The sequence below is a fragment of the Camarhynchus parvulus genome, chromosome Z (genome assembly GCF_901933205.1).
Source record: "Camarhynchus parvulus chromosome Z, STF_HiC, whole genome shotgun sequence".
In the NCBI taxonomy this organism is placed as follows: domain Eukaryota; kingdom Metazoa; phylum Chordata; class Aves; order Passeriformes; family Thraupidae; genus Camarhynchus; species Camarhynchus parvulus.
The window spans coordinates 19,566,393-19,638,481 of NC_044601.1; the positions used below are offsets into that span (position 1 = coordinate 19,566,393).

General features: G+C 37.6%; 1 protein-coding gene across 2 annotated transcripts; it reads right to left on the minus strand.

Annotated features, from left to right (window-relative positions):
• Positions 1-1,483: 1,483 nt before the first annotated feature.
• On the minus strand, positions 1,484-31,408 carry SNX2 (sorting nexin 2). 2 transcript variants are annotated; one of them, XM_030968364.1, is made up of 16 exons: positions 31,275-31,408; positions 24,280-24,397; positions 16,850-17,013; positions 15,564-15,630; positions 15,311-15,354; positions 15,084-15,225; positions 11,771-11,849; positions 10,497-10,572; positions 9,160-9,273; positions 8,839-8,932; positions 6,889-7,094; positions 5,730-5,873; positions 5,223-5,234; positions 3,101-3,181; positions 2,922-2,993; positions 1,484-2,107 (listed from the first exon to the last, which is right to left on the minus strand). In XM_030968364.1, the coding sequence occupies exons 1-16, from the start codon at positions 31,380-31,382 to the stop codon at positions 2,057-2,059; spliced, it is 1,572 nt and encodes a 523-aa protein (XP_030824224.1). In that variant the 5' UTR covers positions 31,383-31,408; the 3' UTR covers positions 1,484-2,056. The 2 variants fall into 2 exon arrangements, with proteins under 2 accessions (XP_030824224.1, XP_030824225.1); XM_030968365.1 differs by lacking the exon at positions 5,223-5,234 and having other exon boundaries at positions 1,628-2,107.
• Positions 31,409-72,089: the final 40,681 nt, after the last annotated feature.

Sequence of the window (72,089 nt, forward strand, 5' to 3'; positions counted from 1 at the left end):
AACCAACCCTGTGTGACAGTGAACTCCAGATATGCCATTATCCTTTTGTTCCCCAAAAGGCTTCTGGTTTTGAGAAAAAACTTGCACAGCTCATTCTTGTTTTCAGTTGACTGGTATGGATGGCCACACTAATCCTTGCTAGCAGACTTTCTTATTCTCTTGTCACAAGAGAAGAAAAGTGATCCATCATTCAAATGAATTCTAACCCTGATGAAACAGAAAGAGATCAAGAGCTAAGAAAGCTCGGCACTTAAAGAAAAAAAGAAAAAAATGAAGAAAAAAGGAAAAAAAATCATGAAAGGATATGTTCACCTATTTTGACCTTGCCATGTCCAAACTGAGCCTTTTGGTTCTGGAAATATCAATTTCAGTGTGAGCAGTATATATTGTGAGCAGTAAGTTTAATACTGAGCTATTGGTCAATTTTAATGAGCAGCTAGTAAGCCAGCATTAAGTGTTACATTGTAACACTTTACAGAGTCTTATGCCTAGATCAGTTTCATCATAAATCTCCTGCATACTTGGGCTCTTCAAAAGGCAGTTTTAAGATCAATGACAGAACAACCACTGATGCATAAGGTATTATTCCCTTAAGGTTTTGGCATTTAACCATTTAAAAAGAAGCTTAATTTAGGCTTGATAAATTTTGGTGAGGGTTTTTCTGTTCTAGTTCCCTTGAAAACTCCTTGAAACACTGAGTTAAGAGAGGTATGTAGAGAAACAATCGCAAATACTAATCAAGTTTACACTACCTTTATTGTAAAAATAGAGTATGACCTTCCAGTTGAATTGAGGTTTCCATTATGTTCAGAAATGGTATTATGTGCTCTTTTATATTTGACCCCAAACAGTACAAATTCATGTGTTTATCCTGTAGTCTTATGATTAGCTGAAAGGAACAGCTTCTCTTGCTTTTTTATGAGGGTATATTTGCCTAAAATTTGTTAACATTAATACTAATATATCAACAAGTTCAGTATGTCATTAAAACAACAGGACATCACATCTTACATTAATATTGTGTATTTCAGAAAAATGTTTACATGCTCTGATTTCTTGCAAAAGGTATAACCAGTCCCTTCAAATATATTTTCTACTGAAGAAAATCCAAACAGAATACTAGCTCTTACAACTATCAAACACTCAGCTGAATTACCCACTTTTCTTCCTCAACTATTACCAGAATTACTGCACGATGGTTTTTTTTATTTTTGTATCCTGAGATTACAACTGAATACAACTGATGCAGTGTGTCAGTCCAGTAAGACATCAGTATTTGACCATGCAGGTGATTTTAATTCTGCAGAAGCTTTGTAAAAACTTGAAGAAGATTTCAGTTTACATCTGTCTGTTGCCCAAGCATGTCTTTTGACCCTATGAGTACTAACACAGGAGAATTTGCCAAGGCAGTGATAACTTCAAGTGAAAAGAACACCTATAATGAAGAGATTCAGAATTAAAAACCAGAACAGTTTACCATGGGTAATTGTTTGTGCATCTTTAATACCTTCTCCATCACTCTTTGCAAAATGTTGGGTTTGCCCTGGATACATCTTAATTTGTTCTAGACAGTACTCCTAAGAACACCAGCAAGTATCAACAGACATAAGCACAGAGTGTTTAACATTTCACAAGGTACATCCCTTTATTATTGTAATCACAAAAACATGATTTTGTACAGGAATGTTTAAATGAACATTAATCAATGCAATTAAATTTGTTTCATAAAGATCAGGTAAACATACTACAGAACATTGTGTTGTAGAGAACAAAAATATCAGCTTTCTGGCCTTGCAGTGCACGTTTTAGTGCAAGGATTAAGACACAGTCGTGTTCAATTCAGCAATGTATTGCAGAACATCATGCCACAGTCCACTTCAAAGAGGGTCAGGACATGCAGCTTGTTAATAAAATGCTGTGGTATATAAAAAAGCCACATGTTAATTCTTAAAATATATAGTGGTTTATTTGGATGATTTAAAGTGATTTCACTGTGGAATTTAGTTTTATCCAGGACAAACATCCAGAGTGTCTTGTCATTTGGAATATTCTTCTTTTAGGCAATGGCTTTGGCTTCAGGTAGGAATGCCTCCCAGTATTTTATTAGCTTGAAGAGAAGGGAAAATCATAAATTAGGTACTAAATGTTGAAAACCACGATGCATACGTACCTCCTCTTGCAGTAAACTTGCCTCCACGAGACAAAGTAAGAATGTAGGTACTTATTCATTAATATTTTTACATAGTGCAAGAAAAAACACAAGTAATGAATACATAAATCTGCTCATAACTATAGATATGTTGCCACATGTTGAACACAATGGTATAGAATAAAATGATACAGATTTTTTCAAAAGATCAGTCACTTCTTCTTACCACTTAAGACACTGTTTTTCAGGTGTTTTTAAATTAAACAAAGCTGAAGGGTTCTATTCCTGCCATGAGCAGAAAAAAGAGCCTGGACTTTTTCTAGTAACGAGACCCACTTCTCAGACACTGAAAACTGTTTTAATACTTTCCAATATTCAATATTTAATACTTTTCAATATTCAGTATCCAATAATATTCTACATTTTAAAAAAAGAGCAATAAACATTTAAAAATCCAAGTCTCTTCAGTAAGTGTAAGTACATATTGATTACAATTTACTCCAATCTCTAAGTAAAAGTACTAATTCAGTTTGAGAAGATAACAAGACCCTCTGCTTGCCCATATCCCTAAGGGAACTTCTCCGTTGCTTCATTGAATTACAGTTATGCATGGGCTGGGAAACTGCAGTCATCATGTCATTCACCAATACAGCACAGACTAGTAGCTCTTAATGTTTTAGAAACAGCTGTGCTTAAAGCCCATATTTTTCTAACTAACCTAACACAGCATGTATTATTTATTAACTTGTACAAAGCTTAAAATTTATCTTACCTGCTGTTGTGTTTGCACTAACGACTCTAAGTACTCGATAATAACAGTTTTAAAGTCTTTCACTCGTTCCTTCTGTTAATAAATAAATTATGGCGTATTAACTTCTTAACAAATGTTACTTATAATGTTAATATTATGTACAGTAGCACTGTCATTTACTTGCAAAAAATTATACATGCCTCAAATCTTCCCACTTCCTTGCGAATGGTTTTGGAGATCTGTTCAAAATCTTTTTCCCCTTGCTGAACTTTTGTCTCCCACTGGCAAAGGAAAGACATACAGAGGTAAGATTTTGTGTTGTCTATTCAGTCTATCTATAATTTTTTTAGCACACTGATAGTCACTTAAGAGCTAAGAGGACCTATTTGATTGTTTTGGCCTATTTAAAAGAAAATCTTACAATAACAATTTCAACTTTGTGTTATAGGATGTCATCAGATCAGTTACAACAAAGGTATCTTTAAGCCAATGCTATCGGTAGATAAAATGTAAAAATATCTTAGTACAGCTATTAAGAACATTCAACAACATTTAAAAAATATTCTTTAGAAAACAAAATGGATATCTCAAAGGTTTTACTTACTATTCCCTTTACAAACTACATACAAAGGAACCTAAACCTGTCCAATCAAGCTTGGAAGAGTCTCAAGTTAGTTCCCCATACTTTCCTAATTCCAGAAGAGATGAGTAAACCTTCATCTCTGCCTCTGATCAAGTATTTGATTATTGCTATCATATTTCTGTTGCAAATGACAAGCCTCTGAGGATGTGCTTATCTGCTTTCCAAAGCACAAGCCTTTTTTTTCAGTGGCAACTGTTTTCACAGAAAGCTGGACTAGAAACATTACTGCAGGTAAGAAGATCACTAGAGGAAAATTCAGAAGAGATGTTTCTTATGGGTTTATGCCATATTGAGAACATTGCATTCCTGTAACAATATATGACACCAGATTGTTTCTCCTGGTTTCTGTGAAAAGAATCCAGCTAGACAAGAAGGATCATCAGCATCTACGTGGCCCCGTAACTGCTTTTACACACCTATTACATTAAGTTGGTTGCGTAGATAAACAGAGAGCCCCCCAGCAGGCGAACAGTTCTTTGAAATGCAACCGTATCTGTTCTTCTCAACATATTAACTGAGAACGAATACATTCAGTAACATTTATCTTCATCAGAAAAAGCAGCAGGGAAGCAACATGCTTCAATGTAGCATCTGGCTGCTAGCAATCCAGTGGTGCTACTTATTTCACAAAAGCATTTTGTGATGCAGCGTCAAGTTTCTACTGTGGTATGAGATAAACATCATCTATGTTCCAAAAAACATCTCCATATTTGTATTTTTAGTATATATTTATTCACAGTTCCCTGACTGCCCTTTTAGATATACATTATGAATCTTTTTAGTAAGTCATAATAGTATCTTCTTCTTGGAAGATCAGCCTGAACAGTTAGCTAGTAACTAAATAGCATAAAACACAGTTAAGGAAAAATAGATTAGGATTGCCCATACCTTCCTTCCACGTCAAACAGAGGCGCCTGAGATTTCTGTGAAAGCTTCTATAGGCCTAATGAATTCTATATTTCAGTTTCATCATGCCCAGGTCCTATGTGAATTATTACTGGGTAACAGTTTGCCATTTTATAGTATCTGACAATGAGAAATTTCTCATTCAACAAGGTATCTCTAGGACCATCCATTGTCCTTTTACCCACAAAAAACAACTGAGTCATGGATGATGCTCAAGTTGCTTAGGCTTCCACTTTGCAATTCCTCTGCCAGAGGGTCCACTATTACAGAATTCAGCAATTCTGAACACATTTCAGTTCCAGTGAGATTTTCAACTGGCACACTCAAACTGTGGGTTTACTAAAAATGTTCTCTAGTTATCCAATAATGCAGGAAAAAGAATTCCTTGAGAAGAAAGCAATTGCTTTAATATTGGGACTGGGAAACAACCACTATTTCCCACTACTACCAATAATCAGGAAATTTACTGTGCATCAGTAGAGGCAATCAACAAGAATGTGGTCACACAAGAGTAACTGTAGTTTTTCTCAGTAAACAAAGAACTTCTTTAAGGAAAAGAAAATCAAGTTAATGAGTAATTATAATACTGTATGTGAAATATATCAAAGGGCAAAAAGAACAAAAGAGCATGTGGTTAGTGACCAATGACGAAGCCAAACAAAGCAACTGTGTTAAAGAGCTTGAAATCTGCAATAACATTCTTCCATTATTTAATGGGAGAGCACTAGAGCATACTCAGAATGCATTAGTGTTAAATAATTAAGTTGTCCTACCTCTTCAATTTCCTTAGTGAAGCATGATAGAAAAAGTGTATAAATTATGACACTTCAACATGTTAGATTTATTTTTACTGAAATTACACCATATATACATGCACATATATATGGGTAGAAAAGCTGCATATTTAAGCAAAACATAGGAATAGCTCTCTATTAGCTGTCTTTGCTGGATTTACCCAGTCATCTTAGCTTTAGAAACCAAGAAATGCTCCTCTGCCTATCCAAGTGAGCCGTTAGCAGTTAAAAGCATCAACTTGTCCATGTTCCCTCCCTCCCATCTCCCAGACTGTAGAGACAGTATTAACTGTCTTACAGATCTTATAATGAGTAAAAATTGCACACATTTAGTGTTTTAAGTAAATTCTATTTAAAAAATTCAGTAAATATGGGAAACAGCAAGTAAGTGATTTGTAAACAAAAATGGTATAAAGCAGCATTAATGCAGAATGAATGAGCTGATGCAGAAAGTCTGACCTCCAAAATAATGTTTGATAACATTACCTCTTTTATCTCATCTTTAGCTTGCTGTAATTTATCAGGTTTGTTGGCTAGTTGGAGCTTTGCTTCAGCTTCACGTTTTTTTTGTAAAGTGACCTGAGCATCTTGCCACTTCTGCCAGCATTTCATTCGATGGTCAAACACACCCTGTGAGAATAGACAAACTTACTGAACAACTGGAATTGTTTGGTCTATCTAAATTCTCAGTAGGAAAAGAATAATTCTAGCATAAAGCTGAAACAAGTAGTATACTCAAAGAAACCTTAGTGTATCTACCATGTATTGCATTTCACTTAACATCATGCTTGCACAGTTCAATACCTTCCACAAATGACAGGCTGTTCAAGAGCCCTTTTCAGAGCAGACACTTCAGTGCTCCAAATCATTTTATGTCCCTCATTTTATCAAAGCACTACCAAAACAACCACTATGAAGTGCCCTATCATGCAAACAATTCTCTAACTGCAGATATTAGGAAACTGTTCATGCATATGTATTACAAGCATTTTCAGCCGCACGTTTATGTTAGCAACAGACTAAGGCAGCAGAAGTGAAGTACGCATATTAAAGAAAAAAAAAAGAAACAAAATCAAAAGAAAAATATGGACTTCCAACAACCTGGTAAGTTCAAAGGTATTTCTGGAAGGAATTCACAGACACCTGTTCTCATGTCTAAACATAATCATGCTGTGCAACATAGCTTAAACTTAAAATGAATATTTTTTTAAATGGGATGTAGATCCACAAATGGAGGTTTTTTTCTTATTTAAAGACATTACTGGCTATCTGCTAAATATAGAATACCAAATTATGTTCTTCCATATTTATGTGTGCTTACTGTAACAGTAAGTAATCTGAAATAAACAGGTGCTGTATGCTTAGACACAGTGCAGTACAGTATCCCCAAATACTATACAAAATCAGTATTGCTCAAAGTAGATTTCCATTTTTTCTGGATCTAACCACTCCATTCACATCTTTGATCACAGCCATTTTTATCACAGGAGTAACTCATGAATGCTTTCACTTTACCCCGCTAGAACATCAGGCAAAAACTTAATTGTGTTACATGAGCAAATGCACACATTCATTTACCCTAAACCTATATGCTGAGGAATATGACTTTAAATGCTAAATCAGTATTTTTCCTAGTAGTACTCACTTTTACTGCAGCAATCAGACGAATGTAATCACCAAGCAGTTCTGAGAACACATAGAAATCAGCAAAAGCTTGTTCTTGATGCAACTGATCTATCTTCTCCTCAACCTCTGCAAGCTGAGACAAAGCTCTAGACAGAGCAGTGTGGTCCTCCGAGTTACCTAACATGGCAGCACTTTTAGCAAAGGCAGCGGTGTTGGCTGAAAGCTCTGAAACACAGGAGTAATGTTCAGCATGATTTAGTTAATTTATTATATTACTCTGCAGCATAAATCACCAGAGCAGAGGTTTAACTTCACCAACTGAAATTAAGGTAAAGATCACAGTAAGATACACAAGGACATCACAATGAAACCACATTTAGGAGAAAGACTCCTGTGCAAAAAAACTATCAATCAGTAAATGCTTTGCCAAGTCTGTTAATGCCATGCTTACTCTGTTCAGCAAAAGATATGAAAAAAAAGTCACTCCAGTATTATCCAATTGCCTACTTCAGAGAAAATGCAAACCGACAAAACAAAAGCAAAGTCACCCACAGAACAAATTTTCAGAAAAGTTTTAACAGGTTTACAGCACATATTTTCCATTTAGTTCAGCATAGAAACAAAATCAACCCTTTCACAAAATCACCACTCCCATGAGTGGAATTTATTTCTGTTGGGCTGTTTATTGACTTTAAGTAACTATTACATGTGCATACTGTAATGTATTGTCACATTCTGATATGCCTTAAAATTAAAAACAACCAAAGCTCACATACTATCAGCATCCGTGGAAGTGAAGTTTTGAGCTTATTTATTAACAAATACTGGTGCAGTTGTCTCAAATCCCATGTAAGTAATCCTGTACAAAGATTAGTTCCATGAAGGACCTTTGAACAAATGTTTGGACCAAATTACTTCAGGTTAGTTTGCAATTTTGCTGCTCCTGTAGAACCATCAGAACACCAGAAGTGATTGCAGAAGGAAGCTGTCTTCAGATATTTAAAACCTTTACAATTTGAACACAACTCTTAGAAAAACCCAATGATCCAACACTTCTTCAAATCTATAAGGTGTCAAATCAACCGCAAATAAAGATTTCCATTTTCCATTACTTCTTAAATACTCCTTAGCCTTGAGGATAGGTGGCTAAAGATATTCTTACTGCAGAGAGCAATTCTTGATTAGAATTATGAGAAAGCAACTTATGACATTTTCACGTATTTTGGAAGCACTCAAAGGTAACACCGTATTTTAACATACTAAAATATTATCAGAAAGCACACTTAGCATCTTCTTGAGCTACAAATTCATAATTGTGGTTTGTTTAGGGTTTTGTCTCGTTTGTTTTGGTTTTTACTATGTTTGGGTTTTTTTAATAATCTGATAGAAATCCATCTCTGTCAAAGAGCAGCACAGGTTATTGCAACATAAGCTTACAGGTTTTGCTTTTATCTAAAATAAGCAAACAAAAAGCTGATATTCTGTGACTACTTATCTTCCCAGAAAAGTTTACCTTAACAGTAGCTTGAGGCTATATCATTATGCAGACTAAATTAAGAATAAGATATTCCTGCGTAAGCACTTAAACTCAGTTAACAGAGCAATACTGAACCAAAAGATGTTTAAATGGATTTATGCAGCCACTTTTTGTTCAGAAAGAAATTACTCTTGCCATGAGACCTAAAGATAAATTTATGGATGCCTACAGTAGTAGAATCACTTGCTAGGTCTGATAATGACACTGTGCAAGGGAAAAAAATAAGCTAGATCATTACAGTGACTCTAGGAATGACAGATACCCTGGTTAAATTTAAAATTAAAAAAAATACTAGAGCAGTTTAAAATAGAAGATACAAGTAGAAAATGTTTGTACTAAAATATGTTGTGTAACTATTTTAGTTAAGAGTTCTGACATGCTGAGCTCTTGTTTCATCACCATTTCCTAAGGTTCATTTAAAAGTAAAGTTACCTTTTCTGTGGCAGACTAATGCTTCAACACTGGCATGAAGCTTCCTAAGTTGCTGATCCAGATTCTCAAATTGCTGCTGTTTTTCTTCAAACCACTGACAAAAGATGAAAGAGTCAAGCATTACAAATTAGATTACCAAAAATATTTCTGGTTCTAAAGAAGCAAATTATCCAGGTACTTCCAGGGTGGTCAACTGATACAGCTAAGAATTCAAGCCAATAAGGAAATTAATAACCCATTTTCTACTTCTACAGCTTTAAAATGCAATTGTTGAGGCTCATTAATTCATCTCATTATTCAAGCTGAAAAATCAGCTCTTACTGCATCCGATTCATTCATCTTGATTGTCATTTTGTTGACAGCGTCGGCAGCCTTGTTCACCATTCTCAATATTCCTGCTCCACTCAGAGCCTGGGTGTTAACTGCTCTCGGCAGCTGGAATTGAATGACAAATAAGGGCAAAGAGACTGGTTAAAAGGATGGAGGTTTAACTGGGCACAAGGGGGAAAGAAAAGGATATAGTGTTTTCTTTAGTCCTATGTGTTTCAATATAGTGGAATCTAATTTCTCAAATTTACTACTTCTACATTCTCAAGAGGAAAACTTAAAAATACAGACTATTTACTTTTCTTCTACATCTTTACATTTAAATGGAACAAACAAACCACTTGTCCAAAGCTGTTATGAACTAGCCAAATGTCCTAAATGGCCACCTATATGCTACAATAAACAAATTGCCACTACAGGAACAGAAAAGCTTAGATTTATAACAAATTAGACAAAGGAAATTCTGTTACACATTTAACTGTAATGCAACACATGCACTGCATGCTGATAATAAAAGGTTGATGACTTTTTGCTTTTCAATATAAGTCTATAAACATACCTCAAGTAAGTTATCTGCTTTGGTACTGAGACACACTCATAGTTAAATTAACAAACTTTACATTTAATTGATATTATTATTCAGGCTAGATTGTATATGCTACACAAGGTGGCCCCTATGTCAGACCATTTACCCTTCATGTGATGTTTTGCCCGTCAGCAGCATTGACAAACCCACTGTAAGTTATCTATTGATGCTTTTGTCAGTAGGGAGGCCTCTGTGACTTATTAGTATAACTAAGATACTGACATTAGCCAAAACACAGTTCAGTATTAGCGTGAAACCACTATGCACATTTATAAAGACATACATTGTATCTTTAACAATGTATTTAATATTGTGAAAGGTACCAGATTAATAGTATAGGCGACTGAAATCCTTGTTTACAAAAATACCCAGCCTGGTGAGCAGCACTGCCAGCATTTCACATTATCCTACCAATATACCTCAAGCTGAATTCCTAGACGCAAGAGAGGTGCTCCAAGCCAGTTTAATTTTATATCTTACTTAACAAGCATCAAAACTGAAAAGACCGACTCAGTTGAGAAGTCACTATACAGCAAATAGCTTTTTGTCACTAGCACTGTAAGTTTTACCAGAGCCTGAGGCATACCATTAACTAAGTACCCTCTGCCATTCTAGCCGTGAAGGGTATGGGCCAATTTGATTTCATATTAATTTAGGGGATTTGGTCTCAATATAAAGTGAATATATTGCTTGGTAGGATACCATATCTAGAAATAAATAAGAGAAGTTAAAGGAACATAAATACCTCAGAACTTTCCAAGAATTGTCTCAAATCTGGATCCTGTAGCAAGGTTGGGTGCTTTACTGTTCGTTGTAGATACCTATGATTTTAAAAATTAAAATATCAGGTAACAGAACAGATCTAACGTGCCTGACTGAATCTAAGACAGTGCCTTGCACTCCATACCACAACATAACATACTAAAGATTGGGTAGTGTTTCACAACATAGCTTGTTTACACCAGAAACTCCTTAAGGTGGGGCCTGCCACTGTTGCACAGTGGGAAAATAATATGCTTCTTGTTCTAAACAGCTGAGTGAAGACTCCTTTATTAAGCTGCTTATTCCGGAAAAAAAAATGAACATGTTTAAATATTTTTGTGCACTGCAGTGGACAGTCTTTTTGTTACAGGTAATTCTGGCTGATTTATTTTAGAATTATAGGGAATCTTGGACAAGTTAGTTGATTCTAGTCTAGGTATAAACTATTTATGCGCTGGATAGACAAGAGTCTTCAATCCATTTAGTTCTCATACATGCACAAATACAATTCAATGTAACTCATTCCTTTTTTTCTTCTGCACTTCTGCTTAGACCTCAAGTGTAATTTTTTACCCACCCTCCACTAGGTATGTTTACCAGATCCTTATCTGTTTTTTTTCCTGAAGAAGGCAAGGATTGCAGTTAAACTATTGTACACATTAGATTGCTCAACTTTTTTCCCTTGTTCCATACTCTGTATGAAGTACAAGTTAAGGTTAAGGTGGCAGTATACCAGGGACAGGACCCCTTCCTGACAAAGATACTTTCACAGTATCAGCTATATATCAGTGCTGGGTGACAGAGATCCAGTATCTCTTATGCCAAATTCAGCAAGTCATATCAGTGTCACCAATGCACATCATCAGAAGCCCATTTTACTTTCAAGTGTTTGAAGGCCTCTTCACCTGCCTTCCTGCCCAACAGCTGATTTGCTATGGAATAAATACATTACTGTAATTGTCTTAATTCTTTCAACCCAAAATGTCTATATAGGATTGTAATGGTAGTTTTATTTATGAACCTCTGCAATCTTAATTTTAAGCCTGAAACAAGTCAGCTGTAATCTTCTTTATGATTAGGGCTACTCTTCCTGTTATTAATGGGAATTAGTCAATTTCTACTCAAAATTTTTACAGTTGTATACAGTCCCCAGGACTCACTTAAGTACAGATCACCAGTGTTGCAGTTACAGAACTCAAATAGTATACTGCAAGTAATTCTGAGCCTAAATAAATTTTAGTTAGATACACACATTACCTTTCTAGAGCTGCTCTTCTTTTCTCCACAAATTCAGTAGATGAAGAATCTTCTTTGCCTACTTTAACCTTGGTCATGCCTTGAAGGAAACAGCATCATATTGATTTTATTTTTATCACAGATAAATCATTAACATAACTGATGTGATTAGAATATAAGGCTCACCCAGCTTTACACATGTAAATCAAATTACAGTGAAAAACACTACATAGGAACATTAAAAAAATCAACTGCAAGGTGCATGGTTTTGTGAAAGTAGCTCTGCGAAATACTCAATTTCCGGTGACATATTAATTGCAACTAACAGTTAAGTAAAACTAGGTTAACTTGCATTTATGAAAACAATGTAAATGCTGATCAGTCTTACTGGCAACTCACATCCAGAAAAAGAAAACAGTTAGCCATATAAAGCAGTATACAAAAATGTTCTCAGATTATAAGCCTATTCACTGGTAAGCTTAGTACCATTATTTTCCTTCTACTATTTTTTCTTTTCAGTTCTAAAACTAATAGTTTTTTAATTAATTAATGCAAACTAACAAGTTCTGAAAATTCTGAACTGAATTCCATGGAGAACCGAATCAGCAGAATAAAATGTATGTAGCCTTACAGTGCTTTCTCTGATCAAGACAAGAGTGGCAACTAGTTATTGATGTGTCATGCCATAGGAAATAAATTCAACCTCAGCAACAGAAGAACTCTAAAATAGTCAGACTGAACTCACTATTTGTCATGCTAAAGATATAAACTTGGAGTTTAGCAACCTGAGTCCAATCAAAACCACCACGAAACACAGGACATCAATAATTATTCTTATTTCCTGAAAAACAAGGTATTTTATTATACAAATAATAAAAGGTATTTTAAGGAAAGGTATTTTATTATACAACCCAGATGTCTGATTTGTAGCTGTAGTATTTTTCTTATCTGTTATTACTTTTGTGTCTCTTTAGCTGAAAGTTTTGAGATTCTGATGATGTACTCACTGTCAACAGTTCCCTAAGTTCCTCACCCAACCTCCCTTCTGGACACAGAAGTTTCACACAGTAACCCCTGGAGGAGACAAGCAGCAAAGCCTTACAGGAACAAGACTGAACTCTTAACCTCTCAGTCTTAGCTTTTCCCTCCTCTGCAACATGATGAAAATAAATCTGATAAAGATTTTTTCCCAAAATTATTCTACACAGCATAATGTAATTAAATCCATAAATTTGTCAGTAAAATTGAGTATGTCTTCAAATAGAAGTGATTCAAGTATTCAAGGGAAGTTGAGGTAATTCACATGCCTCATCTTTTTACATTACAGTATTACTATACAATAATATTTTACTGCAGAAAGAAGGAAATCCTGTGGCTTAATAAAAAAGAGCCTTCATAGATGAACTTTGAACAGAAGTTCCTAGGGAGAAACTGAATACACAAACAAATTACACATATGAGGAACTCCTACCCTGTAAAAAATGACAGTTACTTCTAAATATCTTGCCACATTTCTTTCTCTACTAATATAAGCCTATTTAAATACCAGTGTAAAGACTGTTTCTGTAGACCAAGCACTCTTCCTTCACAGGAAAAGATCCATGACATAACAGATTACTTTCTTTAAAAATGAAAATGTGATTTTCATACACACTTATGTAAATAGTGAGGTACCTTAATGAATGCCCAATTCCAGTTCACAACTGACTCATTTTTATCCTTGTGTTCCACAGTCAGTACTTGATGGAGTTGAATTTGTAGTCAAGATCTAAAATTCCAGCCTCTACCACCCATCAGCACAATAAAATCGGAGCTTTAAACTCCAGGTGTTACCAACAGTGTAGCTGAATTAACAGACAAGGGACTTTACAACACACACTGCATAACACTGAATGTATGACATTATGTATTAAGACTTTAAACATAAACATGCATAATGTAAAGACTATAATCTTACATTCAGCTGTTTTCTCAACTCTCTGCTTTAAGATGCATGATTTCAAAACAGACCAGAATCAACTCCTCCTTTTCTCCAGAACTGGAAATGTAGTGACTACATGCTGTTGAACAGAACTAAGTAACACCTATGAAGTTCAACTTTAAAGAGGGAGTTTCATGCTCTTTTGAAAATATTCTACAGCTTCTGAGTTTTCCCAACCTACCTGTAAGTTAAAGTTTATACACAAGGCTTTGAAGCACCAGCCAGCGCTTGCTTGCACTGCAGTATGATCTGCCATTTTACCGTCTTCCAGGTGCATCAATTTTTATGCTGTTTTGTTCAAGTGATAGCTGAAATCCAGTCTAAGCTGAATTTGACTGTGATGCAAGCACTACAATTTCATGTAAATGGGCACTGTCATAAATGCCTTAAATTTTGTATCATCCAAAGGACATGATCAGAAACCTCATTCCATTTCCATACGCCCTGTTAGCATTTGGAATTAAACTTATTTTTGTTACAGGAAAAACTGATTATTACAGAATTACCCATAAACTTCAAGAATTACCAAAAATTCAGGTCAAATTTTCAGTCTCACAGGCTTAAAAACACAGTGCTTTTCCACAGAAGTAAAATAATAAATTTTCCAAGCCTCTTGCTGCCTACATCTACTCAATCTGCCCATTCCTACTTACATAAAAAACTGCTGCTCTGATTATCTTTACAGACTAAATTACTGAAAAGAAGTTCTGTCATTACCTACATATCAAACAGCATTCTAGATTTGAGTCACTTATTTATATGAGTAACACAAAATTCTTTAACAAGCTTTACTGTTTTAAATATTTACCTATTTTGAAAGAACCTCTCCTACTTAGAGATCACAAAACTGAAGAATTAATGCACCAGGCCTGCTTCTTAGCTCATGGAGAAAATATCTGATCGTTTAAGGTGTTCAACCCAAAAGTCGTTTTTTGCATTAAAACTTTGCAAAATTTATGAGAGGTTTTGCATTCACCACGATCAAAAGAAACAAAAAGAAGTATCAGAGATCTGTACCATGTATGAACCTCTATATATTGCAAGCAATTGATAACAGCTCAACTTAAAAATAAACTCTCTTTCATTCTTGTTTTGATAGACTAATCAGCTCTTGAAAGCATCAGCAAAGAAAGAATCATAGATAAGAAACATAAGGCCATGCATTAAGAGATATCCTTCTCATTATCAACACTAGTCTGAATTTGGAAGAGGCCATTACATATCTTTCCAATGAACTTTTGGAAAATACAGATCACGAAGAATATTTGGACCACCTGAGAAGAAAGCAGTATTTATGTAGAAGAGTATTTTGTATTCAGTACTTAAGTGTCACCTTACTGGAATTGCACTTACCTACAATACTTTTTTCTGGAGCTGGAGGCACAATATAACCAATATGCATGTATTTTGTTGCTAATTTGCTGTGCAGGCCAAGAAAATCACTGAATCTTCTTTTAACAGAGAATTCATTTTTGTGGAATATTGAAAGTGATGTCTTAAAAAAAATAAAATCGTTGTGAATTACTGATCCATCTCAGCTACAATACAAAGTATTGACAAATGTTTGTTGAACTACCTACCTTTGTTGTTACTCTGTATGCCATATAAGCATTCATGCCATCCCCTGTAAGAAAATTAAAATACTTATCCCAGGGCAAGGTAGTGTAATCCTGCCATACACTTTTCAGTCCAAAAAATACATCCAATAGATTTCCATCTAGATACTAAAAATTGCCAAAGGAAAACTAAAGAGGAAATCATGCTAAAATCTAGGAATAGTCTTCAAGTAATAAGACAGTCTACAATCTGAATTTTTAGGCTCAAGGAACTTACCAACTTTCTCTGGGTCTGATACATTGATTTCTATATCAAACAAATCTCCATTTGCTTCCTCTTCAATCTAGGAAAAAGATATACCACATTTAACAAGGTAATGGACATCCATATTATCTATGGGTACAAGGATAAGGATATAGAGGAAGGAGAAGAAAAAGTCTCTGTGTAATTATGAAACATTTCCAGTTAATATACTTTCTATTGTTAATATACTTTCCAATGTTAATATACTTTCTAACACTAACTGTGACTGCAACCGAAGTTCTTGGGGTAAACTTGGTAGTGCTAAGTTTACAGTTGGACTTAAATGATCCTAAGGGTTTTTTCCAAACTAAATGGTCCGGTGATTTCAGTTTTAAGACCTACTGCAAAAGCTTTCAGTACAGGAGATTTAGGGGTCTGTTCATTGTATCACCTACAATGCCAGCAGACACTGTGGTTCACAACCACTTTCATTTGCAATGCTTCCATGTGCCTGTAATCAAAGAACAGACATTCCTTTTCATTAACAGTAACTGTAGCAGAAGAGCTTGGGAAGGAAAAAGCAACAGATAGAAAATTCTCTGATACTTGTCTGAGTTCCAGAATTTCATAATCCTTCATATACTATACCTAAGTTTAATAAAAAGAGATATCTTAAGAAATGCCATGGCAGAAGGGACAGTACCAGGGCTGAAGGGGGCAAAATCTGAATCAAACGCCATCATGTGGTATCTGGGGAAGCAGGCATCATTGAGTCATGGGTAGGTCTTGCATGCTAAGCCACTGTCTGGTAAGAGAACTCTCTAGAATGTTGCTGAATGGCATTCAGCAATGTCCATGCTTTGACTGGAACACCAAATGTAAATAGAAATGTTAAGAATGCAACTACCCTCAGCTGTTTGTTTGCATGCAGGATAATTCTAAAAACTGCTTGTTCAATTTCCCTGTTAGGGACAGCTTCAGAAATACAAGTTGAAACTGTAACAAGCTAGTTAGAATTAGTTTAATTAAAAACATTTCTCATGTTTCAAGTTCACAGCTTACTCCTACACACACTTTTAAAGTATCTATTCTAAAGGAACAGAACTTCTTACTCCTAATACTACGTATCTCAAATATAATCACCTCATTAGTGAATTCTTACAGTATTTCCATGAGTCAAATTCACACTAAACTTTTTTTGCAAAATAAACAGCAAGGTATAATGCCATGCGCCAATGTTTAGGACCTCACATTTTAAAACCAGGCAAAACTTAAAAATCCAAATGAAACATTTCCATAGTTTAGAGTTTACAGCATACCTCTTCTCTGGATCTATCAAAAATCACTGGGGCTGTTACGCTTTTCGATTCCATTCTGGGAGCTATTAATGTGGTAGGTGTTACAGGAGTGACTGCAGGAGTAGGTTCTGGTGAAAGTATTGGATCCCTCTCCGGACTGTCCAATGAAACTTCTTCTGTTGCTTCTAGATAAACATACTGAGTTAGCAATAAATTTCCTGTGCAACACAGATGGAGATGCATCACAAAGACAACAAACATGCATGATGACAAAATAAATAGCACCCATTTATGCATGATAATGTTTTTCAATATCTAGCTAAAACCAGATATGGCACTTGGACTTGTAGTGCAGAATGGGTTAAATTAAGACCAGTATTGCCTTTTTTTTTTAATAATGTCCAGTAAAGAGTATTTTAAAGCAGCCACAAGCTACAAATAATTTATTTCCATATGACATATTGTTAATTTTTTTTTACCACAGGAGCAGCTCTTTTTCATCACCTGTTTTGCACTCTGAACAACAGCTGATATAGTCATATAGAATGGTAATTAAGCAGACTAAGCCATATAGCAAATGAAGTTACAAACTCCCACTCCTGCCAAACACCCCACAAACTGTAAAGTAGCAGTACTAGCCAGTGAGACATTAAGATTATCTTTAGTCTACCTCCATGCTCTTTGGAGCTTAAAACAGCTCACTAGAAACCGAGTACTCCTTTAAACTATGGACAGTTCACCTCTATTTAAAGACAACACAAACCCCTGCTCTACAAATCTCACTAACCAGTTCTGGCCACTGACAAACTACACATTTCCTGGGTATACAGAAATTCCTGTTCTCAAATAAACAAACAATGTTGTGTTCTCACTAGACATGCATATTTAAGAATTCCAGTTTCTTAAAAGATAACATGGACCACAGAACAGTCATTTGATACCAAAACTGACTTCCCAATAGACCTCAAGTCCTTTCACAGACTAGACTTTGTAGGTAGTACTTACCAAACAGGTAAAAAGGCATTAAACCAAAGCAGACACTCATTCTGTCTCAAGGCTAACAAAGTTTACTGTCATCATTTTATTTTGGAGCATATCACTCAGAACTGCTAAGTTTGGAAAGGACTTTTGAAATCATCTAACCTCTCTGTTCAAGCAGGGCTCTAGCCAGAGCAGGCTCAACTGGATCACATCCAGATGATGAGCATCTCCAAGGAGGAGAATCCACCCCTTCCTCGGATAACCTGTGCCAGTGTCTGACCACCCTAACCAACAAGGGAAAAAAACCCAAAGCTAGCATCACCCCCTCACCCCTCTCAAAGACAAACAAACAAAACTGTAAGATTTGTCTTATATATTATCTGGTTTTCCGAGAGTAGCCATTACCTCCTGTTCTGTCAGCAGGCACTACTGAGAAGTCTGGCTCCCCTTTCTCCATTCCCTACCTTACAGTATTCATACCCACTATGTGATCCTCCCCAGCCCAAGCCCTTACTCCAGGATGAACAGCACTAGCTTTCTTAATCTCATCTCTTATGCCATACATTTTATGTCCTGAATCATTTTCATGGCCCTGCACTGGACTCATTCCCATCTGTCCGTGTCTCCCTCGTACTGGATAGCTCAGACCTGGACTCAGCACCCCAGGTTTGGCTTCAGCAGGGCTGAGTCAAGTGGAACGATCAATTCCCCCAGTCTGCTGGCATTGCTTTTCCTAATTTCAAATTACATAGTATTTTCATAGTATTTTCAAACTAAAGTTAAAACCAAGCACCTCATTTTATTTTCTATTTTTAATATGAATGGAAGAATCTACAGCCATTCTTTGAAAATAATTCTTTTCATAGCATTGCTTTATTCTTCCTGCTAAATCTTAAAAAACATAAGTATCTGCTAGTGCTTACTTTCCTCAAATGCCACAGGAAGGACACTGAGTCTTAAATCAATATGGAATTTTAATTCGGAACCTAAGATCAGGTGGGAAGTCATGCTGAGGCAGCTGCAAAAGAGCTTTTAGTTTGGCAGAATAGGAACATTTCAACAAGAGGCAGCTCTCTCCTTTGCTGGCGAACAGCATTCAACATACATGATATATAAATGAATGTTTCACAGAAACATTTCTCGGAAAAATATGCACATACATATGTAACAATGCATACTATATACATGATGAAATGTAAAATACAAAATATTCCTAAAATAAAGCAATTGCATTTCAGTTTTTCCTTTTTTCTATCACTAGCTGTATTCCAGCACATTCAGGAAACAAATCATCAACCACCATTATCTACTTCTCTATATCTTCAAATTTTAGACAGGTTAATAAAACAAGTCATTAAACAATTCAATCATTAGCTGAGAAGACAATCCTCTTACTGTAAAGTATAACTTCCTGAAAAAACTCAATTTAATGTAATAAAGCAGCACTGCTATCAGATGAAACAGAAACACACTTCTTCTCCAGGCTTTTTCAGACTTGTATCCACATATCCTTAGTATCACAAAGTGATCTAGGTTGTGCATCAAATGAATTCCAAGCAGGATTAGCAAATTTTTAAAGCTGCTGCCTGGTGTTTCTTTTTTATTTTCCTGAAGGAATTTACCCACATAAAATAGTATCTGTTTGTTTGATAGCAGTAAGTCAGTTATTTTAGGAAGAATTGGGAATTTATGCCTTTCTCCCTCTTGTTACCTCTCACCCCAGGTTTGGCAAGCCACCAGACACTATGCAAATCTAGAAGCATGACATAGAAAAGATACAGGAAGGGGCATGATGGGACTCAGTTGGACAGGGAGAATGTTTTTTTAAAACAAAAATATTTAAGGATTCAGAAAGGAAAAAGAAGCATTAGCTTTATACAAAAAAGCAGGCTCTTACTTCTAGCTATTTTCCCCCCTCAGAAAAGCAGTCTTAGAGTAGTACACGAGCTGAAGATCTATTTCTCATGAAAGAGAGATGAACTCTGGCATTTATGCTTCTTACATATGTCCCTTTACTTTGAGTAATCAGATGACATAGTCTGATTAAAAGGTTTACTGATAATTCTTCTGCTTGTTTTACAGGTGTGCTTTTCTTCCCCGTGGAAATTCATATGGTAGGCTTCACAGTAGAAACTATGGCACTTCCAGAAACACTTCTTTAATCTATTAATTTTAGATCTTCACCTGAAAACTTAATATGAAGTTGTGGTTTTGTGGTGTAGTTTATTGCTGGTTTTCGATTTGAGAGGTTTTGTGCTCTTGTGTGGGGTTTGGTTTTTAAAATATTCAATACCTTTATTAGCATGAAAAATGAAATCTAGATGTCTTCTTTTCCAGGACAGTTCTCAAGAGCTTAAGTTCCCACTTAAAGAGGCAAGCAACTGCTCTGTCCAACTTTGGGGGAGGAAATAATGAGATCCAACACTTAATATTGGTTATAGGAGATACCAGAACATATTAAGAACTCTCATCAACCTAATAGTGTAGACTGCTAGACATAAATACATACTTTTCAATCTATAAACAGTCTGTTAGGGATCACTGTCAAGTTGCTTAGCTCCAAAAGAACATGAAGACACTCTGTGTAGGAGACAACTACATATGCTTAATTAACATTCTACAGCCAACCACAAGTTTCTATCAAAACTCAAGCACAGGCCTTAATCTCAGCATTACACAGAGCTCGTTTCTTTACTTTTCAACCAGCAGTTTTTGTGAAATACCATCTTAGAAAATGCAAGTTTGCAATTCTTCACTAGCAGCTCACTTTGGCCACAAGTTATTTTCACTAGTCACACTTTCAAATGTCAGATCTTTAATATTCTGACATAGCTTGAATAATTAAACTGGCTTATTATCTTTGAATATTTGTCCATGTTAACATATAAATCTGGAAGTAAACTTAAGCAGAAGCTGTTATGTAGAACAGAGGACAAGCTATTAAAAAAGGCTTCTCTGTGCACTGCAATATTTCAGAGACTTTATTGAACTGAACTGACTGTAAGAACTACTATACCTAAGTCACAGCCCATTGTCCTTATTATATCAGAAGTATTAAACATAGCCTTAATGAGAACAGAAATAGTTTTAATGCAACCGTGACACACTAATATGACGACTTTCTGACTTCAAAACTGTAGGTTCACATGCTTTTGTGCGTTTATTTCTTGCAAAATAACTGAACAAGCAGATTCTAAAAAGCAGTAAGGCATTTGCACAAACTCTTCATATCAGACACATTATATGACAACGGTCTGACAGACACCAGAAGCTTTTCTGTTCAGATGAGCCTCAAGAATATATCCTGTCTGGATCAGAGAATTATCACCTCCTTTTCTGTCTCAAATCACAAGAAAAAAGCCTAAAGGGAAAAAAAACCCCACAAAACCAAACAACACAAAATCCCACCAAAAAAACAACCCAATGAAAACAAACGTCACCCCAGCCCCTTGCACAGTGGCTTTTCCTCAGCACACAATAGCTAGACACTTCCATAACATGATCCATTCCCAAACTCATTTCTGAGCTGAAAACACAAAATAACAGTAATTTTTTACCCAACAGAGGAGAGGAAAAAATATAGTTTTCCACTTTTTTGAAGAAGGTGACAAAAAACTGATAAAACTTTACAAATGAGTTCACCATCTAGTGCTCTTCTATGAGCCCCAGATGTAGAAGGCACAGACAACTGTGCCCTTCATGGGCAGTCCATGCCACATTTGTGCAGCTATATATTGAATTTGGGGTCAACATTTTGGCAGACTAGTTCAATATGCAGCTCTTCGCTGTACAATAGCAGGTTATTGATGACCAAGCTTTAAGATGTATCTCCAAATTCTTTAAGACACGCCTAATACTGCCTCATTTGAAGCACTGACCATTAAGGTCTCTGCATGTAAGAGCTCTACGAGGTAAGATAAAGTAATTCTTCTGGCCAAATAATCAACATAGTGACTTTTATTCTGAGGGCGGAAGTTTTTAAGTGGGTTTAGCAAGACAATTTGCTTTGTTACAGAACACAGAACCACAACAAAGCAGAAAAATTTACTCATCTCCAATGACAGCAGGAAAACTAATTTCTTCAATTTTTGAGACCCTGTTTTAATAGTTCAGTTGTAAATTGCCAGAGTAAAAGTAATGAATATCTATATTGCACATATTATTTTGCAGCTGCCACAGAAACACAATAGCAAAGAGGTTTTAAGCATAATAAAAAAGCCTAAACCATTTCCCAGGTTCTGTCCTGCATTAAAGCCATAGAGAAAATTTGTACTGATTCACCTTCTTTTTCATTATGCTGCAATATGAGGTGGAACAAAATAACCAAACAAGTTGGAAAAGTTTTGTTAAGTCTACAATAGCTACAGAGGCATACCATCACAATTTTTAGAAGTCTGAAAAACTATAATTATTTCTGACCCTGAAGAATGCCAATCACTCCTCTCAGGAGCCACAAACATGATTTCATTTACCTGGATTTTAAAGCATCTACTAATTCAATATGAAGGAACAACAGAAACTACAAAGCTGTGGAGCTTCTTTTTTTTCTCCTCTTCACTTAAGTGTTCCTATAAGATGGGCCGAGTTAAGATTCTTTGGAAAAGAATCTTAATTAATTGTCAAAGAAAAACTCTGTCACAATAATTTTTAAATTAAATTCTGCTTTCCTAGAAAGCCAGACTTTTGCAATCATGCTGGGACCAAGAAATTAGGTATCTCATCTTGCCCTTCTCATGCTGTTTCTATACTGTCTAGCAAAACAGTCCTAAGAAAGAAAAGAATAGTTATACTTGTGAGTGCACAGCACTGAAACACAAATTCAACAGAGTTTTTCACAATGGCATTTCAGAATGGCAGTGACACAAACACTGAAATTCATTACTTGAGTTCAACAGCTTTAAACAAATTTTTTGCTTAGAACAGGAAACTGTGAAAAACATCGTATTTTAACTCATGCTCCATAAATCACATTTGTTTTTTCCTCTGTTTGAGAGTACTAGACTCACTCTGTACTATAAATTGAACTTCAAAAGACCAGTCTCAGCTGAGGTAGAAGTGAAGTGCTAGATGCCTTCAGTTCAGTGCTGCAAGCGCTCAGAGAATGTCCTACATGGCAAAAACCAAATTCATGAAATCAATTCCTTGTGTTATTCTCAAAGCATTCATTTCAGCTGAAACAATCTGGCTACAAACATTTGTTACTTCTGTCTGACTCCTCTCAATATTTACTCCAGTCTTCCTTTTTCTTTTCTTAATATTAGCCAAAGGAGAATTGGCTTTCTTAAAATATCCACTCCAGATGGGTCTGTGGTTATAAAAAGCTGGCTTTATATACTGAAGCTAAATAACCAAATTATGTACTAGTACTAGAAAGCTACATTGCTAAAGCACTTATGGTCTTTGTAAGTTATAAGGCAAAACAAATGCAGAAAAAGAGTAAGATCACCCCTCTATCCTTTATTCCTTGTTTCTTTTAAAACACTTTCAGAGAGGTACCAAACTTGTCAATATATTCTAACAGTGTCATGAACAAACAAGTTCAAATACAGGGAAATACAAGTTATGGAAGTTGACAACAAATGTAATGGGCATGTGAATATATGCATTTATACAAAATAACACAGAACTAAAGGTTAAAAAGTTTCTTTTGGAATGACGACATCAGGTAACGAATGAGGATGAGATGACTGTATTCCAAGCAGACTGTCAGCTGACTAATGCAATATGAAGTAATAGGGAAAACGATCGTATTGAGATGTAACATTCAGAACCATCTTATGCACATAATATATTTCAAATATTCCAGCTCCTTTATTGAATAGCTAATGTTCCTACAACTGTAATTGACAGCAACAATAACCCATGTCAGGATAGTTGAAAACTGACACTGAAGTAGCAACTGATTTATGAACCTTTAGAAATTTCTGTCTATTAACAGATCACTTCTCACAACTTTCACATCTTTTTCTAAAGCATGCGATACTGTTAACTGTCAGAGACACAATCATGCACTAGTAAAATGATAGGGCTTGTCCCATGTGCCAGTTTGTTATCTTTCCATTAAAACAAGAGTATTAAGAAGGAAATAGTTGCAACACAATCTGAATTACCTCTCTCTTTATAACTGGAAAAAAAGCTGGGACAGATTATACATGACTATTAAGTAGAAAACAAGAAAGTAACTTAAGTCATGCATTTCCACACCAACAGATTTGACACATTTTGAATCACAAAATTATAAAGACTATTCTTACTGTTAGCAGAGCATGTTACTGTCCAGCTTAACACCCACACTACACACTGGCATACAAACCACAGAGAAACTTATAAGCAAACTCAACTAAGAACAAGAAAAGACCTCTACAACAAACTACTTTTAAGGTTTCAATACTCCCTCTCAGAAAAGCACATTTCTTTCAGTCCAAGGGTGAAATGGTTTGTACAGGCATTTAGAAGAAAACAGTCATTACCAGCAAAGAGATCTTCTCTGTCACCATCTAGCATGATTTCTGCTGGCTTTGGACCATTGGAGTTTGTGCTGAGGTCTTCTGCAGGAAGACTTGCTGGCTCTGGAGATGAAGGACTTGACTGCATTTAAAAAAAAAAAGTGAAATTATTATAACAGAACAAGTTGCCATGTGTCAGTATATAAGAATTATTGCAACATTGTTTCATTGCAAAGAAACAAAAGATTTACAGAAAGGGAACTCTGTCAGCTATTTCCATTTCCCATTCCTAACACAGCAACAATGAATAAAAGACATGAGCTAGTCAACAGCTATTAATTTCTTTGCTTGAGAGAAAAAACAGTCAACAGTTTCTTCAGATTTAATTAATATGAAACAAAAGCTACTACAGCATGACCTAGAATAAGTTTTTAGTAATGCCAAATGTAACTTGATTATTAGGTTCCTCCTGGAAAGGCTTGGATTTAAATCTGGATTTGTACATAGCAAAAAATCAATATGGAAATCTCCAAGTGCTCTGTGATTGAAAAGAATCCAAATAATTAAAGGTTGCTTGGAGCTGTAAGAAATTTTGTTCGCTTGCAACAGGATTACTGCCACAGAGGATCAGAGGATCACACTGTATTGTACATGGAAGCTGGGCTTACCACAGATACAATTTTTTAATTCACTGAAGACTATAACTTGCCCTGTTGAAGACACTAAGGAAAACTAAAGCAACATTGAAACTGGGTCACAAACGAGTATGTGTTACACTTAATAGCTGAAGTTTTTAAGCAATTTCACAACTCAGAAGCAGCATATTTCAGAAGAAATGGTCTGTCTCTCCAGCCAGTGCTGTGTAGAAGCGCAAGTTCAAAACCCTGTTCCAACTAGAACAGAAAAGCATGGAAATGCTTGATTTCTCAATGCTTGAGGTTCAAAAAGGTTAAAGTTTTATCAGCAAAAGCAGTTCTTCACTGAAACATCGTAGGTACTCATTTCAAACCAGTTTTGCTGCTACTTAGCTTTGAACAGCAATCCACTTACATTTTGATAGACTGGCGTTTTAGGACACAGTGGGAGTCCCATACGTGTACGTTTGTGCTTGTCAAGTCACTGCCATGAAAAACAGCCACAGGGAAGAAAAGCCTTCCTGAACCTTTATAGCACATCAGCAGAGAGCTTTCTGCTTTATCACTTTATTATGCTCTTGCTTAATGAATGGTGGAAGAGAGTCCTTGGAGAATGCTTACGTCTTCAAGCTATTCTCTCACTCTATCTTCTGAGTTTTATTGGAAGTAGCTATTTCAGTTATTAATTGTTATTTTTGACTATACCTGGCTTCTAATCACAAATCTATTCTATCAGACACAAAATTCACTTTGAACACTTAAATCTGATCAACCCAAGGAAAATATCTGCATGCCTAAAGTTACAAGTTAACCAAAGGTCAATACAGAGGTATTCCCACTTTAAAGAGATACAGATTCCTCTAAGAATAGCTATAAATACATGCCACCAAGTCCCTTTCTGTTACTGAGCTGGGAAAGAGCCTGTCCAATGGCACAGAAAAAGCCAATATTTCTGTACTGGATACCAGGCTTCACAGCTGTAGTTAGTAGAGCAGTTACAGGCAGCTCTCGCCAAACTTCATATGGGAATATTTGCAAATGGCGAGGACTCAAACACACGTTATGGGCACCTCAGAAACCTGAAGAGGAAAGCTGACCAGATGGATATCCCATACCTTGTAAAACCATGCTCACCAAAGCTATGGTGAAGAAGGACAGAGAGGATATCTGGAGTTAGAACACTTGTTATACTTCTCTCTTCCTGGAGATGGCTAAGCACAGGCCTGCCCATGAAAGAGGTGAATAACTGCAACTTTTATCCTACCATCAAATTCTCTTCATCTCTGTCTACTGGTCTTCTCATTTTTACCCTTCCAATTCTTCTCTCCCATGCCAGGGGGAGTCATGAATGCCAGACAGAAATAAACTTCAACAAGCTTACAGGTGATAAGGTCCATATTGGTCTATTAATCTTTCTGTGGCTCTTTGGTCCTTTTAAACAGCTGTGTTCTCAGACAAGAAGAATTAATAATGGGATTAAATATATTCACTAAGAGTTGTGACTTTATAAGAAAAAATGTGTAGAAGCATCTTAAAAATTATTCATGGTCTGAACACTGCATCAGCTTGTTTAAGAGTTTTGCAATGAAGTATAGTTTCTTCTCTTCAAAATGGGCATAGTTCTCAGGGAACTACAAAAATCCAGCAAGGCACTGCCCTTATGTATGAAAAACTGAGTCAATAACTTCTAATAACCTGATTATTTTGCACAGCCAGTGGGCCAGAAAGTGCCTCTCAGAAACCAAAGAAGCACCCGTGCCTGCGAACAATATATTAAGCTGTTTAAGTTACAGTCTTCTATGGATGAGAGCTAGAAGACAGAACCCCAGATTTGCTTTTTTATCTCTACAAAATACAGCTAAAATGGCCAATGAAAAATGCCTGTCAAAGGAGTCAGTAGTCAGTGCAGTGAAAATCTCTTTATCAGACAAGACATGGAGGTGCGACTAACAAAAACCTCATGGCACAGACAAATAGCATAGCTGCTTAGAAACTTTAAGTTTACTTGATGCCAAGGATTCACAAAATGTCGTAAACGCATCCATTTCCTGAAATGTGCACAGCTGTGAAAATTTCTGAACAACTCCTGAGCTGAAGGTTTGGTGAAGCTTCCAATAACCAAGACACTCAATGGCCAGGACATCCAGGTATCCAGTACAGTCAGGATCCTGCCATGTTTTTCTTGAAAACAAGTTTCTGGTAAGATGCCCATGGGCCCATTCCAATTTACAATGTCAGTAACAAGCTCTATTTTCTGTTCTTTTATTGTTCCTTACATCTGGAGGCGACAGCCAAGTCTTTTACAGCTCTGACTTATGAAGAAACAAGAACAAGTTCTTGCATTTTCAGCTGGTTGAAATTATAGCTCTAGACATTTGGACATCCTCCTTTCTCTTAATAGTAGGGTACCCCCAAACTAGTTCTGCTTGCATGAGTCCCTCCTAGCTTCCCTCAGTCAAAACACAGAAGGCTGACAGAAGGTGGCCATCATCATATTCTAGTTGTTCAGGTTAACCCAGCTCACTGTCTGAAACAGGGTTACAGGAGCTCACAAATCACAGCATGGGCAGAGACAACACACTCAATGGCAGGACAGTTTCATTTGCAGCAGAAAGGAAGATGACACAAGCAGCCAGATCGGAATGAATTTCCACATACTTCCATTACAGCCTGGATTTAACACCAAGCAACAAGACATACATTTTCAGTAGAATTACACCAATTAATCTTGGATACAGACTTAGCTTTCTGCGAAGTATTGAAGGACTTAGTGCTTTTCTCTCTGATATTCCAATGGGAGCTTTACTGCTTCCACAGTAATGGCCACTGTTAAACTGAATGGATATTATTAAAGCTACCTGGACTTCTGTGGCTATCTAGTGTTTTGCCTCATATACAAAAAAAATAGATACTGCAGATCTTTGACATACATAGATCAACTGGCAATGAGATTATTACACACCCTGCCCTAAATTACAGTCCTTGATAAATTACACATTTACTGCTTACTGATATTTTCAAGTTTCTCCACGTATTTTTCCGTAAAAAAAAAAAAAAAACAAAAACACCAATAAACAGGAATATGGGAATGAAAATGTATGTTTGAATGAGTAGATGGCAGCCTAGGTTCCGCTGTTCACATGGCAACTTCATGAAAGACAGACTGGCAATACAGAGATAAGTGAGAAGTTTAGGGAAAGTGAAATAAGAAATGGTGCAACATGTAAAAAAGAAAGATGACAAAGACTGGTGCATGAAGGAGGAAGAAGGTAGAAATGGTGAAAAGAGAGTAACAGTGACTATTTTTTCAAAAAATCTAATGCATATCTTACAATATCTTACACGTCACCAAATTTGACTTTCATGCAGTTGTTTGTGGACCCTTCTAATGGGAGCAGAGTACACAAACAGCAAATTAGCAGTTTGTTGATTAAACTTGTAATACGGAGAGATTCTTCTCATAATGCACAACTAACTTCCAGAACTTCTTGCTGTGCAAATCTTGGAAATTCTTATAAAAAAAACAAAACCCAACAATGGCCAAAAAACCAAAACAAAACCAAAAACAAACTTCAAAAATCCCACATAATGAAAAATACAAAAAAAAACCCAAAAACAAACCAACCAAAAAACAAAACACCCAAACAAAACCTCACCAAAATACATGCACTTCAAATTTTAGCAAGTAGGTAAAAGTCTACCTAGATCTCAGGAAGATATTGAGCTACAAAAACCTGATACCTAGCACAGCACTGCAAATGCCAACCAGCACACATATATAATAACCAGCAATATCACAAGGAACTCACTACTGATTATTCACTCTAAATGCAATTTTGGCTTAAACCATGTACATAATTCATCCCAGCTGTTCTCACTAATGAAAGCTACTCTGGCAGCTGAAGAAAAATCTCTCAGTAACCCTGTATGTAAGAGAGGCAGTGGTCCAGACTCACAATACAGTTGGCACAATGAAAACAAAATAATCATTCTCATTCTACTACTCATAGGCACTGTGGATACCTGACAGTAAAATGAGCATCCCATCAGCTCAGACAAGTTGCTGCCCAACCTAGTTCCTAGTTCACTGGCGTCCAAAGACTACAGGAAGGAAGAGTTCTCATTCTCTGCCATACAGCAAATTTTAAAGTCCTAAAACATGTTTCCACTGCACCCCAGAAATCCCAGGTGTTACAGCTCAGCGAGATCTTTCTAATGTTTTATTTTCTACAATTGAGAAAGTTCAATGCAATACATTAACTTTTTTACAACATGCACAGAGAAAATATTTTCCATGTGAAGCCACTGAAGTAACTAAGCCTCTCTGTACTTAAATGCTACATATTTGCCATTCATACTGTACAATGAATGTATATTTTGTCAAAAGCAACTTAGCTTGTGTTTTCCAAATGGAGACTTTGTTAAGATGGAAGCTATTTGAAAGATGCATTAGAAAACACACAGTTTTTCCACTGCACAATCAAATTATAGACAGGAAAGGCTCAGCACACATTTTGTGAACTGCAAAGAGAATAAAAGATAAAATAGGAAGGAACTGAAATTAATCATGCTAAAAGCAAATAGCTCCAAGATAAAGCAGTTGGGAACCCTTTCAAAGTACCAAAGCCCTCATGTAAGCTGGATTTGGACCTCAAAGTCCCTTGCCACACTCTCACTTCTGGTATCAGCAACTGAATGCATGATTAGCTACAAAAAGCATGACACCATTCTGTTGTTAATATACAACTCCAACTGCCATTTATAATCAGTTTGTCCATGAATATTTACCAGATTAAAGTAACACTCAAGACAAAAGTTTAACTAGGCCTACATCATCAGACAATCATTCTTCTCTGGACTATGGTACTGTATACACTGAATCCTCCAATTTATATTCAAGCTAGTAAGAAGTCCAAAGTCAATTTTCATCACCTCTCTCTTCCAAATCTGCAGGAAAATCACAAGATTAAGGCAGTTCCCTAAATGCTGATGCCAGAAAAAGCTTACTGACACAGCTTTTAAAAGCTTCTCTTTAAGCAGCAAGGCTTCCCCTTTCCCCTTAGAGATGCTATCCTAAACAGACTGTGTGCACAAACAAAGCAGCAGAACAGAATTGTCAGCAAGTGATACAAAGCCCATTTCTTTGCCAACGTTTGCAGTTAGAGGAGTTTCAGAAACTTTTTTATCTCATGGTAACTGTGATTTGGACACTAAATCTATCTTGTCTCCTGCAGCTTTAGTTTCAGACCACATCAATAAAAACATTGTTTGTGTTACACTGCAATCTTTCTCCGTGCACTGAAAAAGACTCCAGTAATACACACTTTGTCACACACAACTACACAGAAGTCTACTCATGCAATTCTTGTCAACTGCAGATTCACATCGTTTCTTATTCCTTCAGTGCATTTTTTCCACAGATCTTTTTTCTACCAATGCACAGATTATGCATCTATAAAAAGCAAGAAAAAAACAGTAGCTTGAGAAAAGGCAAGTGACTTTAACATACATTTAAAACCCTCTTTGTATACTGCAGGGTTTTTTGTTAAGGGCAGACAACAGCCAGAGCAAAACCAAAGAAACATGAACCAATCCTATTTCTGTAAGTCTCAGGGACAGAAACTCTTCAGGAAAAGAGGAACAGAACAATTTTCTTTATAGATGGCCATCTATGCACAGGAAGAATAAAGTTCTTCCAGAAGATACTGGCAAGACACGTAGGTGGAACGTGACCACAACAACGTGCCAAAAAGGCTCCCGCTGTAACGAATGAACACATAAGCGTTTCTCGTGTCTCCTCCAGCTTCTTTCCCGGCAGGTACCAGCAGCCGCCGCAGCCCAGCACTGCGTCGGCTCCCTTGGAAAAAACCTCAGAGACAAATAAGTTTCTACAAGATCTGCAAACTGAAATGGAGTGAAGCCTCGGAAAGAGGCCAAACAAAGAAAATGGGTCGTTATTAATCCACCCAAAGGCGGAGACACACACACCCACACACACACCCACACACACATACCCCAGCGAAACTGGAAAGAGGTAAGGCGAGAATATTCCCCTGGCAGCAGAAGAAAAGGATAAATGAAGAAAAACGGCGGTACTTGGAGAAAAGAGGTTTGAGCTTCTCTTGGCAGCAGAGCCCCCCTTCTCTCCGTGACGGAAGCACCGAGGAGCCGAAGCAGAGGTGTGCAGTGGGGCCGCGACCTGGTGGAGGCCAGGTCGGCAGGGGCAGCGGCGGGGCGGGGGCCCGGGCAGGAGTGAGGGGGGCCTGGGCAGGAGCGAAGCACCGGCGGCCTGACGGGGAGGGGAGGCTATGGAGGGGAGGGCCCGGCGGGCGCCGGCTCGGCCACGGGGCGCAGGACCTGCAGCCGAGGGCAACCTCTCCTCACCTCCAGGGTGGACACGGTGCTGGTGAAGAGGTCCTCGCCGTCCTCCAGCTCCTCGAGGTCCGCGGGCCGCGTCTCTCCCAGCGGCGGCGGCTCCCGCTCCGCCGCCATCTTCCCTTCCAGCCCGGCCCCCGCGCTCACGTGACCGCCCCGCTGCCCCGCCGCACGTGACCGCGGAGGCCCGGCCGGGGAGGGGCGGGGCCAGTGTCCGTGGGGCCTGCGGCGTTCCCGCGGCCGTCACCGCTCTGCTGCATCCGTAGCGCCTGCAGCATCCATAGCCCCTGCGGCATCCACGGCCCCTGCCGCATCCATAGCCCCTGCCTCATCCACGGCCCCTGCCGCATCCATAGCCCCTGCCACATCCACGGCCCGTGCCACATATAGCCTCATCCATAGCCCCTCCTCGAACCCCTGCCACATCCCCGCAGCCATCACAGCCATGCCGCATCCACGGCCCCTGCCGCATCCCCACAGCCATCACAGCCATGCTCCATGCCACATCCCCACAGCCATCACAGCCCTGCCACATCCATAGCCCCTGCCATATCCACAGCCCCTGCCACATCCACAACCCCTGCCACATCCATGGCCCCTCATCAAACCCCTGCCACAGCCCCTGCCACATCCACATCCACAGGCCCTTCTCAAACCTGTGCCACAGCACCTGTCACATCCTCAGCCCCTTACCCTTCCCAAGAAGAGGTAAAGATCCAGAATTCCCTAAGTTAGCTTGGTTGGTTTTGGACACTCATTAAGAAAGGTTTATGAGAAGTTTAGCTTCTTTGATTCAAAGTAGTATCGTAATTGTCGTGATTATAATGGGTTTCTGTGGACACAGAAACCTATTATAGGGGTTTTTTTTATGTCAGAGGGGACAAGAAATAACCCAAAGATAACTATAGGACCTGGATTTTTAAATAATTGATGTTCAGGGTTGAAAAACTGGATTAGTAAATATGTGTGTAAAAAGAACCAAAATAAGAGAAAAGTATTCAAGGAAATAAATTGGAAAACAATTAATGCTGCAGGAAAATTTAGAGGGAGTGCAAAAAGCCAATCACATATGAGATTGTGATAATGTTATTGCAAAAAGCAAAACCCCAGTTTAAACCCAAGCCTTATCCTTGTCAGTGTGGATATTAATATGTATGTCATTTGACAAATACATAAGAGCTGCCAGGTCTACCTCATGCTACTAAGTGAAAATCTAAGAGGAAGGTACTCATGGATCCTAATGGAAACTACAGCCACCCCTTCCTCTGCAGCCAATAAATCCACCTCTGTAATGCTGTGTGAGAGGGATATGAATAAAGTTGCAAAGCTGCTGAACAGCAGAAGTAGAAATACCAAAGCTAAGTTTACATGTGGAGCTTGTGTATATGCCATGTGCCTGCTTTAATTATCTGGTTGTTTGATAAGATTTTACAGGAGCCCTCTTCCCAAGGAGAACTTTATTACAGTCACAGTTTCTCCTTGTTTCCTAACCGCTCTGTATTCATATATTATATGCAGTCTCAAGTCTATACTGAAGACAAAAGGATTTGTCTTCTCACATCCACCCATTTCTCTGAGGTCTGTCACTGCCTGTTTCACAGGCACTGATGAACTTTATCTTCAGGATATGATGCCCATTACATAGGAACTGAGCAGAGATGGAAAAAATTTAACCTAAACTATTTACTGACCTGGATGCCCTAATTGAGATCACAAGGATTTGTGGGGTTTTTTTGCTAGAATACCTAACATTTCAAGAGTTTTGTCACCTAGGGCAGGAAGCCCCAGTATCTCAGTACTATCCTTACCCCCACCCATTTTTAGGAGCAGCCTTTTATTTCTTTCCTTCCCTATTGTGTCACTTTCTTCCCTTTATTAACCCTTGTCAGGTCCCAAACTTTCTTGATTAGCCTTGGAAGCCATTGAGAACCCTCCGAAAAAGGTAATTTCTGGTTTTGGCCCACCAGCCTATAGTTCCTCCAAACCAATACACCTGCTGCATGAAACTGTCATCATACCACTCCTGCTTCTGCCCCCAGCATCTGTGGGCTCTGCAAGCCTCCATAGTCCAGCATTTTAGACGACGTATAGAAGTCAAAAATGTAGTCTGCATAAACACTCTTGCGAGCTCTTACACAATAAAAAGCTTCATTTTTTTTTTCCTGCAGAATCAGGTTTCACTCAGGAATATAATACCCTTGATTTTAAATTGCTTTTAAAATGAACAGTATAACAGTATTAGGGCTGCATATAATTTCCCTGGTTCAGCTCACAGAGGTGCTGAAGCCTTTAGATAGTTACAAGAAGTTATCTGGGTTTAGGCACTATACTGTTTACTACCTTCTGCCCATCTGTCAAAAACTATTAAATTAGATGCAAAATAAAGATGAATATGCTCTAAGCAATGTGAATCAAGGTTTACAATCAAATGCATCAGATTTTTAGAGTCTTACTTTACTGACTCTATTTTAGGATTGTACTAGTACAATAGCCACTGTAATATTGTGTTATTTTAGTAACTGAAATATCAGTGAAACTGAAAGAAAAACATTACTCATGACTTAGAAATAGCTGTTTTGGGAGAGAGAGTGATAGTGAATTATGCAAGTTCAAGGTCAGCCTGCGTGGTTTGGATCTGGAGGGAGCCGCAGGAGATCACCTAGTCTGTTTGCTGGAAAATGTTTGTAACCTTTTCTTCAACAGCTCCAGTGATAAACACCCCCAAACTTCTACAGAAAAACTGCTTTAATGCTTTGTTCTCTAGGATCAGAAAAGAAATTCCATCACTATCCTACCAGTCAAACATCTTCAGGCACATATGAAGTCTAATTTTGCAGCAGCATGACACTGGCCTTGTTCAGTTTGTGACCATATTCAGGACAGGTATTGGCCTCATTTTGTATGTAGGAAGTGATTATTCAGACTGGATAAAATCTCTCCCTGTTGAATTTTGTATTTTTACCAACACTTACTCCAGTTTGTTTTGATGATTTTGAATTCTTTAACTACGCTACAGGTAGCACTCAAAAATACAGTATGCATTCTCCACTTTCTATTTCTGGTGAGAATATTAAATTGTATCAGGCCTATGGTAGATCACTTTGTTCATCTTTCATTCAATTCATCCTTCAAAAAAAATTGTAATCACTGAAAAACAGCTTTTGATTTTGTTTTCTGCACTGGTTTTGTACCTACTCTATAACAGATTAACATATATGGTTTCATTAGCTTTCTTATGAAGCAGTCATAAAAGATAAATGTTCAAGAAATACCAAAGGAATGTTTCCTCACTGAGATTTTTCAAGAAAATGGCTAAATACAGTGGGGGAACAAAATCCACCAGAGCGCATAGAATTAGAGGAAATATATTTTTGAGATTTTGTTTTTCCCTTTTATAAAATATATAAAAAGGGATATTGTACTCTTGTATATTGACTGCACTCACTCACAGCAGTAAAGACTTTCAGTGAGTCAGCCTTCCTAAGAAAAATCACAAAGCACAAGTATTTACCAAATCTGTTTATTTGGTTTTGTGCCCACTCATCCTTTCAGACAAATAAACTTTACACTTCAAATTATGATGACTGTTCTTTTGTTCTGTCTTTCCATCTGAGTATTTATTTGCATATCTTATAAAAAACCAACTTTTTCTGTCACCTTTTTTTGCCAGTGAGTGGTCAGTGTTCTCATATATTACAGAAAAATATTTTTAATGTACGTGAAGGAAACCAGTTCTTCTATCAGTTAGATATTTCATTTGCCTTTGGAGTAGTGGCAGGTCCTGCCCTCTAACAAATAATGGAATGAGAATTTCTATTCCCTAGTTCATCTAATGTTCCAGTACACTTAAATATAGAGCTCTACTGGCATTAGCTGGTATGTTTACCCTGTCAAAATGTTGTAGAAGTACTTGTTTTTGAAGATTCTTAAGCACTAACAGCAGGTGAGAACTAAGCACTGTTTACTGTGATATATGCTGACCTGTTATTTAGATTTTCCTCCACTGTTTATGATTTACAAGAGAGAGCTTTGAATTTATTTTGCACTGCTAATCTTAGATAATCCCGGTCATTGCAACTTGATAAAAGACAGGGTAGCCTCTGAGATCCTGATTTGCTTTGGGCTTCAGACTCCTGCTGCTTGACAACTCTCTGTCAAATTTCATGGGTTGTGTTCTGATACAGGAGTCATGCTGGAGACAAATACCAGGATGTTGTTAGCAACATTTTACCTGATGTTTACCTGATGTCTCAGACCAACCTGCAACATCTCTTGCCAAAATAGAAAATGTGTTTAAAAAGATCCAGAATGGATGGAGATGGGACAATACTTGGAAAAAGCATCATATGCACTTGCCTGAAGTTAACACTTCTTCAGCGATCTGCATTTGTTCACAGAGAGAAACATAGTCTTAATGACATTAAAGGGAACTAAGGGTTCCTAAGTGTCAAGTAATTCCAGCATATTCTGAGTTGGAAGAGACCCATGAGGATCATCAAGTGCAACCCCTAAGTAAATGTCCTGTGTGGGTATTGAACCCACAACTTGGTGTTATTAGTACCACGCTCTGGCTGACTGTTAATCTCATCTCCCTGACCTAGTTTGTCCAGTTATAGCCCAGTTAAAATTTTGTGCCATGTAATTTCAAACCTGTGGTGCATGACTAAGTCAATTTCATACATTTCTATAGCTATAAACTGTCTATAACTGTCTTGACCTGCATTCTTCCTTTCAGAGAATGTAGCAAAATCCTGTAAAATGTGCAGCTTGTCCCATGTAGGGTGTAATCATTTGCAGCATTTTATTAATCAGCTTTAACTCATTTTATCAGGGACAAATTGTGACAAGGTTTTTTATGTCAAATCACTGAAGTCAACATACATTTTTGACCCTTCTCTGACTTGCTAGGACTTTCAGTTAGATATAAGAAAATTAGAAGCCATCAATCTCTTCAAAAATTCATGTGCAATCTTAGCTGTTATCCAAATGATGTTTGCATCCCCTAATTCCAGGTGCTATTCTTTGACACCTTTTTTTTAGAGCTATCTCTTCATATTTATGTTGTGAGTTGTGTTAATTCTTTCATCCAAAACTGAATGACACAAGAAAAAGAGAACAGTGAGGAAAGGAGTCTGGACCTTCCATACCGTGTCAGAGACAAGTCAGGGCACAGTATCAGTTGGTGCTGTCCCTGGGTGGCACATCAAAATTTACCATTGGGAAATTCCTCCAGATAGAGAAGAGGTTTCATGTAAGGGAGGCCTTGATCTGAGCAATTTTTCTAGATCTTTGGAATTTTTCTGTAATGGATTCCAAGTTTCTTAAACTGTGGAACATTTTCTTTTCCTCAAATGGGAGACAGGGTCAGAGGTGATCCTCTTTTCTGCAGCTAGTTTCTGGTACTACACTAGGAAATACCCAGTGCCTCCTAACTCCTACTGCCACCGCTTCACCAGTGATGAATGTAACATTGCCATTCAATTTCATCTAATTTGTCCAGGGAAAATTTAATCTAGTGAGAACTCTGAGGTCTGAACTATAATGAAAACAGTTTCAAGGGGAAAAAACCAAATCAAACCAAAACCACCAAAAACAAACAAAGCAACAATTCATTTCCAAGTGTCTATTTGTAGGAGAATTTTTCAAAAAATCACCTGCTGAAAGCACACACTTTGAGAAAAAATTCCTGTAACCAGATCTACATCTCTTTGTATCTCTATCAGCCAGCAGTACTATCTCCGTCTAGTGCAGGACTTACTAAGATGAGAGTTTAAAATGATTTTGTGTTATCACTTGATAGATGAAGAAGGTCTATACTGTCTTTCTCTTTCAAAGTGTTATGATTCCTGTGCTGATCTTAGTTTAGAAGATTTGAGGAGGCAGTAAGGCAGAATGTGAATGAAGTGGAAGATTTTTTTCTTCGTATTTTTTCTTCGTTGGACAATCATGGAAGAAGTCTAAGGGTAGAGAAGGTGGCAATATGGAAGAAAATGAGATATGCAATTTTTGATATGCAGCAAAAACCAGTATTATAACTGCTCCAGCTCACTGCTGTAAACCTTGCCAGAACCGTGCTGTTCCATCAGGTCAGCAACCTGTGGGATGGAAGCTTATTTCCCTGCTTGCTTGGCACAAAGTAGGGGCTGCTATAAACACATACACCAGCCTACTGCTGTGCTGTGGGATCGCAGTAATGGGGCCTTGATCCATCACAAGGAGACTGAGGGTTTTCAGATGTTACTATCAGAATATATGCAAGTTTTACTGATCAGAGTATTGTTCTAAAAGATCTGTCTTCTCAAAACATTAAACTATGGTGCTGGTTAATTAATTAATTCATTCATAAAATGTATGTGGAAGGCAAAGGTGACATTGCAACTATGTCTTTGGGATATATAAAGGAACAATATTCCAGATGGTGGACACAATGTATTTTGTATGTTCTCTGGCCTTTGAAGTCATTGCTAGGGAGTTGCCAAGAGGATTTCCAAAGAGATTGTGGAAGGTCATCTCTTTGGCTTCCAGCTGTTCCCTTGCTACAATTACCTGTGTATAAAATAAGGGAGTCGTTGCATCAGGTCTTATATAGGTGTTTAGTGCTTTTAAATAGTTTGTCCTTCTCAGCCTGCTGAGTGTGGTTTATTTGAGGTAATTCACCTAGATTTTAAAGCAGAAACTAAGAGAATGGAAATCTGCTCCCTGAAACCACAGTTGGAATTTTAAGAACATGCATATCCAACACTTCCTTCCAAAATCCTGCACTTCAGTTCTCCCTTAGGTTTTTCATATGCATTTGTGTACAGTTCACATCAAATAACTTCAGGATAAAAGGTAGCAATCTAATGAAAGCTACTCCACTTAATTTGGGCTGTGGCAGGAGATAATAAAAATAAATAGATGATTTCTCGGGCATCCTATCCATCTTTAACTCTTACACTAGGAGCAATTTAATGATGACCGCCTATTTTCTTTGCCAAGAGAAGAAGTTTATACTTAGGTAGATGCTTGACTTTAGACCAACTGTGATTAGGTGAGAAAATCCCATTCTGCGAAACTTATGCACATAATCTAAATTATAAACTCTCCAAGCTGATGAGCCTTAATCTTAAATGTGGCTTTCTGGCTGATTATAGTATTTATCATAATAAAAATTATAAAGTGACTGCAGAATTAACTTGAGACAAAATACTATTAATAACACTCCAAATAGTCCAAAATTAGCCTGAGAAAAAATTTCTTCGCTCCCTCCAGACACACTGGTATATGTCTGCTACTGCTTTAAAAGAACCAGAGCTCTAAAATAAAGGAAAACAAAAAAAAATCCACTCCAACTTACAAATATCTCCCAGAATGTTTGCATTTGCATGGATTATGAGAGCTAGGCACAAGACAGATTTGTTTCAAATATTTCCAGTAACTTTTTTCACAATATAGCCTGCAATCCACAGAGACTTTTTTCCCCACTTTGTGGACATACAAGATAAAGGCATGTAAAGCAATTTTTCATTGACAATTGCACAGTGAATATGCATGAACCAGAATTTGCTTTATTTCAAGTTTCACAGCCCAAATGCAGCTGTAATTTGCATCATTTACAATTTTGCTGTAGACTGACTTGGGGCATCTGTCTACATTATAGCCAAACCAGGAAAAAGATAAGTAGGAAAAATGGAAAACTTCTAGCATATTTGATTTCCACCAAATAGCACTGTCTCTGGCTGTTATAACAATTAGTTTATCAATTTAATGTTGATTATGGCTTTGCCATTGAGGAATAGGAAAGCTTGCAAAACAACAATGCAGAAGAATCTGACACTGTTGCCACTAGAGCTGATACAGTATCTAATACATATATTTACTTTTCTTTAAGATATTTTCAGACATGTTAAGCAAAAATCTGGTTTTGCAAGATAACTTGCCTTTGACAAATTTTATTTTGCTCTGCTCTGGCTAATTTTATCCCCTCGAGGCATAAGTCTGGGCTTTGAAAAATCTATTTCCTTCAAGCTTTTAATTCAAGTGATAACAGATGCTAAAGACAGACTAAGAAAAAAATATTAATCTCTCAAGAGTGTTGAGAAAGTGATCAACATAGTTTCTAAATAAGTTAATAAACACATTTTCCAATTTCTTCATAAGAAAACAGCTTCAAGAGGTCAGCGAACTAATAAGTTAGGAGGAATCCATTGATGAATAGATGGGAACTATATCAATTAATTTTAATGCTTTGTTACTTCTTCAGTAACAAAGCATTGAAATTAAATTGATATTTTAGAAGGGATTTTTTAAATGCTTGGCCTGCATAAACTACAAATTTAGCTACAGAGAGGGTGTGTGGCTTTCTAATAATCTATTTATCTATTTTACATTGCATCCTACAGTATATTTTGTTTGGCTTGATTGATTTTGTGTTGCATATATCAAAAAACAGGGCACCAAGCATCTCATTTCAATAACAGAGGTTACAAATATGATTTGGCAATAAGATAATTAATGAAATCACTGAATCTGCATAGAAATAATTTTTGTGTAAACTGGAAGTAATACTAATAAAATTCAGCATGACTATTCCAGAGTAGCCCATAGTGGGATTGTTTTAACTTCAACCCTTAAAAAACCCAGCACCACCATAAGGAAGCTCATTCTATCTTAGATGTATTTTCACTTTCAGATAAAGACAGATAGTAAAGAGCTTTTGCTTACCTGTTTTTAAGCATGATATTGAATTTCCTTTAATGTAAGTATCCTCAGTTTTATGTTCCCCTTTTACTTAGGAGATACACACCTTCAAAGAGGAATCTCAATTTACTCTAGATCACCCTGCCTATCTCTTGTACCTCTTTTAAATGACCATACAGGAAACTTATAGAAAGTGTCACCTTACTTGACTTACTTGGTCATTTTCTTGGGTAGCTGAGGTAGATGTCTGCTTTGGCACAAGCTACACTTTAGCCTTTTTAGCTTTGATCTTATTTTTTTTTTTAAATATGCATTTTTTACAAAAATATCCACACGGAAAAATCCACTATAAATCAATACATTGAGAGTGAAAGGATGTGGAGGTAAATATATATCACTGCATATAGATGAAGTACTCATATAAAGTGTATAGTCTATATTTGTGAAGTATAGAGGCTATATATATTCTTTCTCTATATTCTCTCATTTGAGTACTATATATGTACACACTCTCTAAATATCTATATATATACTCTTCTGGTATACAAAATATAATTCTATCCATGTATATCTATCACTGTGTATTTTATATATATAATTATGTATATATAATTATATATATAATATATATATAATTATATATATATATAAAATTCAAAAGATAATTAAATTAAATAATTATTAATTAAAACAAAAAAATCTTATTGTGGAGATCACCAAGATGTCTTCCTGACGTTGCTAGTGTACTGGCACAATAATATAAAGATAGTGGACTGATGTCTCAGTTCCTCCTTTTTTTTTGCAGTTCTAAGGCTAAAATGGAGGAAGAAAGAGCAGCCTCCCACTTCCTGCCTGATTCTAGGAATATAGATCTGAAACAGCTGACATGCTGATTTCTCCAGAACAACAGACACAACCAGTCCATGGAACGAATTATTTTAATGCATTTGAAATCCTTGAAGATTTGGAATACTTTCTTACAAGAAACATGCAGCTTTCTCTTCATATGATGACTGAGTTTCTGCAAAATATGTGCTGTTTTGAAGCCTTTTTTCTTCAAGCGATGTTGAGATCTGTGGTGTCACAAAGCTGTTTCCCCAGCTGCTCACCTGGGAGCTCCTCTGGCCACTCACCTCAGTGGACCTGCCTGCTGTGCCAATGGGAGCAATCACTTTTGGAAGCCATCAGGTGAATGATTAAACAAATATGATCCACACACTGGGAATCACTTTGTGGCAACCAGCAGTTCCAGGCATGGTTTGGAAGCAGTACCTGCTCTGGGCAAATATGTCACCTGGCTCAGCTTAAGTTTGGCCCAGTTTCGTCTGTGTTAGCAGAGGATTTGCTTGTGCTCTGGGTTTTTTTGCCTTCTTCTATGGGAGGTTATTGCTGGCTGAACCAGACAGCTGAGAGGCACAGTTAGAAATTATTTTGGCAGGCCAGACAGGATCCAGCTGGGTTTGCACTCCAAAAAGCCTGACTGATTTTGTCTCAGGTGGTCACTTGCACTTGGTATCAGAGACACAGGACTAAAAGTATCATATAGTTCTTGTATAGCACATAAATAATGAATAGCACATGTGCGTAGACATGAAGAAAACATGATAGTTTTGGAACAATTGTTAAGAATCAAGAGTCATGTTTAGAGAATATTTATTATGTCATACCTAATGATTGAACTATTTATCAGTTGCAGCACCTTTAGGTCTTTAAAAATTAAGTGTATATGGCTCACTACTAAAATCTGGATCTAGACATAGTTGTTGAAATTTTCAGAAAGGCTTGGAGATTCATGTGGTGTAGTGTCTCCCCACAAAACCAACTTAAATATTTATAAGGTTAATTAGTCTTCAAGTTTTAAAATAGAAATGATCCAGTTGTTGAAATTTGGAAGATTTACCCTGTATTAATTTTGGAGTACAATTTTTTAGTGGTTGGGATAAGACCATAACTTTGTTTGTTGTGGCTGTTGCTCTGATCCTATGTTTGGCTAAACGTCAGTAGCCTACTTAGAAAGGCAATGTATACAACTCTGATTCGCATAGACATGCAGTGACATCATGCTATTTTTATCTAAAAGCTTACTTAGCATACCCAGGGTCTTCCAGGTACCTGCTTTCTAGTGACATCAAAAGGATTGTTTGTGCACACATGTGTGGATTCAACATTAGTTTCTTTGACTTTACCTAAACACTCCAGAGAGTTGATGAAAGTGCATACTGCCATGCTGGCAGCAGCACCTGCTGGGAAAGGGCCTGCCTCCATAAAGCTCCACTTGGGGCTCTCAGCGTAGCAGGGGCCACAAGCAGAGCAAGCAGTGCCTTCTCTGTGTTGTCTGGAGAAGTCCTGTCTCCTGCCCAGAAAACAGGGCTAGTTACATAGAGCAGAAGAGGATGAAGCACAGTCCATGCAGGCACAGGACATGGTCTGCCCCCTCAGGAGTCAGTTCTGGTTCCTGTGGGTTAGTCATCCAGGAAGAGGCTTCAGGACAGTCTATGTGATCCTCACCATCACTGCTATCTCTGACAATACGTTAACAGGGGTGTATATCTGGTAGTACTATTACTTAATTTTCTGATAGTGGTAATGTGCCCCAGCATTTACTGTCATCCATCCAGTCCATGTGCCAGGATGACTTCTATGTGCCTATTCATCAAGGAAGGTCTGAAAAAGCAATTCTGGCACACACTTCTCTTGCAGCAGGCTGCTGCTGTATCAGGGCTTGTCCAGAGGCCACAATGTTTGTAGAAATGATGTTGACTGGAGGGACTGGAAGAAATGCAAGTGCACTTCTGGTACCAGTGCTTTTGCACAGATGTTCAGGCAGCAGGAACCTATGAAGACAGATGTTCGCTGTGCTCTGCAACCTGGTACAGGTTGTCAGGTCCAGGCACTGACTGGTCATGGAGAAAAGATGAGGAAGGCTGAGTGTCTCCCAAAGAACTGGATCCTACCCCTGCTCAGCATTCACTCATGTCCAAGCTCCAAGAAAAGATGTAGCAGGGCCCCTTCCATCTGCTCACTGGGCACAGAGGGGTGGATGTGGGTTGAAGAGGGATGATGCATCTTGAGATGCTGTGAATTCTTGAGCCTGTATTTATGGCATAATGAGGATACAGCTGGAGCATTCTGGAAGAGCCTTGAAAGCTACCAATAAGAACATAGGGAGGTGTATAAAAATATGATTATTTGCTTAGTTTTTTGCATATACAATGTAGGATTCAGGGTAGAATTAAAAAATATATAATACATCTTTCTATATGATCTAAAAAACCTGTGTATGCTGAACTAAGACCATTATCAGTGTAACCTACTTGAATATTACATGGATTACTTCCATTTTTTATAGGCTAGGGTCATAAATGTACTTAAGTCTTTTAAAATATAGGAAATTATAGTCATCTCTGATGTTCTGATGGATAGAATACTTAAATGCTGACATTGTGCTACTTATTAGATCCAGGTATCAGAATATTCAAGTAAAGTTGAATGAAAAATGTTAATGGATTTGTAATTATGACTTCAAAATGATGGGAATGCATTATCAGTTTTCTGGCTTAGAGAGTAAATGTTGTTTCAAAGTCACTTCTCTTAAGAGATACTGAAGATAAGCCATCAACATTAGGAAATTCCCATACTATGTTTTAACCAGGGTATAAAAAAATTAAGAAAATGCTATCTTGGACTAGTGACCTTTTTGTTCTCTTATAACAGCTCTAAGCTATTGCCCACAATATATTTCTTTTTGCCAAGCCTATATGTTGACATGGAACCTATTATTTTAGATGAGAATGTTACTTCTGGAAAAATTCATTGGTCCCAGTCAAAGGATTTTGTATTATTCTCTCTCAAGGAAGAACAATGTGTTTGCTTTCATTTTTATCAGACAATTATGTCAAAGCTGGCATAAGCAGCAGGTTACTTCATTAATTCAGTAATTTAAGATACATCAACTTGCTTTTCTAACAGAGGTGTTTACATTATACTTGGTAGCACAGCTTATATTCAGAACATACTTCAAGGTTGCCACTCATGTTATTATATTTTGTATTCTCAGGCTTCCCTGTAAAATCTATAGTCTGAAATTGTGAAACAGAATATATTTTGTCCTACATGTGGCACTAGGTAGGCTACCTCTGCTGATAAATTCCAACCTTAACAGTACAGGGTTTACCATCTCTCTATATTGATCACGTAGCTGCGCTGGCAGAGAACTATGTGCACTAAAACTTGCTGTAAAAATAATGTGACTGGAGCCTGTCTTTGTCCTTCTTTACAAAGTGGGTAACAAAAGTCACAAAGATGAACTACAGAAAAACATGGTAAATCTGTGCACCCTTAGGTAAAAAATACTTCTCACATTGTCTGTCCCAGAAGATGAGGAATATATGAATGAAAAAGTAGTAAAAATAACTTTCAATATTGAAAAAATACAAATCAAAGCCATTGCATGTTACTAACCCAAAACTCTAAGTAGTTTTTGTCTTTAGAAAAACCATTTCCCTTGATAGCTATGAGTAATTACCATAATATGCATTCTCAAAGATACAACTGCTTCCCAGAAAATCTATCGGAAACTGTTGGGATGTGGTCATCCCATCCATCTACTACAATAGAGAGTCAACAAGCCATATCAAAAAGGAATGGTCAACACTTCACAGCCAAAGTACCAAGATGATGTAAAGCTGATAGCACAGGTCTTGGCCAGTCCTTCAAATGTGATTTAGTTGATGAAACAGGTTCAAGTTTAATAATTTTATACTTACTCTATAGACAAGTGAAAAACTGAAAAATAATTAAATTTTTAAATGTAAGAACTTGAAAATTGTCTGCTAGAATTTTTTAAAAAGTATCAGTCAGAAAGAAAATATTAAATATGTTTTGTGTATAAATGCAAAACAAGAACTAACCCATAAGAAAACAAAGTGTCATCTGCAGTTTCATTATGGGTTAATTAACAGCAGTATTTTACGTAAGGCATGAGAAACAGATTTTTTTCCTTTTTTAAAAATGTAATATTCAAACCCCAGGCCAAGAATACTTTGTGTCTGCAGAGGACAGCAAAAAAGATCTACATCAACTAGAAGTACTTAAAGGAACAGCAAGAAAAAGGATAAAAATTAAATTACATAATCTCTGAGGAAAAACTGAGGAAGCAGTGAAAGGTGTGATACTAAGGTAATACATGAGAAGTTTTAAAAAATGGTATAAAGAAAAGTGATGGTGAAAAATTTTACATTTCCCTCACAATGTTGCAAGAAGTAAAGTCTTATTTGCACATGGGAAAGTTTTGGGCAGATAATAAGAAAACTTCCTAACATGTGCAATGTTGATGAAATGTGAACCAGCTCTTTCAAGAGACACTGTACAGTATTTTTGGACATGTTTTTCATGAATGATCTATGTATATGTGGCCTTAGAATAGGGAGTGGATTGGGTCACTTTCTTCATTCTGTGTGGCAAGGTGCCATGTCCTAATGCTAGACCTACACAACCAGGGTACCTTACTGCAGGGTATGCTCAATTTTAGATTGTAGGTCTAAATGTAAGAGCATCTGATTTCTCTCATTACATTTGAGATAACCACATTTTATGGATTGTTGAAAAGTGCTTATCAACAGACACAGAATTAAACTGTCTTTTTTTCTTGCCTCAGAGTTTTCATGAGAAAGGTGACTATGCGGTAATGCTTGTTGTAAAACTTACTTGTTATGTTTGGCATCTTCTGCCACTGAATGGTACCAGGGAGTCTGGATCTGTTGTTTTTCCTCCTTCATCTACACTCCACATATGTTTTTCAACTTTATTTATAACTGAGAAAGAAGCCACAGGGGATTTGTTTAAAAGGGAAGCATCCAACAGAAATAAGTGTTCCAGTTCACGTGAAGCAAATAGTAATCTTGAAACATAAACCAAAATCACTTAGATCATGCTGTCACAATATAAATCCTGTGCAGTATTTTCTTAAGAGTTCTTTAAAGAATGATCTTGTCTCTCACATTTGTTCAGCATGATCAGTTACTTTTCTCAGTTTGGTATCTGTCTCTGATAACATTCTGCCTTATCATGGGATTGAAGGAGATGGAGTTGGAATGGACCTCAAGAAACTTCTGGTTCATCACACTGCCTTATGTTCGTCTGTCTCCTATCTGACAATACGAACAGATCAATTTTTAGAACTTATAATTTATTTTAAAATTCTGATTATTGAAAAAGACCAATATGAAAATTTAAGGTAGAGAGAGAAGTCCCTAACAGCACCTGGTGATCCTCCCTGCCTGCCTTCCAGCATTCTGCTCTGTTGAATGTGTATTTTATTCCTTATGCTATTTTACAGTTTATTTTTCTAGAATTGTCATTTTCTAGCTTCTGTCTTTCCTTTACCCTTATTTTCTGTTCTTTTCACAGATGATGGTACAAAGAGAACTCAGTGAAACGAGTGTCTATAGAAGAGCTGTCAGAAGTACAGTATCTTTTCACTGAAAAAAATGGAAATGCAATAAGCATTAACAGAATGAACAGAAATGCTGGTAATTGTTGGTAATCATCTTGAGATATTCCCAGTCCATCTTTCCCTACTCTGATTGAATTTATGTTGTGGTCTGGACACAATGATTATCCAGTGTTGTGTACAAGCAGCTCATTCCCTCCCTCACTTCTTTGGCAGCTGCTTGTGGTTTCCTCTGGACATCAGCTTCCCTTCTCTGCTGATTTGGGATGAATCTGATGTCAGTAGCATGACTGAAAGCCAGGCCAAAAGTGTTGGCTGATCTCCCACCCTTGTACGTATAGGAATCTAATGTGTTGGGGAAAAGCTCTAGGGAAAAATCCAGACTGTTTCTTGGAAGGTTCTTATATGCAATGTAAACCTGAAGGTAGGAAATAACTTTGCAAAAGAGAATAGTTAGTAAAATTACTGAAAAATGCCTGGAGCATCATACCATTCTATGCTCCATGATGATGCAGTACAGGGCACCCATGATTTGTCAGAACTGTTTAGTTATGCTACATTTGGATTTCAATAATAAAAATTTTTGCAGAGTTTTTTGCAATCAATTTTCAACCTCCTTTGTGATCCTTTTTCCCTCCTTCCTTCATTTCTTCCAGTAACTGTTGCTATATCTGCATTGCTCTGCAGCCAGTGCCAGGTTTGTGGCCAGCTGGAAAAACCAGTAACATCCTCTGCCACAGCTGGACTGCTGTTCATTCAAGTGCTGCTCTGGAATGGATACCCAATGCTAGCAGCTGGATTGTGAACCTCTGCTTTATAAATTCTGATTAAAATGAAGAAGAACAAAAAAAAATTTTGCAGAGAGGGAATGTTAAATGTGTGCTTTTTAGAAAATAACTCAATAGGCTTGGACCTTTTTGTTTAATCTTATGATCTCTTTGCCAGAAAAAGAATTTAAAAAGTTGAGAAGTTTGTTGAATTTCTGAAAGTTTTTTACCTGATAGCAAAGACCCCTTTTCCCTGAAAATAGGAAGAAGAGAGATCTTAATGCACATGCAGTGCTATAATGCATGTGTCTTGTAGTATGACATTTTCTTGTATAAATGCAAGGATTATGTTGATTTGCAGCTGTTGCTGTTGATTGACTGAGCAGTTTTTTGGGTGGGGACTATCCGTTTCAGTGTGGAATCTAGGAAACACTGACAAAATATCGGGAATTATGCAAATTACATTTTTTTTTTTCTGAGGCAAGAAAAATGAGCTGCAGCAAAAGGAAACTCCAATAGTGCCAGAAAGAAAGCACATAGATCCTTGAAGATGACAAATTAAAAAAACCCAAAAGTTAAAAATTGTATTTCTGTAATTAAAAAATTCACAGGAATTCTATTTTTTTGCGAGCTGTTAGCCAGCTTTGATGCAGGAAAAGGGTTCTTTCTTACCAGCTTTATATGTCTTCACAGCATACATTCCAAAAGGTCTAATATATATGACCTGAAACAGAGTTGAAGAGAAGTGCTGGAGCCTAAGGCTTCACCGATGAAACTGATAAGCTGGTTCACCAGAAGACAGCTAGGAACTGAATTTTTAGTTAGTTTTCCTCTAAGAAGCACTCTAAGAGTTGACATGGACTATACTTCAGGACATTTACACCAGCAGTAAATTCAGTAGTGAATTTAGTTTGTTGATAATAAAGTTCAGTTTGGAGATTAGTTCCATCATTTTCTCATTTGCCACTATAGGAAAGTAGACAAACTTGATACACTTTATGTTGTGCAAATAGTAAAAATCTTAAAGACTTAATTGATGGCCTAAAAGCCATGAAGAAAACTCTTACATTATAATTCTCAGAATAACAGGAAGTCAAAAAACTAATATCAGATTTGGGTTTCATGAGCTGATTTTCCCCAGCCGCATTACATCAATTTGAATTTGTTTTTCCAGTTCCTTGAGCATATCTCTTTCCATAACTTTAAGTGTTATGAAATACAGAAGGGACCCAGGAGAAATCTATAGGCTGAGTCTGCTGTGGGATATGGTGATGTGAGAACCCTTTCCTAAAGTGGCTGGATCCCAGCTCAGTGAAGATTCAGAAGGGCTTGGATGGCTCTACTAGTACTGAGGATTGTCTCCTTTTGCTCCTGAAAAACCATCATAAGGTGCTATTGTTTAACAGCATCCCAAGTGCCTGGGAGTAATTGTTGCAAAAACTGGGAGCATACACAACATTTTTCTTACCTTGTGTGCCTTTGCCTTCTGTGGCTGTATCCAGGACTTTTAGTACTCTCTATAGTCTTTTTTCTTTTTTTCATGAGAGAGAATCCTAAATCCTTCTCCTACCCTTTGATTTACAAAGGTACTACAGAGGCGAATATTTTGCTTTCATTTCATTTAAGAGGAAAAATTCTTTGTCTGAATTTTGTGCTATGAAATTTTTTGACCTCAAAGCAAGAGATCAGGCAAGCACATGTAAAACATATTGATGCTCTGTAAAACACAAAGAGAAAAGAGTGACAAATGGAGATCTGATTAGCCAAAATGAAATAATGTGTGGTTTTCTTGGGAAAATAATAGTGACCACTGTCTGTATAATAATTAGGAGAATTAAAGAAAAAAATCCTTTTTATATATATACTTTGTTCCAGTATAGCTGGAACATTATTAGAACATAATGGTCAAATGCTGTACTCTTAATGTACATAGCATTATTCTATCTCAGCAACTATGTGCATTAAGAGTTAGTGACTTTCTGCAAGTAAACCCATTAACAAAATAAATCCATGTTTGCTACCTACAATGTACCTATTTTATATGAACAGATCTCTTAACTGTCCCATTTATGCAATGTGTGCTATGAATTAAAAAAAGGCAGTGCATACATGCTGGTTTATGGCACATGGCTTGAGAGCAGCACATTTATCATGTCACTAGATGGTCACCTGCCAAAACTTGCCCACATCCTCTTATCTGCTTATGTGTCAACAATATGCTTATCCTGGTTGTCTAGAGTTCAATGAAATCAGTCATGTTTCCAGGGAGTATGGCACAGTTTGTCTGCTATGAGAAGACTGAAAGGGAATTTGGGTGCAGTGAAAGGAGGTGAATGTATACTTTTAAACTTTCTAAGACATTCAAGCCTTCAAGCCTTTTAATGTCAACAAAATACCCTAATTACTTAAACAAAAGGACCTGGAGATAAGAGAACTCAGACACTGGGTAGCATCTAAAATATGGAGCTGCCTAACAAGGTTAATATTTTTTATGTGTGCTCCATCTTACTCAGTATCAATATCTCATCTATATTAATGTTGTTTGTCACAAAACTAATGAACCTGTTAAAACTCAGGAAAACCATGTGATACATGGAACTGAATAGACATATTTGATAAAACCTGTACATTCTAATAATGAGAAACTCAGACTGATGCACTAAGATGTTCCCAAGATGCTATCTGAAAAAAACCTCGATGCTAATTTTCTGCCATACCAGGCTGATAAATGCTATGATGCATCATGCCAGGACAAGCAGTATTTGGAGCAGCTCTGGGAGTTGTCCTGGTGCCCTTCTACTCTGGCCAAGCACAGGCAAGGTCAGCAAGGTCCCTGTGGTGTCTGGAGACCACCGTCATGCTGGATAGTGCTCTAGACAGATTCAGCAGGGAGCAGTTGAGTTGGGTCAGTATAAACACCTGCACTCTATCTGACCAGGAATTTCTCCTAATTGGTCTCTATAAAGAAAACTAATGTTGGGGGCGGGGAGGGGAAAGCACGTATTGGTCAGATAGTGGGTAAGAACCTCAGTCTGACCCAGCTGTGTCTTGTCTGTGACAAAGAAAAGTGAAATGAATTGCAAGGTCATTGCACCCTCCTGTATCAGACTGTCTTTCAGACTCAATAAATGATGTGTGATTACAGTAAGCAGTTACCTTTGAGGGAGTATATTTTGGCAAAGCCTCTCCCCTCTCTCTTCAGCGCGGGTACTATGGCTTTGTGCCATGGTATCCTCCTACCTGTCAAAAGCCTTCAGTCTGAATGCACTGACTGCTACCAAGTGAGGAGTAAGCCTGGTGAAAGGGAGCCAATGCTAGAATGCTCACAGCGGTGTAGTCTCTGGGCAGAGAGGTCACTCCACCCGTACTCACAGGGATCATTCTGATATCTTTAGGACAGGCTTGTCAAGCACAGGGAGGTGGTTTAGGAACTAACAGGTTATTTTGTCTAGATGTCTGGTTCATAGAGAATACAGCAAAGCAATTGTCTCCTTTATTTATTTTTCCATTTTTTTCCCACTGCAAAATGTCTCAGTCAAGGTGTGGAGGGTTTTTTTTTTCATTTATTTTGGTTCTCTTTTTCTTTTTTTTTTTTTTTCTCATAGGGGGTGATTTTTTGTTATGTTTTCTTTTAGGTTTTTTGTATCTAAGGGTTGATTTTTCTCATTCCTTTCTCTCAAAAGCTCAACACTTGAATTTCTTTTACAGGTACCATAAACTGAAGACAGATTTTGTTTGCTTCCCTTTGCTAAACTTCTCTTGTTAAAAATGAGTGATGACTGTTTATCCTTTCTTTTGTGCTTTGTACAGATATCAAATCCCATGCTTTGAGAAAAGAATATAGAAGGGATCATGGATTCATCATCATTTATCATGCACTTCATTGTGCATGTGTGTGCCTGTATTGCAAACCGAGACTGCAGATAAATTCATTTGTCTCTTTGCAGTGAGCTGTAATTAGAATTCTGACTGGCTGGAAAGTGACTATTCATTACACTGCAAAATGACAGAGCTAGACTAACTTTTTCTGGAGGCTTTTCAAAAACACCATTTGCACTTTCTGGCATGCACTGCTTAATAATGACATAGTGCAATGGCTTCCTAATATTTTGCAACAGAATAGCAAATATGAGCCCATGTCATCCACTGGGAGCCCACTGGGTTAGGTCATGTATAAACACCATTTCTTTTGCCTCCATCTAAAAGAAGTTATGATCAAGTGAGAAAGACTAAGCCTGGGAGAACATGTGTCCTATTCAGTCTTTATTTCTTCACCCCAGAGCAGACGGCTTCCTAAAGGCACAGGCGGAGTGCCTCGGCATAAGCAGCATCGGGCAGCACAGAGACAGTGCAGTAACTCCGGTGCTGGCCTCTCTTTGGCTGATGGCACAGAAGGATGGACACTGTTTGTGCCCATAATCTTTGGCTATCATCTCCATCTCTTAGATATGCTAAAAGCTCAGTCAGCCTCAAAAGATATCAGAAGAGAAAATAGTTAAGTGCCTGATCCAAAACCCCAAAATGTATGGGTGACTTAAATGAGAGTTCCAGTTCCTTTGAAACACAAAGTGTTCTTCAGACACAGCCAAGGATTTAGAACTTTCTCTCTAGTCCTTAAAATAATATGGATAACCTTCCAAGACTGTTCTGTATATAGCAGATGCAAATTTCTGTTCCCTTGTCTGCGAACATCTTGAAGTAGGAATTCTTCTAGGTCAAACGAATTACTTGGCAGCCTTTAATCTGAGGTGTGTTTTTCCCTGTAACAATGTCAGATTCTTATCTTTTAGGCTGGAATATGCTGTTCTTTTAGGAGTAGTCAGTTTTTCTGTAAAATTTGAACAAAATTGAGGCACGCTTTTAAAGGAGAATAAAAGAAAATTGCATGTCTGCTGCTAAAGAAAAAAAATACACACAGGAGGTTTTTTTCTTACCATCTTTAATACTGAAGCCTAAAAATGTAGAAAATGTGCATCTGGATTAGGAATGTCTTTGAAATTCCAGTAAAAATTTTAATGCTCAGATAAGATTCTGATAAGATTCTTTTTTGATCAATAGGGTTATCACATTAAATAATTCTGCGTGTATGTGAAACACAGCTGCTAGGGACTGTTATTTAATTCTGTTTTCCTTGTGGTGCTTGTTTATATAGATACATTGAATGAGTTTTGGATCATACTAAAAATCAATAGAGGGAAGTTTTGGTTCTCAATGCGTAAGAACTTTTGTCTATGTGTAAATGACTGAAGGGATTTAAAGTGTAAATCAGGATATTTAGCACAATGGAAGATGGAGAGTTGTGCTGCAATACCTTGAACAAAGACTCAGGTTTAATAAAGTCTGGTCTTCCTCCCTTTACCTTTCTTCCTTTACCCTTTTTTGGCCATTAATTCTGTATACTGCAGTACTGGTCCCTTCACACCGTGCAGAGGTGTTCTTTGATGTCATCAAGTCCTTTGGAAAAAATATTTTTTTAATGTTTCTATTACTGTTTTAATGTTTCATGTGTACCAGGCCTACTGTACCATTTTGTTAGCCTCTTCCATTTGTTTATCTTGCCTATTGTTTCTTTTCCTGAATTCTTTCCTTTAGATGTCTAAAGGCAGTGGATGTCCTTCTGTGCTGTACTCATCATTGGCCAAAAGAGCTATGAGTTGTTACCTGTGACTGGGCACCTGAAGTAGTAAGGGATACCTATATGGAAGGTTTGCTGTGACCCATATGGAAGACACCTTATTGTTGCAGAAGCTGCTATCAGAAGGACTGCTGGGCTACACTGTGGGAATGAGTCTTTCCATCTTGAAATTTCTTAAAAGGATTATCAAAACTAATCTGCCACCAACTTTAAAACTTGAAAAAAGGAGCTTGAAACCTTGCAAGGAAAGTCACACAGTGAGTGCTGTGATTTCTACTGGAGGAGAGGAACTTACCATGCTATATTTGCACTCCAACTGAGTGTTAAGATTAAAAGAGTTAACCAATTAAAATGAAATATAATACCAATACTAATGATAGTAGTAGTGGTAAAGAAAAGTCAAGATGAAGAGAAATAAAAGTCAAGAGAAGATGACGCACAATACAGTGTTTACCACCTGCTGACCAATGTCCAGACTGTTCCTGAGCTGTAGAATCACAGAATCAGCTAGGTTGGAAAAGACCTTTGAGATCATCAAGTCCAGCCTAAGACCTAAAACCCCCTTATCAACTAAACCATGGCACTGAGTTCCACATCCATTCTTTTTTTAAACACCTGCAGGGATGGTGATTCTACCACCTCCCTGGGCAGCCCATTCCAGTGCTTAACCATGCTTTCTGTAGAGAATTGTTTTCTAATGTCTAGCCTAAATTTCTCCTGGCACAGCTTAAGACTGCTGAGCTTAAGATCAGCAGCTCCTGGCTGACTCCCTGCAGCTTAAATACTGGACAAAACATTCTATGGTATGGAATATCCTTCTGGCCATCTCAGATCAGGTGTCCTGGTTATGCTTCCTCCCAGCTTCTTATGCTCAGTGCCAAAGCAGGAGACACTAAAAAGTCCTTAATTTAGGGTAACCGCTACTTACCAATGACTGAAACCTTATTGACACATTTCTCATACTAAATCCAAAACACAGCACTGTACCAGCCATTAGTAAGAAAATTAACTCAACCCCAGCCAAAACAAGGACACACTCCTTGGTGGTGCAATGCATATGCATAAAAATCTGTTTATGATTAAAAAATTACAAAACTCACTCAATTAGGAATTTCAGTGTTGAAGGTGCCACAAATAGAGCAAGTAATTCCTCAAATACTACTGATGTAAGGAATCTCTATGTCACTGACTGACTCTTGTCACAGAAGAATAGCAATTAGGCTTAAATTTTATTTGCAGATGACAGAGATAGGAGAAATTAAAACATCTTTATTCCCTTTGTTATGGTAGGAAAACCAGCAAAATCTAGACATTCAAAGTTCAGTAGCTTTACCAGTTTTCCACTAAGCCTGATCAGAATGAGTTCCTTGCTCTTAATTTTTCTGGTTTTAGCGACTGGCTCTGTAGTTGGACTTCACATGTGGCATCACAAAATGTTACTTTGTGCTGGCTCTGCAGTAGAGGCAGCATTCATTCCTGTCCCTCAAGGACAACACCAGCTGTGCAGCTGCAACACACGCTCAAGCACAGTCCCGTGAGGAATGCTTAGCTGATAAACCACAGTATTTGGCAGTGGTTTAAACTAACACCCTTGCACTGAAGCAGGGTGCTAACGCTAAGATGGTAAGGCACTATTCAGGGAGAGCTCAGGGAGCTCTTTTTGCCACTGCTGAACTTCCAGGTGCCTGGAAGGATTGCAACCTACTGGAGTTGCAGCCCCAACCTGTCTGCACTCACAGTCAGAGCTGTAGGCTTGGTTTCACAAACAGCTCTAATCTTAGCCTCTTTTTGGATAGCTTTATTGCAGCTTAACTACAGCTCACACACATGAGGTATATGTCAAATACCAGACCACGCAGACTGATCAGCTGCAGCCTTAGCAGATCAAGGAGCCAACATTGCTTTAAATAAACTTCCTATGTCATGGAGTTGGTACTGCTGTTTATATTTTTCAGTGAATATGCCCTTACCACTATTGCAATTCAGCAGTCACAGAGAAATCTTTCTTTCAGGGAGAAATATTAAACAGACTTTACCAAATAGAAAATTGAATCAATTCACTCATAGTTGATTAAATATTTTTTATTTTTCAGTGTGTTTTATTGTGTGTCAAATTATCCTTGTTTTATCAACATAAATACAAATTCTGGAGAAGGCACACATAACATGAAGTGCTTTGGGGTAGCACAAAATACGATATGAATGTGAGTAACAGGTTTGTCATCTTTATATTTTTCCAAAAATTATTTCATTTTTTTTACTCTCGTGAGACTTTGAAAAGCGTTGTAGGAAGTTCCTTGGATATTGAATATCCTTTCCATTAATAGCCATAAATAAGCATGAAAAAGTAGTTCTGAGCCACAAGAACTGGCTTTGGATTCAAAATATGTCTTGAACACACTGAGAGCTTAAATTTTTGTGTGGCTTCTAGACAGGCTTGTGCTAAAAGATAAGATTAACTTGCTTTAGATCTAAACATGACACTTTGCTGGGCATTCTATACTTGATTTTGGAGGATTTAGTGCATTTGGTTCTTTGTAATACCAACTGATCCAAAAGAAAAAGATAAGATTTTAAGGCCAGATGTTAAAATTTTGACATATTAAGCATTAATATATTCATATCTCTACACTGAATTTAGGCATTTAAATTATTCAATTTGCAAGTTAATTTAAGAATTCTCATCCCACCTTTCATAATTCAAACTTTAAAAATCCTAAAGTTATTGCTACCCCTGACTTTCACAGCCCAAAAGAGTTTTTTTCAACTTAATTTAAATAGTATTCTATTTCTCAAAGACCCTGTTCTGTTCAGGTACAACTGCACAGTCAAATGAAGGTATGGCTGTAATTTGTGGTAGTTTTTCCACACTAACCTCATAGAACAAGCACTGATAACAGTAACAGTCATGGCATCGGGGCAGTCTTTGGATTTATCAGAAAATAAGCTCTCCAGGGGCCCTTAGTTAAATTAAAAGCAGTATACTAGGATATGGTACAGCTGCATTTTAAGAGGCAGGCATATCTTTCCTTTCTCATCAAAACTACCAAGAAGGTTAGGAGCACAAATCTTTATTGACCAGCGGTAAAATTTGTTATACTAACTCATTGAGGCACTTCGTATGTCTTCCTCTAACTTATCTTCACAGGCTATACATACCAAAAATATTGTTCTTCTGTTCATCTATCAATCAATCAATCAGCAAATGAGGTTGTTTGAGCTAATGGTGAATTAACAGTATACTAATACTTCTCTCTGGAAGAATATGCTTCAGCTTTGTAATAATAGTTGTTCTTTTGCTCTGAATTTGATAAGTAGGTAAAATATACTACATGATATCATGCTCTAAGAAAATAACATTAACTACTTCTGTATTGATAGGGGTGGTTGCTAACAAGAATTTTCTGCAATCGTATTTCTTGCTGCATTTTGTTCTGCTGCTATAAGAGCCAGTAAATAAGTGTGTGGCATTTACAGAAGTCCAGCAGTTAGTGTAGATCTCTGCTGTTACACATTTTAGTCCACAGCCATTATTTTTAATCTAAAGGGAGCTTGGATCTGTATGTATGCATGTATACCGTATTAATCTCAAAATAACTTCTCTAAAGCAGCCCAGCTTGCCTTCTTTTACTTACATGTTCTTTATGGCCCTGAGTTCTGTTTTGTGCTGATTCAAGATATAATAATAGTATGTTAAATTCGCTTCCTTCTGAAGACTTGCAACAGCTTTCAAAGCCTGACATAAAAGCATTTATTTTAAAAACACTCAGATACTGCTGATCTAAAGTCTAGAGAGGTTGAGTGGCATAGCTGTAGGAATCCCTTGTTGTAAAGGAATAGTAATGTAGAAAATCAGCAAAACCAGTATTTTGAGCCTTAAAAATATCCCTAGGTATAAGACATAGGCTGCAGACATGCAGAATATTCTTAGAGGAACTAGCAAGTAGCATTTTACACTATACACCTAAATGAAATAGGATTTCACATTTCATTTAAGACCTGATGTTTTTGTCTAGAAGATGCAGAAAAATCAATCTGAATTAACTTTTAAAATAGATTGGCTAAACCACTTGAAGTTTCTGCGTAGCCAACTCTCATTTAGAATGTATTAATTTACTTTGGAAGTAAATGTAGTTAGATTGAATTAGGGCCACTTTAATTTTGAATGAGAATGTGCACATAATGCAGTTGAAGTAATCACAACTTTAAATTCACGCCTTTAGTTAATTTGTATTAGTTTTCTTGAGTGTTCCCAGACATATAAACTCTAAATCTCACTGAAGTCAATAAACATTTCTTCAGATGTGCATTGTTACATATCCAGATAGAACAGAGCAAGCAAGACAGCCTAAAGGAACATGTCCTGACACCCAATAATGCTGCAGACACGAGGTGAAGGCAGAGTTTCCTATCTAGTAACAACTATGGTGAAAGCAACTGTGTCTTGTGAGAGGTATGATCCAGTACCTGAATGCTGAAAACACTTAAAATCACCTACTGTCAACATTCCATTATAGCTGTGATAGCCAAATTTTTGATAGGGAAATAATGTTATCAAAATTGACTGCAGTGGGTTGCTCCCCTTTGTCAGGCAACATCACCCATAACAACTGAGAGGCATTTAATGATCTGTGGGTGTTGATTGCACATGCCAAATTTCCTTCTTTCCCTGCAAACTGCAGGTCTTAATGACCTGGTTAGCTGTAGATCTGATGGCCACCCGCTGGCGGCTGTGTCTGCACTACGTACAGCTCGCTTCTTTCAGGAGCTGCAAATGGAAAAGTCTGAAAGAGCATTTATTTGAGCTACTGAAAAAGGAGTGGGAGATGTGACGGAAGAAGACGGGCAATATAGCCTCTAATAGGTCCCATTTTTACTCTCACAGTGCAGATTAAAAGTTATATGACAACAATCCACGTGCTGAGTGAACTGCAGGATTTCTGCCCAGAGTCTCTGTTCAGAGGTAACAAAATGCAATGGCTGCATGACTGAGAAATGCCAAGGTATGAACAGGAAGCAAATCACTTGGCAGTAGCTGCATATGGATAACAGACTGTTCTGAGAAGTGAGAGAAAGCAGATGTCTAGCCATCAGGGCTTGTTTGATTGAAATTTGCTTTTACACATGCAAATTGAAAATATGGTAGCACTGTGAATCTCAAAATTTAAACATTAAAACAGGATGGCTTGCAGTGAATTTAACTATGGTTGCTATTTCACTAAGAGGAAAAGTTATCAAAATACTATTAAAAAATTGCTAAGCTGCCAACACTGCTATCACTGATTTTTTTGGAAGAAGAAGTTGAAGGTATAAGCAATTCTCATTAAAATATTTTAGCCCAGCTAATCTGCTTCAGTTGGGCTTCATTTTACTTTTAAAGGTTGTCATTTTAAAAAGTTGCATGGAAATAGTCAAAATTCCTCTTTCCAACACATGTATCAGATTTGTAATGAGGAGAGATTTTTTAAACTGTATTAGCTTCTGTCCTAATCTTGCAAAATATGAAACACAAATCCTAGCATTTGTATTTTTAACAAATACAAACCACCTGACAATTTCCTCTTAACATGAAATTGTGCACCTACAGTTAATTAAAATTCACAGCAGGTTACCATATTCATAAAAAATAACATTCTAAATCCACACTTAGACATTTAAATATAAAACAGTCTTCTTTTAGAAGAGCAGCATGATTATATTTGTAAATAAAAAAATCACAATGTTTGGTATCCATGGGCCTATGGATAATTTTTTAAGTACACCATGCTTGCTCATACACATGAGTTATTAGTGAGAGACAGGAAAAGAAAGAAAATGTAGCTGATAGAAAGAAGAGTGAATATACAGAATGCAATGCATGACATATTAATTTTTTTGCACTTGTAAAATTTTTCAATTTCTACTAAGGTGTCATTTTAATTATGCTTGGAAACTAACAAATGTCGAACCGATAACAAATTTCTCTCAGTAGTAAGAAACAGACTGGGGACATGGACTGCAGGCAGCTTGCTCTTGAGTTTTTCAAATATTGACCCTATTTTACAGCTCTAGCCTAGTTAAAAGTGTCTTATAAGTCATCAGAAGTTTTGTGTTTATGGGAGTATGAGCTCCAGGCAGCACTGAGCCTGTGGCATCCTTTCACAGGTGTGCCTCCCACTCTCTTCCATGGAAGCTGGCCGAAGGAATTGATCTTCCTGGGTTTCAGTTCAGTGGTGGAAATTAAATAGATTATTATAAAGATTTCCCCTGATTTGACTAAATGTTCTTTATACCAGCCTCTTCTTGTGAGCAGTTTATCAAAAGAAAATGTTCAGCAATCTTTTAATTCAAAAGCTGCATCTCAAGGTTGAGGAAACTTCATGTACTCCAGGGCAAATCATAATGAAAATTTGAGGTTTAGAACCATCATTTTAATGGCAAAGTTTTTTATCCTTCCCTATTTCATTTAAGCCATGGGCTTTTTATTATGATTATTTATGGTTATCATTTTGGCTGCTCTGAGAAGCAGTGTCTTGGCTTACTTGTCTTCTCTGCTCAGGATGAAAAATGAAGTTTGAAAGAATGTTCATTACCTTCACGGCATGTGTTGACTGCACTGATTCTTCATCTGCCAAACTGCATATGCTGGCTTCTGGCTCATCTGGAGACCTCTGGAGCTAAAAGTAATTGATCAAATTAATTCTAATATAATCCCCCACAGCCCCTGCTACCACTGCAGCTTGTTAACCTTTATGCAAACTGTTTATTTAAACTATCCGGATGACATCATGAAAACTACCTTCAATACATCAAAAAAAGTATGAAATTAAAGCCCATTTTACATTTTTTTCAAAGATATGACTTGTATTATGCTACATTTTCTCTAAAAACAGAATTTGCAACTTTAGCGCTTACAGAATTAATTTCAATTCAGTTGGCCCTACTTCCCAAATAATTTAAAAAACTGAACACAACTTTCAAATGTTCAAGTTTATCACAGTAGCTTTGTACACAGTGTGAAGTAGCAGTGGAAGGATCCAGGCAGCAATTTTCTGAACTGTGCACTCCCTTTTGTCATATAATGACAGAATGGCCTGGGCTCAAAGGCACCTGAAAGATCATCTAGTTCCAACCCTGATGCCATGAGAAGGATGGTGATTCTCATTCTTGGATTTCATGGATTTTTACATCTAAGTCATCCATGGTAAGTCTATATCACACCTTACAAACTCCAGTCCACTCACTATGTCCCTACAGCAGCTACAACTTCTGATTATGCAAAACATGAAAGCAGTTCTAATAGACAGCTTTGCAATTGTTTCCACCGCCCTATGTATATCCTACTTTCATGCTGGCTGCTGGAGGCAGGGTGCTGTTGACACCAGTAATAAGTGGTGCCATTTGCAATGACCTGCCGTAATGTGTCTGATACTCTGTCACAGCACACGTATAATTCGGTACAAGAGTAACTATTCATAAACCATCAGAAATGCCAAGGGTACCTAAGACAACAGAAAATTATTCTCATAACAAAACAAAAGTGAGGACATAAGTGTGCACATGATTCGGAGTGATTTATAGGTACAGAACGCTCCCCACTGATTTGGGATCCCAGGTTCAACTAGGCACAACATGGTGAATTAAAGTGGCACAGCAGTCTCAGCTTGAAGATTTCCTATCATTTATCACTTTGGCCCAAGCACTTAGCCATGACGAATTCATGTATATATATATATATATATATATATATATATAAAAAATTACTTTGTATAATGTTGAAAAAACCCAAAAAGCAAGTTTTAAATGCCATAAATGTATTAAGATGATCATCAAAGTATAAAGTAATGTCTTTCAATCATTTGCCTTCATCACTAGTGCTTAGTGGGGTAGCAGCTCAGAACCTGTTAGATTTTACAGTACTACCTCAGGGTAAATATTTAATGCTTTCTAAACATAGTTTCTGAATGGGCACAATGAAGATTATCATGAGAGCACTCCTAGGAGGATAATACATTATAACCCTGTCCTGTGATTATCCTTCTGCTTAAAAAGCAAAATTGTCCTTTGCAGGTAAGCCAGGCTCATTCTCATAGGCTTTCATGACAGCTTTTTAAATTCTCTTGCCTCTAGCCTAGCAGATAGTTTTCCCAAAACACCACAGATGTAGCAGAAAGGATGTAACACTCATTAAAGTTCATTACTTGTGGAATTGCTCAATGCTATATACCACAATCTGTGTCTACTTAGGGCTAAATGACAACTTTTCAGTTTAAGTCTTTCAAATACTGAGATGCAGCCTTTTTACAAAAGGGATTTCTTTTCCAGATTTAGGATAAATCTTACAGTCAAAGTGAGTGCTAAAATTCTGAAACTATACTTCTTGTCTGAGACATAGGAGTCCTCAGTTCAAGTCCACACTCTACATTATTTCACTTGCAGTAACTTAGGAGTACAGTTCCACCCTTTTAACAGCAAAGGAAGGTAACATAATGATTGAAAAAACATATTGTTTAAAAAATTAAAAACACACTCATTTCTTGTTAGTCATGTCAATAGCTGCAAAGAGAATAAGATACCAGGCAATAACAGTATGCACAATGCTCTAGCCAATTATTGAGGATTTCAGGATGTGAAATGTGAGGTACAGCAGTTGTTTTTTAGTTTAAATTAAGCAGATACCAACTGTGGAGATATATGTCTCCATTTCAAATACCAAAATTCCCAAATCTGGTTTTTATGCGCTGGAGTTCTACCCTGTTTGTTTGGGTTTTTCCCTTATTTGTTCAGTTTTTGCTATAAAAATTAATGTGTTTTTCCCAAACGTTTCTCCAAGTACAGACATTCACAGCAGCCCAGCAATCCTTTAGACTGCTGCTTAGGGACAAACTCTCTAATACCTTAAAAACAAAGCTTATTTATTGACAAGCATAATAGGTTGCCTTCTCCAAGCCCTTGGTAATCACTAAAAATCATCATTCAATACCTGAAGAGTGAAATGTAACAGTCTCTCCTTGTGCACAGAGCCAGTTAGTTAGAAAAATTTGAAAAATATATCCCTCAAGGGCAAAACTGTGTGTAGGAACCACAGCTTCCACCTTGACGATCCATACAAGGGTCCCCACAAGAGTGGGGATAAACCAGGCTGATGCGGAAAGCATGGAGCCCACCATAACTTACTAGCCTGGAGGAGAAGCAAATCCAAGTGTTCTCAGTCTTACAAAGTCAACAGGTCACTCTATCTATTTTTCGGCTGAGCACATGCACAGGCTAGCAAAGTTCCCTACTCGCCCAATCTTTCTTGATTTCTTTCCATGCAGCCCATAATTCTATATTAGTCTTCTATAAACAGATACAGGCACTTTCCATTTATAGCTAGTGATTCTTCAATGCTTTGTGCATATATGAATTCCTCTTGCTTTTTAAATTTTGAAAGGGTAACTAATCCTGACAGAAATATGACTGCAATAAAAAACTCAGAAGATTGTATTTATGGGCACAGCAGTTTCAAGTTCTTGATGGATTAATCAAGAAAATTTTTGCAAGAACTGTAAGGAACAAGGAAATAGGATTATATTTTAATTTTTCTTTGGAAAACAGAAGCAGCATAGGCTACTTTTTTGGAAAGTGCCACTGGTTTATGCATTATTGCAGTTAATAACTTATTCTAGGTATTAAATCTGTCACATTCCTTCGACTTAGAATAGAATTGAAGAATTTACTGCCAGAGACCCAAATCTGACCTAGCAATTTGAAAGCATAACAGAGATATGAATCCAATTTTTCTCTGTCCAAATACTGACACACATACCTTGTATCAGGGAAACATCTGAACAAGTAATATTTAATATCAGACTGAAATTATTACAAAAATGAGAGCATGGGGATTATTAAACACTGATTTGCTGAAGAGACTTCACTCCCAAAAAGACATCACCAACAGGCTTTAGTTGATAATGTTAAAAATTTCTTCAAAAGACAATAAATTTGGTCTTCTCTTATTTCCCACATTCCATGCCCTCATATTTTAAAAAATGCTTTATTTTTTCACTTTTTGTAAAAGAAACCCTGATACACTCATCTTTGCAGATATCTTTGTGACTGCAGCATTGTCAACACTACACTAGTAAGATCCGAAAGATTACTCACCAGTTTGGTTTGGGATGTTTTAATATAACGGGACTGTGCAAGGAGAAAGGGCGAAAATACAACTTTGAAAATCTCATTTTGCAGTGTTTTTTAAAAAAAGTACAGAGCATATTGTCTTCTGCTGGGTTATACTGAATTTTACAGTCACAGCAATAACTATAAAACCCTGAGAGCCTATGTCTTCTCTTGAAGATGTCAGAACACCAGCCCAGGGATGGAAGATTTTCATATTACCAAGTAAAGGTAAAATGAGATGTCTGTGAAGTGGCACTGAAACAGGGAAATAACCTACCAAACACTTATGGTCATTGGGGACCTTATGCTTGTGCAAGCAGGAGACAAGGAATCAGAGGATTGTGACAAAGGCGTACATGTGTGGGTCAGGAAGGCCTTTGAAGGCATGAAGGCAACTTTTTCCCAGGTAACTTTTTCACTTAAATAGGGTGGAAATATTCTTGTAAAAAACCGAAGAAACACAGGGTCAGGCCCTCACCCCTTCCCAAACAGCAGCGAGAGATAGGGCTGTGGCAGTAGCAGGGAACATCTCCTCCCACTGCATACTTGCTGGGTAGGTCCCAGCGTTATCTCATCCCCCAGGCCATCCCTGCCATCCATCAGCCCTTATCTCCCCGCGGGCCCAGCACTGCCTCGCGCCCAGGCCGATGCCGGCAGTGCCATTTGGGGCAGGGGGAAGGAGAACTGCTCCCTCTGCTCCCATCCCTGGCCTTCAGCTGGCTGAAATGTCAGTGCACACGTACAGGACAAGGTCCCCTGAAAAGGGACAGAAGCTGAGGACTTTGACATGTTTCAGTCACTTTTAGTTTCCATTTCTTTGAGGCTCAGATGGGCATATCTAATCTCTCAGGACGTCTGCACATTTTCCCTCAGCAGCCAGAAGCTTGCAGGCTAGTGCATCACTTCGTGTCAGAGCAGGGATGTTAAAAGCACTGAGGATGCTAGCCTTCTCATTGCCTTCATGGGCTGATATTATGCTATCTCTTTATAAGATCTTCACTGTGGCACTGAGGATGGAGTAATTTGCTCTTCAGGCATTCACACTGCTCAACAGAGAGAAAAAATGAAAATTTCTCGATATTGCTCAAACAGTGAGAAAAACCCAGGAAGGGACTGTGCTTTTCAGATTTCAGATTCAACTCTGCTACTGTGTGCTTAAGTCAGGAACTACGAGTATGGTTTAAATCCTTAGAGGGGCAGCTCTTAGATTACATGAAAGCAGGAAGGTGGTTTGGTAACTAAATACCGTTTTTGATCTCCAGACAAGGAAAAGGGAAAGGGAAGGACAGCCAAAACAAAAGTCAGGGGTAATTACAAAATTTTGTAGAGTGGCAAAGGAATGCTTTTACTACCCATGGCTGGCAGCAAGATATTTCAGCTGCCAGGTATGACTGCAAGGGAAAGTTGAGTGTCAGATCTCAAATGAGTGTACACAGCATAAAAAGCACTCGATTTCCAATAGATTAATCTTTATGTATGTACAGTGAAAAACGTTCAGGTAGCATTTTACATTTTGAGAGTTCTGGTAAAATTTCATAAGTGGAATATGTACTGAGCAATGAGGGATTGGGTCCTGCAGAGTGTACACAATTTTTCATGACTGCCAAATTGTAATATGTAATAGAACAGGAGAGGAGAGGAGAGGAGAGGAGAGGAGAGGAGAGGAGAGGAGAGGAGAGGAGAGGAGGAGAGGAGAGGAGAGGAGAGGAGAGGAGAGGAGAGGAGAGGAGAGGAGAGGAGAGGAGAGGAGAGGAGAGGAGAGGAGAGGAGAGGAGAGGAGAGGAGAGGAGAGGAGAGGAGAGGAGAGGAGAGGAGAGGAGAGGAGAGGGAGGAGAGGAGAGGAGAGGAGAGGAGAGGAGAGGAGAGGAGAGGAGAGGAGAGGAGAGGAGAGGAGAGGAGAGGAGAGGAGAGGAGAGGAGAGGAGAGGAGAGGAGAGGAGAGGAGAGGAGAGGAGAGGAGGAGAGGGAGGAGAGGAGAGGAGAGGAGAGGAGAGGAGAGGAGAGGAGAGGAGAGGAGAGGAGAGGAGAGGAGAGGAGAGGAGAGGAGAGGAGAGGAGAGGAGAGGAGAGGAGAGGAGAGGAGAGGAGAGGAGAGGAGAGGAGAGGAGAGGAGAGGAGAGGAGAGGAGAGGAGAGGAGAGAAGAGAAGAGAAGAGAAGAGAAGAGAAGAGAAGAGAAGAGAAGAGAAGAGAAGAGAAGAGAAGAGAAGAGAAGAGAAGAGAAGAGAAGAGAAGAGAAGAGAAGAGAAGAGAAGAGAAGAGAAGAGAAGAGAAGAGAAGAGAATAACAATATAAGTAATGTAAGTAATAGCATTATAACAATTTATAATTGACTTTCATTTTCAGTATAAAAGTTCATTCTTTTCATAGACTCCTCAATGGGATTCCTGGTTTGGTCAGTAAGGGAAACTGAAACCACTGAAGTTAGAGCTTCCTGGAACACAGGTCCTGAATGAAACATTTTTGAGGTCAAAAGATGACACTAGCAGTGGACACACCCAGGGAATTAAATCACTATGATGAGGCTTTCCCAGAGGACAAACATTTAGTATTTTCCAGTGGTAGTAATCGTGTTCATTACCAGGTTGTTGCACTAGGAAATGCCAATGCTGTAAGAGGGGATTTGAGAGGTTCCTGACTCCACGAGCAAGAACAGTACATCTTCTGCATTTTACAAGCTGGTAGCACTGCAGTTGAGGCTGCTGGTTTGCTCTCCAATCTGTTTATCTGCCATTCACAGGACACCCAGGCTTGCCTACGCCTGCCTTAATCTTCTGAGTGGATTGTGGTGCCTGTATCTGGGCTACACCTTCTGCCTGTCACTCTGTGCCAAAGTGGTGCAGCCCACACACTTCTCTCTGTAGCACAGCTATTCACTGTCTGATGTTGGAGAGCATGTGGAAATTGGCCAGTGCCAATACAGGGACCAGAGGCAAGGTGTTTGGGTCTCCATCCCAAGTCTGAATTTTCTTGTTTACAAGGATTGGATGTTTATCCAGAGTGATGCACTCTCTGCTGCAGGTAAAGCAAAGATCCTCTGATGTAAACCATCGTCTAAGTATTAAACACTAAAAAGGAGTAAAATAATAATAATTTATCTTGTCATCTAATTGAGTCCAATTATTGCTAAAAGTATATCAAATGCCATTAAAAAACTACTTTCAAAAGCCCTATGTTTTCCCAACAGGATTCATAGCCCTCAGCTGATTTTTTAAAGTACTTGCTTAGAATATTCCTTTGAAGATATTAAGTTCTCTTTCTCATTTTTGTATTTAATGACCCACTTGTCCAATAAAATAATAAAACTTTAATTTGCAAATGACGGCTTTGTGTTATAACTTTCTTCCATTTAACAAACTGAATTAATTTCTGAGTGGTCTGTATGTATTTAATTTTTTAAAAAATAATCAGGAAAAGCTCAGTAAAGGAAAAGTGCAGCTTTGAATTATCAGCTTACTTTATAAGTGAGAGAAAAAATTAAGATTCAGTCAGAGGACCATATTATGTAGTAATACTGGGAAGTTTACACGACACAATGCCAGAAAACACAGATGTTGAGAATAATAAAATCCACTATAGAGTAAAATTTAAAAAGTTATTTTTCTAAGGCAAAGACAGGATGTGGTTGAAAGCAACATAATATTAGCAATTTGAAGGTAATAGTTTTTGACCCTAACACATTGTTTTATTCTGTACAAGCAAAGGAATATTTTATGCAGACCATATGAAGCAGTTTTATGCAGCAGTTCAGTGCTTCAGTGTTGAAGTTGCATACGAGAAGGCAAATGCAGGGAGAACCTGTAGATTTTGACACTTGGAAGACTGGCTGGGATTTGTGTGATGTGGGATTAGACCGGGCCAAGATAGAAGCACATAATATCTAGACAAAGAGTACCTGTTGTAAGAGAAAATGCTTGGCTGATGCAACAGCTGCATTATTGCAGGCATTTTTTTGAAAACAGCACACTGAAGAAATCTTGAGGAAATCTCTTGTCTAAGGAAAGAGGGATGTTAATACTCTTTTCCTTTCACTGACACAATCCTTATGAAAAGCTGTTACACCAGTCCCCAAAAGGAACATGTGTACAGCCTGCACCTTATTGGAAGCAATGTGTTTCCCCAAATTGGCAGGGCTAATGAGAACTTATAACAGTAAATTCATTCATGAAAACATTTAAGAGTAAGAGACAGGAGGAGCAGGGAGCGTCACTGCTGGTCTGCTGCAATAAAGCCCGAGTTGGGAGAACTCTGTTTAATCTTTTCGAATCACTTCCAGAGGTGGGCTTGAGTGAGAAACAGATTTAGATTATGAATATTTTCAAAGTGAGTTAAGAAAAGGCTGATGACAATCTGGTATACTTTTATTTGTGGATTTATTGATAGCATATTACTAATGGAACAAAAAAGTAGAAATAACTCCATTGTATGCAGTTTAGGTTGATCTGTATCTAAGCACTAGGATATTTTTTGACTTTACTGTTTGATCTCATGCTTGAATTATTCTCTTGCATCTGTTTTTCAGAAATTGTGAGCAACAGGTGCCCTAGATTGAAGGGATCTCTCTGTATTTCACTTTTTTTTAATACAAGTATGTATTAAATGTATTGCTAGGATTACTTCTGTTGCAATTATGCAGAGTCTATGATCAGAGGCTGCTACTTCCAGAGATAAAAGAAAGGTTTGTGGACTGATGAGCCAGCTCCATACATGTCCTTCAGTCTGTAAATAAAATGGAGATAGGTTTTGCAGGAGAAAACACTGAAAGACAGCCAGATAGCCAAGAGGTCTCAGTTCAGACTTTTCCAGCATTTAGGGTGATGGACTCAGAATAAGGATATAAGGTTTTACAGGGCAACTCACCTTCTCTGCCATCTGCTGTTGATGCTGTATGCTAAGAACTGCACTGCTTAACAAAATGTATTGTCTACACAGGTGTCTATTACTAAATAATATTTTTTATGTAGCACAATTTACAAGATTTACCGCAAAAGAAGGAGGCATTAATAGATGCAACTAAAAGTTCCAGGAGCAACTTGCCTTTTGACATTGCAGCCTGGCCAGATCTTCAAAATAAGCCTGTGCAAAAGTTAACCTCACTCTGGTTATTAATAATTTGTTATTACAGAGATGTAAAGTTATAACACAGGTAAGAATAAAATTATGTCAGAAACAGTCAGGGAGTAGGAAATAGTAAAATGAAGGCATTATGAAATTCCTGTCTGGTGAATTTTTGTTTGTTGTTGATGTTGTTGTTACTTATTTGTTAGGATTTTTTTCTTTTTGTTTATTTCGTTGGTTGGTTGGGGGTTTGTATTTTCAGGATGAAAAGTAAGTTACTTTTTGTTTGGGTTTTAGGAATATTGCCTAAGAATGTTTTCTCTCTACTTATTGGATAAGTTTTGTCTCAAAAGAATACTGAAACAATAAACATGCAAATAATAAAAATAAATGTTCTTTGGGAGCTATTAAAAAATAAAAAATTTCTAAAGCACAATTGGACTTGTCTGAGTGAACTAACTAGATAGAATTATAAAAAGTTTGATGTTTCTACTCAGATATTCACCAGAATCATTGCTGTCAGAAGTGCAAATAGTGTTTTAAGCAGAGACTTGTGAGGAATTCTTGAAAATAAAACCCATGTCAGCCCAGTTGCTATGCTGCAAACCTGAGGTTTGTTCTGGAGGTGAAGCATGCAATCTTCCCGTGTAGATTTTGCTGTGCTCATTTTACCTTGGCAGGAAATGTCTGGCAAGTGCCTGGCTCAGGGCCAGGGGCAGCCAGCACTGCTCTGCGGCTCCAGCCTCTCGAGAAAAGAGAGGGGACGGGAGAGGGAGTAACCCTTTGTTGTACCGGGAAATGCAGGACAGCCACGGTGGCCAAAGGGTTTAACACTGTGACAGCAGAGAGCTTTGGTCCCTGGGCTGTGACAAGATTTGCATGGATGGACTAGAAGGGCTAACCCGGCCCTGGCAGGTTTCTTGTGTCTCCTTGAACAGAAGAAAGGGTTGGGCTGGCACCTAAGAAGTGCCAGGAAAGAGTCACTGACCTCCAGGAGCCCGGATGGGATGTAGGAGCACAGATAAAATAAGGAGATAATCCTGATTTAATGCTAGCTTTCCCACTAATGACAGTACAAAACCTCCTGGGAAAAGATTGGGAATGAAAAGGAAAGATGCTCAAAATTGCATCTTCTAGAGGAAAGGATGACAAGATGAAGAAGGAAGTCAACTGCACAGTTTCTATCTAGAGACGTGCCCCTATCGGGCAAACAGACTGTCCTTGGCCCCAAGGCACTCTTTTCAGAACAGATGCCACCACAACTGATAGGAACTTTAAAACAAAGCAAAACAGTACTGTATTTTCCAAACCTATTTTTTTATGAAAAAAACCCTCAGGCATAAAAACACAGAACAGGAGATGAAAAAAAAGAAGAGAAAGAACCATGATAAGGAAAATGAAGAATACCATGGATAGTAGCAGAAGTCTTGCAGATAAAAGCACCAGCCAAAGTGATGGATATCGTTCATTGAAGAATTTGAGTGTGGCTGAAGAGAAGTTACTGAAATGTTTTTATACTGGGGCAAGAAGCTTACATAACATACTGCAAGAACAACCATTACCGGTTCAAGAGGTGAAATAAGAGAAATAAAAGAACAGTAGCAAATCTTGAAGTAAAAAATACTTTGTGATGGACTAGTAGTCAATCTCAAAGTATTTAAAGGGATGCTCACCTTGGGGAAGAAAGAAATAAATAATTATAAAGGCTGGATAAGGCAGTGCCCTATAAAGTTTTAGATATTATGCTCTCAGCTCTATGCCCTCCATGGCACCATTTCTTATCATTTCTTGTATCTTCAAGATTGTTTACCAAAATTACAGCCAAAGTTACAAAAGACTCCTCTGTAAATACAGCTAGGTATAAATACCTTATGAGGGAGACCAGCTATCTAAGGAGAGTGTTGATGCAAGGAAAAATAAATATGACCTAGCAAAAAATAAACAGAGACCGGAATTCAGAGTCAGACTGGAATTTCTGTCAGAGCTAAGAGGTCTGGAAAAAAGTTTCAGATGTGTAATGGGAGTAAGAAAAATGCTTCTTTGACCAATAACATGAAATCCTGTGTAGCCTTTACAAGCATTCAATACACAACTTGCCACGTGTTTGTGCAAAGTTTGGGTGTGGGGTTTTTTTGGGTTTTTTTGGCTTTTTTTTAATAAATTATTTAGTTTTTAAAATATATTTCAAGTACTAACAATGAATGTGTTGCAATGTGGGAAGTAGCAGACGCATCAAACACCTGGTACAGCCAAATAACCTGTCTTCAGAGAAAATCACAGAAAGAGACAGACAAACTATAATAAGATGTTTCCCTACCAGAAAAAAAATCACCTACTAAAGAGTGGTTTGGGAAAGGGACCAAGCTAATACCACAGGCAGGTAGCAATAGAGGAAAAACCTGCTGTGAAGTATTTCATTTTTGTGATTCTTTAACAATTTACAGAAGAAATGTCACATAATAGAAGTTTGGCTCTCTTTTGGGAGTCATAAATAAAATACAACTGTAATCAAAGGACAGAAGAAAAAAGACTTAGCAGACATTTAATTCTTATTTATGCTTACTTCCAGAAATTATGACTTGAATGTAAATGTGGAAGGTTGCAGCAATGCAATAATTCAAACTCTTATATGTTCTCCTGCTGCACCCTGCCTGCTAAGCATTTCCACAGCCTGAACTGGCTGATTTAATTTACAGCTTTCCACCCAGTGATTAGAGAAAGGTTTGAAAAGGTCTTCAGAAAAAAAATGGTGAGCTATCCCTAGCATTTGTTACTGTAGACTGTTCATCTGTGATCAATACTCTGTAGCTGTCTGGGTCTCCTCCACAGAGAACCTGCACTTCAGCCAGGGGAGCTGCCAGAGAGAGGCTTTCATATAGGCGCACAGATGGTTCATTTTCTTCATGCTGGGTGTAGAGATTTTTGAATTGTAAGGGAAAATTAGGAAAAAGTAGTGTTTCTAGATGAACTGTTAGTACAAAATAAAATATTAACCACCAAATTCTATCAAACATGATTTAAACTTAAATAATAAATCTGTCCACTTTATTGATATCCATTGTCAGAAGTAGACCCAGGAGCAATGAATATACTGAGGAAATGACAAGCTTTGCAGGGTTAAACTGTGAAAAACCAACTGGATCACCCTTGATTTATCTCTAAATTTAGTTTGAATCCTGTAGGTTGCATAGATGACTGGACTGTAAATTGCCTCCAGGATATGCCCTTATGCTTTTTACAAAGGGCAGAGAGAGGCAGGGCTGGGGGAAGAACTGAAGCCTGCTCTGCCTACCTGATCTCAAGACCCAGAACTGCTCCCATGCCATTGATTCAGAACTCAAGAACACTGCAGTGATGGCAACCATTACAACTTTGAGGAGATTTCCTTCAGCTCACACTTAGGAAAGACCTAAATTCCTGCAGATGGTTCAGATTCACATAAACAGTGTAAGCAGCTAAAGCAATGCTATGCAGGAATTTATTCTGGTTAGCATAAAATCTTGGTAGTGAGTACTTAAGAGATTAACCTGCACATATGAATTTACTGAAAGATTATATGGACATCTGAGTAAATAACCTATCTGCATCCATTCCAGCCTCTCACTGGTAAAGCTCCTACATTTCTGCACACAGACCTGCAATGAACTTTAATGGGTGGTACCAGAATACATGTGTGTGAAGGAAGATGCCCTGCAATGCACAGCATTTAAGCAAATGTAAATGGAAGAGGCAACTTTCCCTGGAAAGGCAGCTGGCTCATTTTTGTCTTTAATGACAATTTGTTTTGCCTTTTCTTTGTTCACACAGAAGCTAAGGCTGTTCTGAGAGGGCAGGTTTCGTTCCTTGTAGGATGTGTGGCCTGAATATGAAACAGCTGGTAAGACCTGATTGGTTTATGTCCTTAGGTAATCTTCAGTATACTAAAACAGTCCCTTTAAAAAAAAAACAAAAACCCAATGAACCAACCAAAGATACATCATCATTGAGGCACTGAAGAACAGACAACACGCTTCAAAATTTCTTGCCCTTTTCCTTCCTCTTATAAAGTCTCTTCAAATAAACCCTTTCCCATCCTACTGCCCAAGTAGAAAAGGCAGA

Bases quoted from the DNA above. Each gene is read 5' to 3' on its own strand.
- SNX2 (XM_030968364.1), bottom strand. From the start codon at position 31,382: ATGGCGGCGGAGCGGGAGCCGCCGCCGCTGGGAGAGACGCGGCCCGCG. The intron at 24,398-31,274 runs GTGAGGAGAGGT...TTTTAAATGCAG, and splicing joins GCACCGTGTCCACCCTGGAG to TCAAGTCCTTCATCTCCAGA. The intron at 5,874-6,888 runs GTGAGTACTACT...CTATTCTCACAG, and splicing joins GTCTGATTGCTGCAGTAAAA to GGTGTGTTTGACCATCGAAT.